Source organism: Biomphalaria glabrata, chromosome 7, assembly GCF_947242115.1.
Source record: "Biomphalaria glabrata chromosome 7, xgBioGlab47.1, whole genome shotgun sequence".
In the NCBI taxonomy this organism is placed as follows: domain Eukaryota; kingdom Metazoa; phylum Mollusca; class Gastropoda; family Planorbidae; genus Biomphalaria; species Biomphalaria glabrata.
The window spans coordinates 20,381,224-20,453,312 of record NC_074717.1 but is presented as its reverse complement, the minus strand read 5'-3'; the positions used below and the strand labels follow the sequence as shown (position 1 = coordinate 20,453,312).

At 34.3% G+C, this 72,089-nt stretch overlaps 2 protein-coding genes and 2 long non-coding RNA genes across 10 annotated transcripts in view; 2 read left to right on the top strand and 2 right to left on the bottom strand.

Moving 5' to 3' along the window:
* LOC106061858 (NFX1-type zinc finger-containing protein 1-like) overlaps window positions 1-15,469 on the top strand; it is a 26,290-nt gene extending 10,821 nt beyond the window's left edge. Inside the window, exon 2 of the mRNA XM_013220075.2 lies at window positions 9,495-15,469. Within this exon, the coding sequence (XP_013075529.2) occupies window positions 9,717-15,338 (5,622 nt within the window). The 5' untranslated portion in view covers window positions 9,495-9,716 and the 3' untranslated portion in view covers window positions 15,339-15,469. The remainder of the gene's footprint in view (window positions 1-9,494) is intronic.
* LOC129927252 (uncharacterized) lies at window positions 568-4,851 on the bottom strand. 3 transcript variants are annotated; one of them, XR_008778887.1, is made up of 5 exons: window positions 4,536-4,851; window positions 4,089-4,241; window positions 2,787-2,912; window positions 2,373-2,441; window positions 568-2,012 (listed from the first exon to the last, which is right to left on the bottom strand). It is a non-coding gene; the product is annotated as an uncharacterized LOC129927252 (long non-coding RNA). The 3 variants fall into 3 exon arrangements; XR_008778886.1 differs by lacking the exon at window positions 4,536-4,851 and having other exon boundaries at window positions 4,089-4,376; XR_008778885.1 differs by lacking the exons at window positions 4,089-4,241; window positions 4,536-4,851 and having other exon boundaries at window positions 2,787-3,372.
* A 24,900-nt stretch (window positions 15,470-40,369) lies between the features above and the next one.
* Window positions 40,370-43,932, bottom strand: LOC129927439 (uncharacterized). Of its 2 annotated transcripts, XR_008779048.1 has the most exons (4): window positions 43,885-43,932; window positions 42,578-42,703; window positions 42,165-42,233; window positions 40,370-41,802 (listed from the first exon to the last, which is right to left on the bottom strand). It is a non-coding gene; the product is annotated as an uncharacterized LOC129927439 (long non-coding RNA). The 2 variants fall into 2 exon arrangements; XR_008779047.1 differs by lacking the exon at window positions 43,885-43,932 and having other exon boundaries at window positions 42,578-43,784.
* Window positions 43,933-46,429: 2,497 nt separating this feature from the next.
* Window positions 46,430-71,309, top strand: LOC106060760 (NFX1-type zinc finger-containing protein 1-like). Of its 4 annotated transcripts, none has more exons than XM_056035812.1 (4): window positions 46,430-46,509; window positions 58,969-59,055; window positions 60,381-66,396; window positions 68,148-71,309. In XM_056035812.1, exons 2-4 carry the CDS (start codon window positions 58,982-58,984, stop codon window positions 68,181-68,183), a joined length of 6,126 nt encoding a protein of 2,041 aa, XP_055891787.1. In that variant the 5' UTR covers window positions 46,430-46,509; window positions 58,969-58,981; the 3' UTR covers window positions 68,184-71,309. The 4 variants fall into 4 exon arrangements, with proteins under 4 accessions (XP_055891787.1, XP_055891788.1, XP_055891790.1 ...); XM_056035813.1 differs by lacking the exon at window positions 46,430-46,509 and adding an exon at window positions 49,042-49,117; XM_056035815.1 differs by lacking the exon at window positions 46,430-46,509 and adding an exon at window positions 55,158-55,177.
* The last annotated feature ends 780 nt before the right edge of the window (window positions 71,310-72,089 follow it).

Below are 72,089 nucleotides of genomic sequence, written 5' to 3'. Positions count from 1 at the left end.
TAATAATTAAATTGTGTATAGTCTATATACAAATGTTTATAAGAGATCACAGCTTAGCTTAATTTTACTTAATATTTTAAAACTATGATTTTGTGTTCTGACTCTACTCTAAATAAATTATATTTTATTTTAAGAATGCAAAGTTGGAAATTCTGTTCTGATGAAAAAAAATTATTAAACTAAAGTAGATGTTTATGGTTCTTTTGTATTTATTTTTAAATTATTTATTCATTAAAAATTAATTGCTCATTAACATTTACTTGAAGTAAAGATCAAAAACACAAATTCAATACATGATCAGCTCCCAATTCAAGCAGATCACAGCCCATCACTTAAATGTATTTACTGTCAATTCTACAGACTATTCATTTCAAAATGTTGCTTTAAATTGTTATATGACACAATCAAAGTACTGGTACCTCACATTGATGTAGGACTAAAGCAGCTGAAATAATGACAAATTTTCATTCACTAACTTGTACTGTCATTTATTATCAGACGTGTTAAAACTAATGACCTGTATATATAATTGATTAAGCAGGAGCATCAACAAATCTTGAACAATAATTGTCTACAGAAAAACTTTATTCTTATCCAAACTATATACATTTACAATGTATTTAAACAAGTTAATTTATACAAATCTGTATGGCCTAAAGATTATGGTGTATTTTGAGCATTGTGTGAATACCAAGTTACATTATTACATGAAAATAGTGTACTCATTTTTTAAATATTCTGGGTAATAAAAATTAACAACTAATATGATACAATAAAATTGAAGCATTAGTCAAATAAAAAAAAAAATTCACTCAAGATCTATGTGAACTCTATGCTTGAAAAAAATCATTTTGAAATTAATTTAAAAAAAAATAAAAATTATGGTTCTTTAGTCAATGGAATGATAGCAGCAATTATTTTACAATTTCATGATTATCCATTAATCTCAATATACTTCTAACGGAAAAATAATTCATAAGGTTTAGATACAACCATTTGAAATAATGATTATAATTTTTTTCTTAATTTGCTTAATTCAAATCTAATATAAACAAGAAACAAGATTTCCTCTGTCAAGAAAATTATGAGGGAACAACATGCATGTTCTTCTCAGTAAGTTTTGCAAAGGGAATTAAGAATATATGATGTTGCTTTTTTTTGCCAACATTTTAAACCTTCGCACCAGGTTTTAGTTTTAAGGAGAATGCACCATATTTTATGTTTACTTTTGATAGATTCTTATTTTAATTTTAAAAAAGTAAAATTTCCCTTACATATCTTGCAATCTATGGGGCAGATGATATAAAGTTTATCAGTTTCTGTGCCCCATGGTTAGCGAGGGTGTCATGTACCCAGCACAACAACCAACCACCTTTTGAAAAAAAATCCCATTTCAGACGTCACAATCTATAGGGCAGATGATGTTAAGGTCATTTGATTCTTTGGCCAGTGCATCATGTGGCCAGCACAACAACCAACCATCTTTACTTTCCAAAACAAAAGTCAGCTACCCATTAGAGTTAGGTGCACTCAGGGGCACCCAAAAATCTAAAAAAAATTTTTACCTGAGTCTTCACAGAGATTCAAACCCATGACTTAACCATTCAGCCATGGATCCCCAAACTGCCTTTACTTATTCCTTACTATTGCCATGTATCCCTAGCCTTTTGAATTCTGAAATTGAAAATCCCAGTCTTAATTGAACCCAGGAACCCTCAGTTCAGAAGCCAAGTGCTTTACCACTCATTCACTGCACTCCCTATTGTTTTAATGGGGCTCAGATTAATAGTTTTCAAGTACAATATCAAACAGATTTAAAGAAATACTAAATCCAAACCTGTTGGCTGAATGACAGGATATACATAAATATGTATAGAGCTTACAGTATAATATATATATCTTAAATTAAAATTGGTCCAAGACTTTTATTTTGCAACATGATGGGATTTTCCTTTCTGGTGGTGCTATGCAGGAGTCCAAGAATCTCATCTTTTCTCATAACAGAAAGTTATCTAGTTATAAAAATAAATAAAAGGATTTTAAAAAAATAAAAATATGTGTGACATATGTGTTGACCATGCTAAACATATATATGTTATTAAGTATAATTATATAATTTTGCTATTCTAAAAATAGTCTGTACCTAAAAGGAGCTACTGTGTTAATGTGTAGACATGGCCCTGACCTTAATAGTTATGAATTATTACTAAAGGTGAAGGCAGATATTCAGTTAATTTGATGGACATTGCACTCATCTAATAGCAACTATAACATATATTAGGATTTACATTTTCATGGAAAACTAGTTTTTCAAAAATACAAGTACTTCAGCTTATGAGAAAAGTGCATAGGGAAAAATTGCAGTACCTTACCTTTAAGAGGTGCAACCAATCATTGACTTGTCAGGAATGCATGCCTTTTTCTTGCATTTCCAAACATAACTGTAATCATACAATTAGGCATAATGGCTAATTTCTTTTGAAAACATTAAAATTAAAAAATAATATTATTAAATTGAATACATTGTTGTATCAAACATACAAATTATCAGACATAATTTTGCCTAATTTCATCTAACAGTTTATTGTAAAGGAATGGCCTGCACAACAGCCAAGTATATTAGGCATTCATGAAAGATGAATTTGCTTAAGAGTGTTATAAAAAAAAAAACTAGAGAAAAATGTTAAATTCCATCCCCGATATTTGGATGTTGCTTGACCATGAAAATCACACTTCATAAAACATCTTTTAGATAACTAAAATAAAAATTGTATAGTAGTACTTACAATAAATATTGAATGGATGCCAATATTATTAATGTCTGCCCAGAGAGTAGAAATAGTATAAGTATGATCCTTGAGCCATTCTGGTACATCATCAGAACTGGTTGGCATGGTTCTACTTGTTAATAACTGAAACATTACAAACATTTTTTTAAATTTATAATTTATCACAGACTAGAATAGAAATGTTGCCAGGAAAAATACCAATGGTTAGAATGCACCTGATGATACTTTTGTAGCCTTAAAATGCACCAAAACTTCATTCATTAAATCTGATAAGAAACATATATGTATCACACAAGTCCAAGTTGATCAGAGTGTCATAGCAAATAATTAACTAGATATGAGAGTTTTATATTAAAGTGCTGAATTTCAGGGGATAGATCCAACTTGACACCACATCATTTAGCCTATTATTTCATGAACTCATGGGTCTGGGCATGGCATGGAATGGGAACTATTATTTAATGTATGGGGTGTAGGCGAGGCATGGATTATAAATATTGTCTTGTATAGATTAGATTGGGTAAAACTTCCCATCGAAGGTAACTTTTACTGATAGATCTGGATCAATTATAAATTTATGGGATCTAGGTCTGCATAAATTTTATCTTTTATTTATATATTTTATGTACATAAATAACTAGTCTAGGTTCTATAATTATATCTTAATAATAATTTTTGTAGATGTCATATAATATCTAAAATATTAAGTATAGATCAGTAGATTTAGAATTTTAGCTAGTAAATATTTTTATATTCCAAATCTAAACTGGATCTATATATTGTATATCTATCTAGAATTTAGATCAGTAGATTTAGTATTTTAGCTAGTAAAATACTTTTATATTCTAAATCTAAACTGGATCTAGATCTAATTATTCTAGAAGCTTAGATCTAGAAGACTAGTTGTCAAGATTTGACTACACTATGGCTAAGGCTAATGCACTACTAGCTAAGTAGGCCTACTAGATAGATCAAGAGACAGAGTACTAATAGTAATAGACTCTTGCCTCGTTGGGCCTCTCAAATCAGCTACAGACTTTAGAGAAAATTTAGGAAGGTGAATTTCGATCCAATTCCAAGATCTACAAACTACAGGTTAGAGTCTAGCTAGAGATGCTAGATCTAGTCTAGAAGGCTGATCAATTAAAAATAAAATCAATCATTTCTAAAGTTTGTAAAATTATATTTTATAGATCTAATCTATCTATTTATAATATAGAAATCTATGTCTACTATTTTAATATTTAAAATGATATATGGCTGATGATATTAATTATTTTAATAGAGACATTGACATACTAGTCTAGATTATTATTCGAGATGACCTCAGATGATGATAATCAACTGGTAGAGCTATAAGTCAGTATAAACTATAATATAATCACTGCATTCGTTTCATTCACTGTCTGTATCAATAATCATGTGATGTGAAAGTGAAGTCTAGATTTAGATCTAGATTAGATAGAATTGATAGATTATAAATCTACTTTCTACTATTAAAAAGTATTATTATTATAGATCTACATCTACTAATATTAGTACAGGTACTAGATCTACAGGCAATACACTATTGATTATAGTGACTATAATTACCGTCACTATACACTAATATAATACTAGTAATACAGTTACAGTATAATACAGTCTATAGACTATAGAGTATAGTGACAGTATAGTCAACTATAGTCATGATCGATAGATCTAGAGTTCTAGACGTAGACTAGATCTATAAACATTCATATTGACCTCATGTATGGTCTAGATCTAGAGAAAATAGAGTGGAAATCATGACTTTATTAGATCTGTTGAGTTATTTTTTAAAAAATATCTTTTAAATAGATCTAGAACCATAGTCTAAGTCTGGGTGTTGTAGATCTAGATTATTCTAGATATAAGAGATCTATAGATAAGTTCGGTTTTTTAAAAATGCGCATTCGAAATTTAAAATACCCAGATTTAAGTATTAATATACCCATATTGGTAGGGCCGCGTTAATCATTTATTAGATCTATTAAAGCATGTCTATATAAAAGATATTATTATTTAAAAAAATATATTATTATATAAAAGATATAGTTGTGAATATTTACTAAAAAAATTAAAATAATGAATTTTTTACTTTTGCCAATTAACACTCTGGCTGGCAAAAAGGATGACTCCTCAATACTGTGAAAAGACGATAACTGCATGAGTTGGTTTGGAATTGTATTTTGTAAGACTAACTTTAAAAAAAATATCCTTTAAGAGAATAAACGAAAAAAGGTTTGTCAGAAGAAAAGCTGGCTGGACTACGCAAATAATGGACCAGCCTCTCTCTCTTGTTAAGAACATTGGTGACCGGGAAAAGTGGAGGATTTAGTTACGCGGGACAGATGATAATGATTTAATGTACATAAAAAAAAATCCAGATTTTGTGTAAAATACCCAAATGTGAAAGTACTGAAAACAGCTATTTTAATGGGGTGGCCTTAAAAAAATAACTTTAGTGACGATCCCTTATTCAGGAAAATTTTATAAATCACAAAACATTGTGAGAAAATGGATGAAGTTTTTAGAGATCTAATAAAATAAAGCGTAGGAAAGTTTTACTCTCATTGAAGGTCAGTCCAAGTGACTGGAGGAGTAAATTTCTTCTTTTGCATCCTCCTGAATTTCTCCATATTGCACCATGCGTGAAAATGATGCGCGACGGCACTCCCCTAGTAAAAACTAGGAGCTGTTGTTCCATTAGTATAGTTCCATGGTTTAACCAATGACGCATGTCGAAACTGTTTAGACCAAAGCAATCTAGATCTATATGGTAACATCTAGGCACATCATTTGTATCTCGAGGATCTATGATTTAAAACTAGAGATGGGAAACGAACCGAACCCGAACGAACCGAACTCGAACCTCACTTATGACCGAACCGAACCGAACCCGAACTTTGAAACTGCTTGGTACGAACCGAACCGAACGAACCCTCCTTTTCTTCACCGAACTAATTTTGCAATTTTTACTTCCCTTTTTAATATTTTGGGTAAAAAAAAAATTACTTAAATATGCTATTTAAATTCTAATGATTCCATTATACTTTGAAAACTTGGGAGGGGGTGGTGATTGTAGTTTGAAAAAAAAAGCGGCGCGTTTTGATACCCATGGGTTTTTCCGTACGTGCCGACTCTCCCCTAACTTTGAATTTTCGCGGGCTGTTAGCAATATTGGTTTTGAGTCGAATAGGCGCCCTCTAATTAGATCTAGATCTAGATTCAAGTTCCTAGTAAGTAGAAAGTTGACATTAAAATATTGTCACTTTTATTTGAGATGGCTGTTAGTTGAGAGTAGAATATTTTTTACCGATTAGAGAGTATAGATATAAATAAGTTCATTTGTGGTCTAGTTTAAAATAAATTTTAATTATCTTCTATTAAGTGATTTATTTTTACAAAATTGTGAAGTATTCTATATTGGAATATTATCAGTGGCGTAGCAAGGGTGGGGGAGGAGGGTGAGAAATGTAAAATCCCCCCGGGCCCCCACTTGAGGGGGGCCCCAAATTATTGTTTTTTACAATAAATATTCAATATTACGCAAAAATGCAGGGGCCCCCAAAGAGGTCCAGCCCCTCCCGGGCCCCCAAATGATGAAAAATTCCTATCTACGCCCCTGAATATTTTTACTATTATTGTGTTTTGCATTATTGATCATTGTCAGGGTTCGAAATTATATATATATATATACGCTGCTGCTGCTCTCTCTCTTGTCTTGTTGTGTTTCTTAACTTGGCTCCTGTGGCTCACTAGGGGTTTCTTGAATATTAAATAATACTTGCTTGGTACTTTCTTGGTTACTCAGAATTCATCAATACTTGCTTAACTCAAATACGTTTAATATACATCAACTCTAACTCCTTATATTCATGAATATCAACAATACTTTAATACTTGATAACGCGCACAATTATATCACTCTTATGAAATAGTAATACACAAAACACCAGTCCATCAACTTATAAATACATAAATACCAGTCCAGGAAGTAAACGTCCAACCTTCCTGGACCGGGAGCAAGACCTTACTGACTAAACACATTCTCTCGCACATTCAACGAAGACTTAATCACTCAGTTCACAACACGTGCAACACATCGCATTCATAACAAGGGGATATGACAATCATACCAAAATATCAAACTAACATTCATTCTCGCCATACCTCTCCCTGACAATCATCAGTATTTTTAATGTAGCGTTTCTCTAACTTTGGGTCCTCTCCCGTGGGTGGGGATGGTTAGTACCTTGAATTGGGGGATGGGGAGACGCAAATTCTTGACAAAAAGGGGTGTCATAAAGTGTGTGTGTGTTTTTTCTGGTGGCGGTAAGAAGAGGTTAAGCAATTGGTTGGTGTTTATGCATTAAGGATGATGAAATTAGCGTAATGCAAATGTGAAAGGGCAGACAATCTTGAGACATGAAAGAGTAAAGACGTTGTTTTGTGGTGACCTAGATTTTGTTTAAATATCAGTATATTTCATTAATATTACATCTCTATCTCAAGTTAAATATGTGAATATTGTAATAACAGTTAGGCTATATTGAGTTGTTCACATAAGAACTTTATTTTAAAGTTTATTAAGTTTATATATTATTATAAGGCTTGTCTTCGAGTCCGAAGATTAGATAGGAATGCAGTTTTTCCCATGGCTGCGCAGGCCCAGCTGTGACCTACATATTTTGCCACATCCAGGGCAAGCATAACCACTGTTCGCAGGTGGTCGATTTAGTTTTTCTTTTCGCGTCTTCGTTTGTCCACGGCAGCGGGTTTTCTTTTGGTCTCAAATGTGTATCCCGCGGCCTTCGGGAGTGAACTCCAACTGATTCGTTCTAAGGCCGCATGCAACCAGCTGCTCTCTTCTATATCAGCTAAGCAAAGTTGACGCCTAAGCTGGTCTTTGAAGCGTTTCCGTGGGGCGCCTCTGTAACGTCGACCAACTTTTAGCTCACCAAAAAAAAAAAGACTGCCTTTGACATACGTTCGTCTCCCATACGGGATACGTGCCCTGCCCAGCGTAACTGTCGGACTATAAGAAGTCCATCTATACTATCCTTACCGGTAAAAATATAAAACGCCTATATTGGTTCAATTGTACTAGCTGTTTGTAAGCGACAAACCAACGACCAACTAACAAAGAGAGGGGGCATCGAAAAAAAAAAGTTTTATTTTTATTGTAACTTATCTGAATATTAGTATAATTACATGTTTAAAAATTAAAATATATTAAGTGGAGATGTCATTTTATCTTCTAATAAGACCTTGTCAACTGAAGACTGCTTTTTGCGAGGCGCGTATGCACTATATGGGTCAAAACGTTTTGAAGAAAACATTTTAAAACATCTCCGCTAGTGTGATTCTTCTGCATTTTTTTGTCTCAGAATAGTCGAATTTCTTCCGTATATTGCAATTTATAATAGTGACGACTTATGTGTGAAAAAAAATCCTCGATAGAGACGTCTTTACACGAAGAATATTTCTTTAAAAAGATCACGCCCATTATAGAAGTACGTGCGCAATATGTAGGCCTACCTAGAGTGTCCCTTGCATAATTCTATTGGCCAGGTCTGCCTCTTTATTATTAGATTTAATATGGCCCTCGACTTTTTTTTATTATGATGAATAGTGCGTTCTGAAAGAAAGCACATCGATATTAGCCTTTTAAAAAAAATCGCTTAGCGCCGAGTCACGCCCTGAATTAAACCTCTTGCCGACTTGAGCGAAAACCTGCCGCATCTTCATTTCTATCTCCATTAAGAAATTTTTACAACGCTTTAAATGTATGTAGGCAACATTATTTTGGCAAAAGTATTGCCCATAGGCCTATTATATATTGCAAAGTATTTGTTTTATGTAAAAATTCAAATAAAAAAGTTTTAACTAATAAATTGCATTAAACCTTATAACTTAATTTTGCTATTACATAATTTCATAACATCGAACCGAGCCGAACCCGAACTTTAGACATGACCGAACCGAACCGAACCCGAACTATACTCGTCATCGAACCGAACCGAACTCGAACTTAAATCTGACCGAACCGAACCGAACCCGAACTTTAAAAGTTGGATTCGATTCCCATCTCTATTTAAAACATAGCTACATAATTCGATTTCGTCAATATTGTTTTTTTAGTTTTGATACGTAAGTATGACAGACTGACGGACGGACAGAAAAACTTCACAAAACTCAAAGCGGGTTTTCCGGGTGGAGTTGAGAACAAAATGATAGCGCAACAAGAAGTAGGTCGCGTATGATTAATATTTAGTAGTAAATATGAAACAAATGTTTATTTTCACATTTTTATTTTCGGCTAATCACATACAAGATGATTGACAATTTTGTCAGTAATTATTTACACATGTTTACTGTACCATTGGTTTTTAAATTTTTAATAAAATTATAAGCTTATTTTCACACTTTTAACGCAGCTGCTCAAAAAGAAAAAAAATTCATATTAAAATTTTGTAACTAATAAGATAGATATAGATTTAGAAACCAGACTTTATAATATACACTAGATAATCTAGCAGCCATATATATCTTTTCTACATTAGATTCTTTCCTATCATAAACATACGCACATTTTAAAACTATAATTCTTTCATTTAATATTTTTATCTTGGTGTGAAACACTCTTGCATTAAAACTGGCTTTTAATGTTTTCCATTTTAGGACTACTGAAGACAACACTACATGCCTAATAAATAGTTCTGGGCTACAAAGTTGAGAAGATATTCGTAAAACAACTCCGTATTTTAATAGCAACAAGACATTTCCTGCGGCCTATGTCATCAACTCAGGATACAAAAAAAAAAGAATAAAAATAAATAAAAAAAAAACACAGTGACTGTAATAGTACGTATGATAACTGGTTAGTTGTAGCTGGCATCTTTCATGTACAACAACAAAATGGCTAAAATGCATGACAGCGATTTTCTTTCATCTGAGAACATTAATATAGCACAAATGAATAGGCCTACATCCCATTTAGAGTCAAGAAATCCACGTTCTATTGACTTAAACAAATTATCAGAATGGGCCGCAAATGAAGACAGTATGGATTTGATCATTGGGATGAGCAATGACATTGATGGCCTTAGAAGAATGCTGGGTATGGAGTCTTTGAACTTTGAATGGGTTGTGCTTCTTTTAACTGCCTTGCGGAAATCTCTAAGTGCATACGCTCAGAAAGAAACTTTACATTACATACTTAAAGTTTTCTGTGATTCTGCATTCATTGATAGGCATCTTAAGCCATTTCTTCAAGAAATCCTAATGCTTGAACGTCTTGATAGATCTAAAATATTGGAACCGTTGATAGCTTTAATTGAGTACATACAAGTTCATTTTAATACCACGGAACACTTGCAAAAGTGCTCTCACGTACTCCTTCTGATTTCAGAATCTGACCCAAATAATATCTTGATTGCGAAAGACACGGATGTTTATTTTAGATTTAAAAAACTTAATGAAGCCAGAATTGAAGAAAAGAACATTGCTTTGCATAAAGTGCGAAATAAATCAAGATTGGACAGGAAAACTTTACCCATTGCTGATGATGACACACCTCCTGACGATTACAAAACAATGGAGATTTTTCCAGGGACACACGAACTCAACAATCACCAAGAACCCTTCTTACGAGCAAATATAATTAGAGGGAAATACAGCGATTTAAATCATTATCTAGATATTCATGCCAGGCTTATTAAAGAAGACTATCTAACCCCTATAAGAATTGGATTAAAAGAGTACGCGGAAGCTATTGCTTCTGACAGAAAAGCCGTAGAAGATGATCTAAGATTCTACTATAATGTTCAATTACAGTTGAAACATGGTAGTAATGAAGGCATCACTCATTTGGCAATTTTCGATATGACTGGTTTAGAAAAGGTTAAATGGAATTATTCCAAGAGACTTATGTTTGGTTCATTGTTAGTATTTTCCAAAGACAACTTTACAACTACAGCATTTGCCACTGTGGCCAACAGAGATTTATCTAAGCTAGAAAAAGGTATCATTGAAGTTGTATTTCAAAACAATCTGGAAGTAGTTTTTACTGCATCAGAAAATGACAGATTTATTATGGCAGAGACTACTGCCTACTTTGAGTCACATCGTCATGTCCTAGAAGGTCTTCAAGAAATTAAACAATTGCCTCTTGACAGATATATTATAAGCTGCAATAAAGAAGTTCACCCTCCAAAGTACCTTGAAAACATAGCTACTTACAATTTAGCTTCCATAATGCGAAAGAAATATGAAACCTTTCGGGTTCCTATTCGAGATAAATCCAAATGGCCCCTTGCTGAGGTTACAACTTTAAATGATTCACAGTTAGAGGCATTAAACCTCGCTCTGACTCACGAAATGACCATTATTCAAGGTCCCCCAGGAACGGGTAAAACTTATATTGGTCTAAAAATCATGAAAATATTATTAGAAAACAATGTTACCAAAGATTCGCCAGAATCAAATGGTCCAATTCTAGTTGTTTGCTACACAAATCATGCCCTGGACCAGTTTTTAGAAGGTATTTTAGAGTTTTGCTCAGAAGGTATTGTCAGAGTTGGTGGAAGAAGTTCAAGCAAACTTTTAGAACATTACAATCTAAGATCTTTAAGAAGCAATCCATTTTTAGACAGTAAAAAAGAAAGTAATATAAACATAAACATTAGAAAATGCAGAGACCAATTAAGAAAAATTTGTAAGCAAGTTCAAAATAGTTGGCAACTATCGATGCATTTAGAAAAATCAGTTGTAGACTTGGACCTTCTCAGAGATGAAATGGGACATGCTCACCTGAAACAGTTACTTGATCCAATGAGGATAAGTAGTTCTATCTCCTCAACCCCCATGGAGACTTGGCTAAACGCCGCCAATGCAAACATTGAGAACTTTGTATTTGAAGCAGCTCAGCAGCATTTAGCAGAAATCATTGCAGTTGAAAGGAGTATTGAAGAAAAGGAAGATAATGTAGTAGGCACACCAGGAATTGCTTCAAAACTTGCAATAAAGGATCGTGCTCAGGTCTATCGTTTTTGGTTAAACAAATACAAGGCTGAAATTGAAAAAAATATGGACTCCTTAGAGCATCTACTTTTACAAGATGGTGAAGAAGCCAATAAAGATATACTTCCAGATGATGTTTTAGTAAAATATATGTCTAGTGACAATGTCTACAACGTTATCAAAGAATGTGTTCAAATGGAAAATAAAACTTGTGAATGTGAAAATAATGTCATCAAAGCCTGGCTCTTAAACAACTTCACTAAAGCAGACCAACTACTGGATGCCATTGAACAGCTAACAGAAAAGGATAAGAGTCAAGTTGCAAAAGAAGGAGTAGATGAAGATAGTGAAGCAAAGATTTATGACAGTCTATACGTGATCGATGACAATGATTCTTGTCCTTCTGAGACGGAAACTGATTGTGACAAAACTGAAGGTGAAAATGGTATTCTCGACAATAAGAATTCGTCTCGAAATATCGAAAAGGAAATTAATTTATTACAAAGAGCTGAAAGACTTCACATCAATCTATCAACAAAGTATGTAAAAGAGAAAGACAGTCATGAAGTTAGTAGAACAAGCATTTCCTATGAACAACTTGTAATCCGTTTAAATAAAACTGTTCCTTTTACGGAAGCTGAAGCCCGAAATATTAAAGACATTTGGGATTTAAAAGCGCAGAGCAGATATAGGCTTTACAAGTTTTGGATTCAGCTGAAAAAGAAAAAAATATCAAAAATATTAAAAGTCTTGTCAAAAGAATTTGAGAGTGTATTTAGACGTAAAAATGAAGCCAATAGATTCAAAGATATTGCCATTTTGAAACGAGCTAGAGTCATTGGGATGACCACTACTGGTGCTGCAAAATACAGAAAAGTTCTTCAAAGTGTTGGCTGTAGAATTATAGTTGTAGAAGAAGCTGCAGAAGTTTTAGAAGCCCATATTGTTACTACCTTGAATAATAACTGCCAACATCTTATATTGATTGGGGATCACCAGCAGTTGCGTCCTAGTCCCACAGTTCACAAGTTAGCAGTAGATTATAATTTGGAGATTTCTTTATTTGAACGCCTTGTAAACAATAATGTGCCTCATGTAACTCTCAGTGAACAGCACAGAATGAGGCCAGAAATTTCTCAGTTTGTGAAACATATTTATCCCAACTTAAAAGATCATAATTCTGTTGCTGTTCTTGATGGCATTCGAGGGGTTGCTTCTAATGTCTTTTTCTTGCAACACTCTTTTGAGGAAAAGAAGGTTGAAGATAGCACAAGCAAATCAAATTTACATGAAGCTAAATTTGTAACTGCACTTTGTAAATACTTTTTACAGCATGATTATCTTGGTAAAAAAATTACAATTTTAGCTGCTTACAGTGGACAAGTTACTTGTATACGAAATGAGATGAAGCCAGAGAAAGATGTATATGATGGAGTTCGAGTAACAACAATTGATAATTATCAAGGTGAGGAAAATGAAATTATTTTGTTATCTCTTGTTAGAAGCAACGCTGAAAATGAAGTTGGATTTTTGAAAACAGATAACAGAGTCTGTGTTGCATTATCTCGAGCTAAAAAGGGAATGTTTGTTATTGGAAATCTTCCATTACTGGCAAATAAAAGCAAATTCTGGACAAATATTTTATCAATGGCTAAAAATGAAAAAGTAACAGGTGTAAATATGAGGCTGGTTTGTGTAAACCATGCTAATCATGTGACTTATGTGTCCAATAGTGAAGACTTTAAAAAAGAAGTTCCTGAAGGGGGCTGTAATAGAAAATGTGATTATAAACTTCCATGTGGTCATACTTGCATGAGAATGTGTCATGCATCAGATAGATTTCATGAAGAGACAAAGTGTGAACAGCCTTGTTTAAAAGTATGCTCAAATGGACATCCTTGTCAAAGAAAGTGTTTTGAAGAATGTGGAGACTGTGAAGTTATGGTACAGAAGACTATGCCTCTTTGTGGTCATGTAGATAATGTGCCATGTTCTAAAAACCTAGAAGATGTAGAGTGCTCACAGCCTTGTGGTCAGATAATGAATTGTTGCCATATTTGTCATGGAAAATGTGGTAAATGCTTCAATGATGCAGAGCATCAACCGTGTACAGAGAAAGTTCTTAAAACCTGGCCAGCCTGTCAGCATACAGTTAATGTTGAATGTAGGACAAATGAAGTAGAGAATCCTTGCCCAGAAAAATGCTCGCAACGTCTAGAATGTGGACATCTGTGCAAAGGCACTTGTGGTGGATGTCTTTCTGGTCGTGTCCACAGACCTTGTTCAGAGAAATGCAAAACTCCTCTTCCCTGTGGTCATCCTTGTCATGGTCCTTGTGGTGGTCAGTGTGTCCCCTGTGGAGCTAGATGTATTGTATTTTGTCGGCATGGAAATTGTGATAAGGATAAGTGTGGCGATCCGTGTGAACCATGCACAGAAAATTGTGCAATGTCCTGTCAGCACAGACAATGTAACCAGCGCTGCATGGATGAGTGCAGAACTCCAGCATGTGGTAAACCTTGTGGCAAGATCACAAAATGCAAGCACAAATGCTATTCTTTGTGTGGGGAACCTTGTGTGTGTTATCCTTGTGAGAAAGATAAATTTAGTCTAATAGACTCCAGTGGTAAGAAAAAGCCTCATTATGCTGTAGTCCATGAAAGACGTGAACGAACTCAAAAATTTGAAGTTCAGCATGATACAGTTTTAATGAAAATTCCCAGATGTGGAGAAATCTTCACAATAAATCAATTAGACAAGTATGTTGAAAGTTTTGAACCTCTTGAGACTAGTTTTATTAAATGTCCTAATTGTCCAGTACCAGTTATGGGAATTGCAAGGTATGAAAACATAAATAAACTGAGGACTGAAAAAAGAGAAACTAAAAAGGCAGCTTTGATTAAGGCATCTAGTGTATCAGCTGATACCATCAACATTCTATTAGAAAGCAAAGAATTAGTCAGCGATTTCTGTAACATTGATGAAGGAGATTTCCTAACAAAAAAAACTGGGGAGATTGATGCTAACCATGCTAAGGCGTTATATTTACAAATGAAATTTTCTTTTGTACTAAAAAATATTTGTAAAATTTATCAAGAATTCCCAAAACTTAAGAATTGTTCAGAAATTAAATTAAAGCTCACTATTACGTCTATTAATAGATTTGTCTCTAAACAATTCTTCAGGGAAATGACTCTTGAATTACACAGAATTTTGCTAGTGATGCAAATTATGATTTTAGAGAAATACTTGAATGATATAGGGAGAAAAGTGTGTGAGAAATTAAAACTAAACTGTAAGTCTATTGTAAAAGATAGAGAAAAATTAACTAATGAGAAAAGGATTGCTTATCAAAATACTGTAGACGAACTTTATAGGGCATTAGAAGAGCTCGAACTTTATATCCTCACTAATCAACTCGGGGAGAAATGTAAAAGTTTATCCACAATTCTTGATCAACCAATGGAAATCATTCCCAGATATCATGATATTGGAAAGGAATAAGAAGATACATTTACTGAATGAAAAGTCTTTCACTGAATGTCTCTTGTACTACACAAAATTCAATTCGTAAAGCAACAGTACGTTATAAGGTATTAACTACGAAATTTGTTGACAGCTATTAGACTAAAGAATTTACCAACATTCTGTTGGTAAAATATGAACGATAGTAGATAGTACGTTTGCATTACTGAACACCGAAAATCAGGCATGACAGATCACAATGAACATACTTTTTTTTATAATTTAAAACGCATGATTTTCATTGTTCGTTAAACAATTTAGTGTATCCTCATTCATCAATCTTATTTGATACGCCACGACAAACTGTGCATGAGCATTATTATTGCTATACTAACTCTAGCACTATACTCAGGTTACATTGTGATTGAACATTTGCTCAAATTTTGAACCATATTTCTAGTAAGGTACCATTACTTCACCTTCACCTATCCATCAGTCTGTTGGGGCACCACACATAATCTGTTGACCGTTTCCATTCCTCTTTTTTTTTACTTGACTTGAATCTCTTTCAATGACAGGTCCGTCCATTGATGTTGTCTTCCATTCGCTTTATGTCGGCCGCTTCCTCTTTCCCCTGAAACTGATCCCTCCTGGAAGATGTTTGCGGGCTCTGAGAACCTCGTGATAGAGCCAAAGTATTAAAATTAATAGCCTACAATTTGTTCTGTGGCATGTACTTGTTTTCTTTTTTTAAATTTGTAACACATGTCACGTCTTGGGTTAGCTCAATATTGGCTCTTACTTTTGAGAACAGTATTAAATATCGTAAGATCAATTAATTGATCATCAGGTATTATCTTTTATTTAAATTTGAATTTGAAATAGCCAAGCATCAAGATAGGATACTTCAAATAATTGTACTGAGACAAATAGATTATCTTTTGAAATGGTGTATTTTGGTCAACGCATTCATCTGTTATTGAATATGAAGTTTTTTTGCTTCCTTGTGTAAAACATCTCTCGTGAGTTAAGATGGATGTTATTCATTTAAATTTTTTTTTTTAATTTGCTTCTACAACATACGTCTGTTTTAATTATTTCAATTTACACAGTGTAAGTCTTTTACTGGTTAAAGAAAAACTTGAATGTATTTTAGTATCCTGATTAGTACTAAACCCACTATACTTTCTTGCTCCTTCTTCCAACTCAAGATCAGATTTCGCGGCTCACAGAACAACGGATATTCTACCGATGTGGTCTTCCTGCTGTAGACGAGTATAGTTGGAAACCCTGAGCTTGATAACTGCTGGCAAACAAAGTATCAGGATTCAGCTCACTTTTTATTTTAATCTAAAGAATGTCGTAATTATATAGACGTTTTGCATACAAGTGTTTTATTTCTATTGAGCTCTGTCCCTTCTAATATGATTTAGATATTTAACCACACAACGATTACCTCTATAGGCTACTTTATATATTATATTTCTCTATCAATTTGGCAATTGCTTTTGTATAACTTATATTTCAAAATCATATTATTAACCACTCATTTTCCTTTATATGTTGCAAATAGTTGTAATTTTATTTAAGTTATAAGTATTTATAGGCTGCAGGTATGACTCACTTTTGAACAAATGTTTGTCATTTAAAAGCAATTTTTGTGTGTTTGTAATGTATTTATAACATTTCTACAAATTTACTGTTAAAACGACTTTGAAAAATGTATAGTCAATAAGTTAATGCAGGTATTTAATAATACAAATAAGTTATATAGAGAAGTTTATTTTATTGAGTGATTATGAGTTCCGTGATACTGATTGCACTATTATTTTAAACTGAATAAAACCGAAGTTTGTCAAAAAATTACTTCAGGGTTGTTGTTTTTTTTACCTATTTTTTTATAAATTGCTTTTTTCAACAATAATCGTGTAGGCCAACTTTTAAAATTATTGTTATTAATTCATCTTCTGTGTGGGCCTCTGTGTGTGCTGTGTGAGTATGTGTAGAGGCTTGTCTGTGGTATTTTTGTATTTTAACATGCCTGCCTGATTCTGAACAATAAAAAATATCAAAATTCTAACAGACCTGGATTAGTGGCAAATTATGAAAAAATCTCTTGACTATCTGACCATGATATCGTCAAAATACACAATCAAATAAAAGCAGTAACCAATATTAAATCCCACACAAAAAATCTTACTCTGGAACAAATGCAACCTAACACAACCACATCAAGCTGCATTAAACTTTCAACAAACATTCTAATGAGAAAAAGACAATAACCAACCAATTGATGACATCTGGATTTTAATTAAATATAAAATCAAATATCAACTAAAAACTCATCAAACAAAATAAATAAATGTTGGTTTGATAAAAAAATTAAAGAAACTTTGCAAACAAAAAGAAAACCTGTTTTTAGAATTTAAAGAAACTAAGGCACAAAGAGTCTATAAAAAGTGCCGGACCTTAAAATCAAACTTCTAACCCAAAAAGTTAGCAGACATCTGCAGAGTGAATACATAAATATAGTAATATCTGAAGACAACATTAAAAACTTTTGGTCTTAAATTTAATCTAAGAAAATAGAAACAACAGGAGTATCCCCATTAAAAAGTGAAGATGACTTGAAACATAACAATAATAAAATTAAAGCTAACATTCTTTAATAAATATTTCGCATCAGTATTTTCAGCCCCAGGAGACAAAAGAAATATTTATAAATTTAAACCAAGTAGAAAACATAGAAGATATAAATGTACAAGAAAAAAGGAATTCAAAAACTATTTACTTTACCTTTACCTATCTCCCTTAGTCTATATGACCGTTGGGGCACCATGCAAGACGCGTCGATCGTCTTTCTCCATTCCTCTTTTTTTTTTGCCTTAGTTAGAACCTCTTTCTCTCATCCTTTTCTTTTTTTTTTCCTGGTACTGTTCCCTGAAGGAATGTCTTTGCGAGCCCCGAAAATCTTGTAATATGGTCATAGATTTTAAGCTTGCCTTTTTTTTACGATAGTTTTCAGGTCATCATGGAGTCCGACAGTTGAGTGGACAGTTGACCAGTGTACGGTCAGTACAGCATCTCTGTCTGTGTGACGAGAGGTCTTGGTGATCTTAAATGCTAGTAATTGTTTTCAATATTTCTATTCCTGTACCTTTGACGGCCTGTAAGTGTATAACTATTTTATATTTCCTTTTACTAGATCTATGTCACACTATGTGTAAATATGCTAGATATATTTTAATTTAGTTTTATTTTCTAGTTGGCAGTTTATGTTTTGAGCATGTTGATTTAAAGATGGCGGCGTCCATCAGTCCTGCTGTAGAATATTCGTGTTAGACAAATAACAAACTAGTGTTTAAGAGGGAAGACATATTAGGAACTGCATTTATTACGTAAACACAAGCGGTGTTGCACTGACGCGTTAGTGTGCAAATGTACATATAATACTATTATGTTACATCTCTCTTCTTTAATTCAGTAAATCTATTTATCAGAATAACTAACAAACTAGTCAACTAAAAAGTCAAATCAGCTCATCACAAATCAAGTCTCTTGGGTTTGTTAACTATTCTGCCTGAGCGTGTTACGTAAGGTTCATGTGGTCTAGATGTGTTAGAAGAAGCAGTGTGTAGTGGCGGCTCAACATCTAGTGTAGTTTGTAATCCTGGACTCTCTAGATATTGTGGTTCTGGTTGTTCTGAGATGTCATCTGGAAAGTCATAATTATTGTCAAATCTGTTTGCTTTCTCAGAAGACTTTCTGATGTGTTTTCTGTTTCTTCTGTAGACCTTATTTCCACTTTTGACATTATATGATCTAGGCTTAGAATGCTTCGAAACTACTGTTCCTGGTTTCCACTTAGAATTAAGTTGCATTCTGACTGCCGTTCCGTCTTGTAGTGGATTATGACTCTTTAACTCCTTTCCTCTTATCATAATAATGTTTCTGAGACTGTTTCTCGGAGTCAAAGTGTTTCTTCACCACCTTGAGATCTGGTGTCTTAGGTGTGAGTATTTCCTCGCTCGAAGGTAAAAAATTTCTGGGTCGGCGTCCCATGAGTAATTGTGCTGGCGACAAATTAATATTACTCAGTGGAGTAGTTCTGTAGTCTAGTCAGAAATTCAGGAATTCCCTCGAAGAGAACTGTGGCCCGCTATCTGACCTTAACTTTCTAGGTATTTCATGGCATGCGAATATACTCTTCATTGCTTCGATGATATCTGATGTAGTTTCCTGTGACAGTTTTTTGACATCCATAAACTTTGAGAAGTAGCCAACTAGAAGCACATACTTTTTACCCTCAAAGTTAAACAGATCACACCCAACCATGCTGTATGGAAGGTCTGGTGTCTTGGTAGGCATTAGCGGTTCTGACACATTTTGATTCTGATTTTCAGCACACCTGCTACAATCCCTAACTGTCACTTCAATGTCTGCATTCATGCCTGGCCAATACATGACTTCTCTGGCTCGCTGCTTACACTTGACTATTCCTATGTGAGACTTGTGAATCAGATTTAGCATGTATTTACGTAAGCTTGGTGGCATGACTATTCTCAGACCTTTGTATATAATACAATCAGAAGTTGATAACTGGTCTCTTGAATCCCAATATGGCCTGACTTCAATTGGAGTCTCGCTTCTTGTGTCTGGCCAACCAGTCATAATTACTTCCAGAAGCATTGAAAGTTCCTTGCTTGTACAGTCTTTAATTTCACTGTATTTCGAATCACTTACAGAGATCATATGCACTGAATCATCTGTAAATTCACATGTCTGTGTATCAGTATTTGGTAGATGTGCACGAGAAAGTGTATCGGAGATAAACATTCCCTTGCCTTTTCTGTAACAGACTTTCAGATCATACCACTGTAGTCTTATTAGCATCTTCTGTATTCTCATTGGTGCTGACTCACTGCTGACAATAGAGGTTTCTTGAAGATTTGCTCCAGAGGTTTGTGATCGTTATAAACTGTTACTTCTTTACCAAATATGTAGCAGTGAAATTTGCTGGTACAATACACAATTGAAAGCATTTCCTTCTCAATTTGAGCATATCTTGTTTCTGTATCTGTGAGAGCTCTTGATGCGTATGCAATTAAACGACCTTCCTGGAGTAATACTGCTCCCAGTCCATCTTTACTTGCATCACATTCTATCTCTACGTTCTTGTTGACATCATAATATGCTAAAACTGGAGGGTTTGTACAAAGATGTTTCAATTCTTCAAAAGTCTTGTTTTGTTCATGATTCCATTGAAATTCTACATCATCTTTTAGAAGCTTTCGTATTGGAGCATCTGCTTGACTTAGATTAGGAAAAAATTTTGCTAGGTACTGAATTAAACCTAGAAATCTTCTGATTCCATCTTTATCTTGAGGAGCTGGCATGTCAATAATTGCCTTTATCTTTGCTGGATCTGCTTCTAAACCTTTCTCTGACAAGATATGGCCCATATAAGGTACTCTGTTTTGCCTTATCTTGCACTTGTAATAGTTCAGCTTTAGATTGTACTCCGTTGCTCTTTGCATGACTTGTTTCAATATGTGATCATGATGCTCAACATCTCTACCAGCTACTAGAATGTCGTCTATGATGACATGCTCCTTCAATACCTTGAAGCATTTCATCCATAATTCTTTGGTAAATTTCTGGCGCTGATTTGATTCCAAAAGGTAATCGTAACCATCTATATCTTCCCAGAGGTGTGTTGAAAGTTGTGAGAAATGAAGATTCTCTTTCAAGCTTTATTTGCATAAACCCTGACTTAGCATCGAGAACTGAGAATATCTTCGAACCAGGAATGTTAGTGATCACATCTTCAATAGTTTTCATCGGGTGATGTTCCCGCCTGATTGCTTTATTGAGATCTTTTGGATCAATACATATTCTAACTTTGTCATTCCTGAACGAAACAACCATGGAGCTAACCCATTCAGTAGGTTCATGTACTGGAGTAATAAATCCATCAGCTTGCATTTCTTTAAGTTTTTCTTCCACTTTCTTGCGTAGCGATGCTGCTAAGCGACGTGGTGGATGAATAACTCCTTTAGCATTTTCCTGTAAATGAATCTTGTATTCTCCTGGCAGTGTTCCAGTTGTTTTCAGCATTTCAGGAAATTCTCTTTGTAACTCGTCTTCTGCCTTGCATTCTATGCTGTCTATCCGTTGTAGTAGTCCTAAACATTCTGCTGTGTCACCACTCAAAATGTTCTCTTGGCTTATGTCTACTACCTCAAATCTTGCTTTCACCTCTTGGATATTATTTTTCAAAGGTAGCACCACTGCTCCTACAGTCTTAATAACATGATTAGTGTAAGACTTGAGCGACTTTGCTGAATAAGCAAGTTTTACTTTGTCTTTGAGCTTTTCAAACACCGACTTGACAAGAATGTTACATCTTGCACAAGTGTCGATACGAAAAAATAATGTCTTGCCATGCACGACTAGTTTTACAGTCCACTTGTCTTCAACGACATTGATGTTCTCAATTTTACCCTTTTAAGACTGGCTACTTGCAGTGCTAACAGGTACAATATTTTCATCACTGTGGCTGTCATCTTCTACCATATTGACGTTGCGTCTTTTTCTGCACATTTGAAACCAGTGGTTTTTCTTCTTGCAGAAATTGCATGTGGTTCCTATTACTGGACATTTTCCCTTTTCGTGGTTCTTGCCGCATTTACTACATAATTTATCTGAGTTGTCTTTAGACTTCTGCTTTAGTACATTGTGTGACTGTCTCTTGATTGCTAGAACTTCTTGGCCCCTAAACATTTTCACTTGGCTTTGTGACAATTCATATTGTTGTCCAATTTCAATAGCCTTGCTAAGGGTCAACTTCTGTCCCTGATCAAGTAGTCTTAACTGTACCTTTTCGTGTATGACTCCACTAATGATCAAATCAATAAGCATATCGTCTGGATTGTCATACTCACAGTCCATAATGAGAAGCTTTAGGTCTTTAACAAAGTTATCAAAACTTTCTCCTTCTTCCTGCTTTCTCTGATGTGCTCTAAATCTAGACACTCTCTTATTTTGTCTTAGCCTTATGTAGTCTTCTATTTTCTTTAATAGCAATTGCGGATCTCCCTCTTCACTATCCGTAATATTTAGAGTTTTGTAAACTTCACGGCCTTGTTGACCTATCCACATTCCCAGCAATCCGGCTTTTTGTTTACTATCGGCACCAGCTAACGGTCCTTTGAAACAAAAGCTCACCTGCTGTTGAAACCTTAAAAACTCTTGATACAGATCTTTAGCATTCCAATTCAAGATTGGATGCTCAAAATAAAAAGAAGCCATTATTAGATTAATAAAAACCTTTGTCTGGACAGCTTTATAAGTTTTACTCTGAAACCATTTAGAATATTCGTGTTAGACAAATAACAAACTAGTGTTTAAGAGGGAAGACATTTATTACGTAAACACAAGTGGTGTTGCACTGACGCGCTAGTGTGCAAATAAAGTTTCGTTTTGTTTATTTATCCTAAAGTTTCGGTTGTGCTTTCATTTAGTTTAGGTTAGTATGTCTGGTTACTTAGGTGACTCTAGCCCCTTGGTCGTAGACTGAGGTGTCACAGATGAAACCCACCCAGTAGCGCTAACATCTGCCTACTGTTTAATAATTTAATGTTGTGCAGAGAAAAGGTACTCTCTTTCGCGCCTCCTGACCTGCTCACAGCTATAATACATAAAGCATTAAACCATAATTTACAAATAGGAAAACAAAACGTAATGAAATACTCAGAAAGACACAAAGATAGAGGCACATTTCTTATTCCATACCATAGAAGAATTCATACAAGTGCTCCTTCTTCCCTAGTTGCTTTAGAGAGTGGAATGGGTTGCTTGAATCTGCCTGGAAAACCAACGACTTAACAGAGTTTAAGTCATTGATTAACATGCATTACTAGATTGACACATGAAATGTGTAGGGCGTAATTATCTTCATTTTTGAAGTAACGTCTGTAATCTATAAGATAAGAAAGCTTTAGGTCTAAGGTAATTAGAAATGCTGAGTGAAAAACCAAAGTCCGAAGAAAGACCTATTGAAAATTTTACAGACATGGATTCAAATCCACAGTTAGCAAGCGATTACATTTGGTGTATAATGTGTACAGAACATTGAATTATGTATTAATAAATGAAGTACAGGGTATTTACAACCTTATATCAGCCCATTTTGTTTGTTGCCTATCTGTCTGTCAGGTAAAAAGTTTGTACACGTTATTTCTCCCTCACCCATTCTCGGATCAAGTTGAAACTTTACAAAATTATTCATTGGCATAGACATAACATGAATCAATTTAAAAAATTAACTCTTTAGTCAATTAATTAATGATGATTAATTATTTTGTTTGATATTGAACAAAGGAAATAACTTCTACATTCGTGAGTGATATAGTTGTAAGTGCGGAGTTCTTCCCTTTAGATAGGCCTTTTTTTTAAGGATTTAAAAAAAAATATTTTGCTTGTTTAATAATCCTGTGCACTATTTTGGAACTGTAAAATCAATTTTTTTTTATTTTTAAGTTCTTTTGCTTGTCATTTTATCTCTGCATGTGGTCCTTTCTGAGCATATGCCACCAACCAGTAGTAATTTTTTTTTTACTATTTGGTAGGCGTCTTGACATTGCTTACTTTTTCGTAATTCTCTAATTTCCTACTTTCATTTTGTTACATTTTTCTTTAGGCTTCATTGTCAAAAAAAAAAAAAAGGTTTTGTAATCTACTTCAGTTCTTTTTTTGCTTTTACTGAATTTTATTGAATAAAAAATGTATTCTGTTTAAATTTTAGTGTGAAAAAAAATCCAACTATATAGTAGAAACTAGCATTAAACATTTAGGGCCGGCTTAAGTGAATTGAAGTGAATTAGGTGGCCCCAAATGAAAGAGAAAAATAAACACGGGGAAAAAAAAACTAAAATTGAGCAATTTATTTAAAACCTAATGTACTCCTACAATAACATTGAGGACAAGTTTCGCTATATTCTGTTTAAGAAAGATTGTTATTATTCCTGTGCGAGGCCCCCACCAATCGGAGGCCCTAGGTGGCTGTCTTGTATGCTATGCCTAAGGCCGGCCCTGGCCCGCTGATTTGTTCCTGGTTATAGTTCTGCTTATTTGGCATATCGTGTGCTTCGATTGTCACTCACATTTCAGTATCACTTCAAGTTCCCACCTTACTTTATTTCACTTAATTATTTTTTAAATTTGTTATAAAGGTTGAGTCTAGGACTCTATGAACACCAGGCCTATGGGTTAAACTTGCCTCCATCTGCCTGTCTGAACAAACTTCTGTCTGGGAAAGATCCAAGCAGGTGTAAATTGTTACATTCCTATTACTCAGTGTTTCTCAAACTGTGTGCCGCCGTAGATTTGCAGGTGTGCCGCGGGAGTTTTCAGAAAACCACACGTGTAGCGTTACACAGGTCTGCCTACTAGTAAATTTTTATTTTACGTTGCGATGACATCCCCATTTACAACGACCAGTAATAGTAGTAGATCGCTCCATAGTGACGGAAAGGGCTGTTAGCTCTTCAGGTTATGGAATTTTCCACTATAGGCCTATATATATTATTATAACGACTCAAATGTAGGCCACCTTAACAGACGCACAGCAGTTCTTGAATTGTTAACGTTAATAATAAGCAATGTGTTTCATGTAAATTGTTTTGGTGTATGCTAATAATAACAAATTATCGATAAGCATTATTCATTGTTATCCATGGAGAAATACGTTAGCAAGAATGAAACTGCGAAAGCGTTAAATGAAAAGCAAGGAACCAAACGAAGGTAGCCTACAAAGATTACATCGGATATGGTTTCATATATTCGGCACCTGAAGATTCTCCATTGCAATTCTGTCTGATCTGCAATTCAGCTCTGAGGCGCTTGTTCCAAGCAAATTGAAGAGACACTTGGAGACAAAACATACAGCGGTAACAGCGCAACCGAAGGAATACTTTGAAAACATCAGGGTTCAACAAAATAAACAAGCTAAGAAACTTACGAACCACCTAAAGCTGCCAGAAAAGGGATTGATTGCAAGTTATAAGGTTGCTCAGTTATTAGCAAAACGCAAGAAAGCACACACAGAGGCTGAATCAGTCATTGCACCAGCTTTAGCAATAGTTGCTGAAACTATCCTTGGACCCGATGCCGCCGAAAAAGTTTAAAAAGTTCCTTTGTCAAATGATACTATCTCGCGCAGAATTGAAGACTTATTGTCAGATTTACAAGATCAAATCTGCGAACACCTCGACGTGACTGACGATGAAGTGTCTCTGCTGTGGTCTCTTGAAGTTGATGAATCCACTGGTGTTAGCGGCAAAGCCCAGCTGCTAGCTTTTATTCGGTTCTAAGAGGATGAAAAATGTGTCAACGAATTCTTATTTTGCAAAGACTTACCAACTACGAGCAAAGGCGAAGATATTTTCAAAATAGTGAAAACATTTTGCTATTCAAACTACAGTGGAAAAACTGTGTCAGCGTTTGCACCGATCGCTGTCCTCCATGCAGGGAAATAGAAAGGGATTCATCACTCTTATGCGTCAAGAAAATCCAAATGTATTAGTTGTTCACTGCATGATCCACAGAGAAGCTCTTGCCTTCAAATCTTTGCCGAAAGATTTGATGTCTGTTCTGGATCAAGTGATTGAAGTTGTAAACTTCATCAAATCTCGACCGATGGATCCCGACTTTTCTCAGAGCTTTGTAAAGCAATGGATTCAGACTACAAATGTCTCCTGTATCACACCAACGTTCCTTGTCTCTCCAGGGTAAAAAGTGTTAAAGCGTGTCGACCAACTCAAGGTTGAGCTGAAAAAAAAAAGACTTTGGATTTTTATTCATGACGAGATCTGGTGGGTTAAGGTTACATTTCTCTTTGATTTATTTGACAAATTAAATTAATTGAATTTAAGTCTTCAAGGACCATCGGAAAGCATAATCACTGGATCCTCAAAACTGAAGTCATTTGGTGAAAAATTGTCTTTGTGGCAAAGTAAGATCTCGAATGGAGTCTTCGACTGCTTTTCTACTTACAATGAATGTGATTCAAATCTGACAACTGAAGAAGCAGAGCAGCTCATTGATTTAAAAAACGACGCAGTTCTTAAGTCAAGTTTTGCCGAGAAAAGCCTGGATATGATTTGGATTTCAATAAACAAGTTATATCCTGCAATCAGTTTAAAAGCAATCAAAATAATTCTACCATTTGCATCTTTGTGGTTTTGTGAGTTTGGCTTTTCAGCACTGATTGAAATCAAGTCTAAGAAAAGAGAGAGACTTCTTACAATAGACGACGTAAATGCGAGTTTGTTTGTTGGCTCTGGAGCCTGTTTGTTTGTTTGTTTTACATGTTTCGGATGTTCCTTCAGAGTTGAAGATAATTACTTCCTAGTCCAAACCTCCCGCAGGACGACGGGGGATGGGAGCGGGCAGGGTTTGAACCCGGGACCATCGATAAATCTGAACGACAATCCAGCGTGCAAACCGCACGACCAGGCAGCCTCGATTAGATCGCATTTTCTCTCAAAAACAGGCACACCCTTCACATTAAATGTAATACTTAAAAACAGGTAAAATCTTTTTTTATTTTTTATTATAAAACAACTGTTGCTCTTCGTGGTGTGCCGCGAAATTTTTGAAGTTTTTGTTTACTGTGCTGCCAGACAAAAAAAGTTTTAGAAACACTGATTACCGATGCCTCGTATCTCAAGTCGCTCGTAGTAGAAGCGAGGCCGAGCACACCAGGAAAACTCCCTTATCAGTGGCCTAGCTGGGGTGGGGTCAAAGTATCTCCAGGTCCCCTCTTGAAGGGGGCCCCCAAATGAATCTCCTAATTTATATTTTTTACTTTAATACTACGCCATCGTCAAGCATACTATTCACGTGGAGTAAAAAATAATTGATCTAGATCAGTGGTCTTCAACCTTTTTTGCCTACCGCTCCCTTTTCGTATTTTTTCTTTTAAAAAATCCGCCAGCGCCTCCCTCAAAGAAATATGATAATAAAGAAGCGTGAGAAGGCAAATTTGAATAAAATGTCATTAATAGGTCTATATTAACTTTCATGCTGTCAATAATAGATCATTTTTTATAACTATTGGGCAAAAATTATGTCGAATGTTTATTACACACTAAATTCAGTTTAACCATGTATGTTGATGCAAAAGCTAAAAATAATTCCCTTTTCGACCACAGTTTTGGAATTTTACAGGAACATTAAAGTGCATTGTTGTGCTTCCTATGTTAACATTCTCTTTACTGAAGACAGTTTTGTAAATCTATTTTTTTTTTATTTGCAACTCAATTTGAATGTCAAAAGCAGATATGTAAAATGTATAATTTATATTCAATTAATTTGTTTACACCTTAGAAGCAAATCGAAATTTCTTCATAGAGCATTGCTAGTTGAATTGCATAGACATCAACGTCCTTAGGCAGTACCTCATTTGTCAACTAACAAGTTATGTGAGATTGTAAGACCCTTTAAAATAGATTTCATATCTTAATAAAAGAAAAAAGATTTAATCAATGAAAGTTAAATTCTTTCCTTGCAGTTGGAGGTTGGTTTCATTTATTTGCGTTATAGTTACCTACCATGTAAAACAAATCTTTTTTTTTTTAGCCTTCTCCCTTAAGTCATCGCCAACCGATGAATCTTCGTGATTCTCAAAAAAACAAAATCCAAAATTATATTAAAGAACTTAAAGCAACGAGCAATACAACTCCCTTTCGAAATCCAGCGAACTTCGGTACCGGTGTACAATAAGAGTTTAACATGTTGCTCATCATTTGTTTCACAAAACTTTTAAAAGATGAGCTTTTTTTCGGCATGGTTTTGTATTTTAATCACAATTTTTTATGATAGGGTTTGTTGCTGAACATAAAAATTATATATGTGTCAGACGCGAATAGCCCAATTTTCAGTACCGGTAAAAGAAATTACAAAAGTAATTTCTCTATAGAAGAAGTTACGAAGGCTATATAAAATACAACCACAGACCTATATATACTACAATAAATATAGGTTTTTGATTGCTAGTTACGATTTATTTAGGTAGGTGCTGTTTTACTATTACATACCAAGTATTAGAGTTTAGAAAAAACCCAGGTTTGTTTCTTGTGCAACGCTATTAGCTAATACCTCATATCATCTCTCCATTAATATATTTAGATCTATAATCTAATTCTAGTCTAAATCCAGGGGCGGACTGGCTATATGGGCAAACGGGCAAATGCCCGGTGGGCCGGTACCAAATGGGCCGGTCTGGTCGCGACCAAAGAAAAAAAAATTCAATGCAGACAACTTTTAAAAAAGTGACAGCATCAATACATAAAGTTGTTGTTTTTTTTTAAAATTATTATTACAATTAATTGTGTTTGAAATTCAACAAGAATATAATTTTAAGAATTACACTATACACTGTACGTATCATCATTTGTAAAAACATTAGACCGTACATTCTGCTATGCACGAGCGGCATGGCCTTCAACACTACTTTGATGTCTTCGAGACTGTGTTTGGCCTGATCATTTTGCTGGTCGGCATGGGCCTTTGATGGCACTCCTATTTTTGTTTTGCTCCTTCCCTCACCCGTCTTTTGATGGTTCCATTCAAAGTTAACGAAAAAGAGGGATGGGAGAGGTTAAGTTAGAAAACATTGATATAACGCGGCAAAAGGTGAAACAATTAGCTCTTTAACAAAACTTGATAGAAGTTAACTTAAACACCTCGATATTGCCAACCACACAACTTATTCATAATTCAATAAGAGTAAAAAGTTCTACTTTCTGCTATTTGAAAAGAAAAAGTAAGTTTCTTGTTGTTTATTTGTAATAACATAGATCTAAGAATACTACACTTAAGACTTACACACAAAAAATTAATTAAAATTAAAACATAAATCTAGATCTAAATCAATTTAATACCGTTATGATTAATGGCAGACTTATGCTTAGTATAAAGTCATTTGTAATGAAAATTATTACAATAATTTATATAGCGCTGTCACATCCGATATTTAATGAAAGGATATTTAGAATCATTTATATTTTAAATAATACTAGTCGACCGGCGGCGTAGCATACGCCGCTATTTTACAGGGCCGGCCTTAGGCCACTGCAACCTATGCGACCGCAGTGGGGCCCGCACTTTCATAGGACCCGCACTTTCATAGGACCCGCACTTTCATAGGACCCGCTCTAATTCAAGGTTTATATATTATATATCTTTATTAAATTAAACAATTTTATAACAAAACAGATTTCCAGCGCCCTCCTGTCGAGCTCCTGGAAATCTCCCGAAATCGCAAAATATACGAAAAAGTCCTTAAAATGTACGGAAATATATACACAAAAATTGTCATTTTGGGGTGTCATTCAATATGAAAAACGCCAATCTTACGCGCGGCATTATGCATCAGCCGTAATTGTGTAATCTGGTGAAAGAAGCTTCTCGTGCATCGTAAAGTAATTATATACGTAGTTTTTTAAAAATATATTCATATACAAATCTCGTTTTTGAGAATGTACTAGGACGAAGCAAGAGCTTTTCACATTTAGAAGTACCTCTCTAACCATTCTGCTTTCTTTTATCTTTTAAAGGAATATATATAGATATCTCTCTCTCTCTCTCTCTCTCCATCGTAGTTCGATTTTGACCACTTTGTCATCCAGGGGGGCGGAGGGCTTTGCACTGGGGTTTTATGTCTCTTCGTATGGCTGGTGAGACCTATGTGAGCCCGGAATGTTCGGCCGCACACTGGGCAGGTTATTCCAGCTGGAGCTAGTGTCATTGGCCTTGCTTTTCTTCTCTGGAGCTTTTCTTCTGCCAGCTTTGTTCTCTTTTCCTCAGCAACCTGTGCGCCGGTTTTCACAGCGCGACGTCATGATGCTCTGTCATTAGCCTCTGTCTCCAGGTGGCTGGATCTATGCTGAACGCCTTCAGAGAAATTTTGAGGGTGTCCCTGAAGCGCTTTCTTTAACCTCCTTGCGAGCGCTTTCCTTCGCTTAGTTGGCCATACAAGAGTCGTTTAGGATTGCGGTGGTCTTCCATTCTGCACTACTTGTCCTGCCCATCGCAGCTGGGACTGCATCAGAATTGTGTGGATGATTTGCAGACCCGCTCTTTGAAGGACTTCAGTATCTGGTATTTTGTCTTGCCATTTGACATTCACTATTTTTCACAGACATGTCATGTAGAAGTGATTCAGTTTCTTTGCATAAGTAATACCAAAAAGTTTGAAATTCATTAAGGCTGCTATTGTAGTGTTTATAGTTTTCAGACTACATACATGTAGGATTATAAATAGAATACATTATGTAAGCCTACGAAAGCATACATCCAGTTTTCGATGCGTTATCAAACTTTATATATTTTGAACAGAATTAGGCTTACACCTATGATAAAACACATGGGCGTAGCCGAGAGGTGAGGAGTTCAAACCATCACCGGCCTCAGATCTCATTGTCTGAAAGGGAAACTTTACTTACTTCCCAGTGCAGCCAACTTAAGCAAACTACAATCACCAAAAGGGGTTTTGTGGTTTCCCTCCCCCCCCCCTTTTCAATACAAAACTAAAGCATTTTACCATTTTCTACCAGTCGCTGGACTCCAGTGAATAGAAGATTTAGTTTTTGATTTTTTTTAGCAGAAGAGTAGCAGGCTAATTGCACTGTCGATACCTCAAAATATGCATTTTTTAAAGCTTAAAATAACGGAAATAATGCTTGGATCCGGAGCTTCGCAGCGCTCCCCCAGACTCCCAAGCTGTCCCTTGGCGGTGTGTACTGCCTTTCACTAATTATAGGAAGAGATTATTCTAGTGTAGAAAAAACGTTTAAAAGAATGAAAGATAAGAATGTAATGAAGATTAATTACATATACACACACTAATATATATATATATATATATATATATATATATATATATATATATATATATATATATATTGTTGTAACTCTCTAAGGCAGGCACTCAACGAAAGACAGGTCGGCAACAGTAAACGATGTATTTATTTAGTATAACTAGTATAAGCATCAACAAATAGTAATAGTTACTAGTTAGACTTGGACTTCTGCTATAAAGTCACAGGGATTAATATGTCTAAGTTGTAAGAATCCTACTTTATATCAGAACACAGAACAGACCACCGACACACTTCCCAGTGTCGCTCCAGGTCTCCCAAACAGTTTCCTAGTAGGCCTATCACACAGGACAGCACTCAGCACCAGACTGTTCAAACTCCCATGACTTCTAGCCGGCTCACAACAGTCCTTCTTCCTGTCTACGTTCAACAGTGCGCTAGTGCGCATTTCAAGCACTGGTGCAAGGCAGGGTTACAACAATATGTTAAAATCCCCCCCCCCCCCCGAAAATATATGACATGCCATTTGTGGGCCGGTTTATATGGTAATGCCCGGGCCGATTTTGATACCCAGTCCGCCCCTGTCTAAATCTATATATAAAAATCGAATAGATCTAGTAATAGTATAGATTCTATCTTGAGACTAGATTGCTGCGTCTATGTTTTTAATTAGAAAAAAGTCTAGATATTAATAAAGACTAAAGTTTTTAAATTATTAGATATAGACATAAGACATTGATCTAATAATACTGTAATACGTTTACTATACTCTATACTTAATCTACTAAACTAGAGATCTATCTATAATCTAGTCATTCTAGATCTATACAATATTCATAGTAATACTTCTACTTATAATGACTTATTTAATAAGTTAGTACTTAGACTTAGATCTATTATAGTTTATTAATAGATTTAGGCCTACTGTTCAATGCCTAGACCTAATAATAAAATTGCGAATGATGTCGACCTATTATGACTGATTATTATTATTTTTTATAATAATAGGCCTACTAAATCTAGGTCTAGACTCTACTTAAATCTAGCCTAAAATAATGACTGTCTAAGACTCTAGATGATTGAGAAGTTCACATAGAGGTGTTTTTAATAATACGGCATGTCTGCTGAAAGTATATAAAGTGCTTTTTTTTTTTTTTTGTAAAAATAAAAAAGAGGCTCCGGTACTCAGTGATAGATTGCCTAACCATGGCCTAACTTTCAACTAATAATAAATTAACAATTAACGTTGAATTACAAGAAAAGTAATCATTTTTCCCGACATTGAAAAAAGGTGCCGGTACCCCGTACCGGTGCGTACCGTCACAAAAATATATGTATATCTGAATCTTCTTTCATTTAATTTTTTTGCGGGGTTATTGCTACTTAATACATTGATAACGAATCGATTTATAGGGCCTAAGTATACAAGCAGGATTTCGAGCATTGGATAAATTTATTTTTTAAGTAAAAGTTTTATGGAAGAGGCAATATATTAGTTGTTTGAAGTTTGTAACTTCTTAAATTCAGGCTAAAAATATCGAAGCCTACATTTTTACACTCATTTATAAACAATTAGAAGAGATGGACTGACTCATAGTGTAGCTTGTGTACATCTGCAAAAAAACAAACTCAGACTTTCAAAACTTTCAAAAACTTAGTGATTATTTTTACTGTATAATTCTATTATTATTCCTTTTTAGAATTAGGATATAAACAAAAAGTTGCCATATGACTTTATCTAACAGAAAAAAATTAAACTTACGTCTATTTATGCGGTTATTTATAGTTACCTAGTAATATAAAATATATTGAACTAACACCTACATTCATCATAATGCAGCCATGCGATTTTTCGTTTATAAACATAGCATTATTTAGGACCAATATTTTACAAAGGCTGCTTTGAGAAATCAGGTATACCCATTAGGAGAAAAACGACCCCTTTACTCAAGAAAAATTTAAGAAACTAGAACAGACACAAAATAAACAGTGACATTGATAACAAACTAATATTATGATCTAGGTTCACAGTCAGCAATAAACAAACAACAACCATTAGTGTCATGGCGGAGAATGATACTTTATTATATTGAACACGTGCACCTTTGCGCACCATATCAACATCCCATTCTCTTTAAAAAAAAAATAAAAAAAAATAAAAATTTCGGGGAGTATCATAGAAAAAAATAAAACAAAACCACAACATAAACAACTAAACATAACATACATATATACGCTTCAATGAATATGAAACATATCACATTTAAAAATCAACATTCAATAGTTCATTAAGACACATAGTCATTGAATCTTGTCGGTTTCTTCAACTGATCCCTTGGTCGCAGGGAATGATGAGTTGATGAGTGGCGAATGTGTTGATCATGAGTTTTATTGTCCTGTATATTGTCATCAGTATCGGGGAATATATCTTCTTCTGTTTCTCTGTTCGGGTTGATATGCACTCTGTTTCTTTGGTACACTGCACCATTGTCACCTCGAATAATGTAAGCTCTCTGATTGACTTGAGACTGGATTCTTCCACGTCTCCATGTAGGGTCATTAGGAGATTGGAAATAGACCATCTGTCCAGTTCTCAGCTGACTTAAATTTCTTGACCTCTTATCATAAGATGTTTTTACACTCATCTGACGTTTTTCTTTCCTTCTCATAATGTTCTCTTGACATGTAGAAATCTTAATGTTACTCCTTTTGTTTGGTATCAGTGTTCGAGTCATCCGACCAAAAAACATCTGAACTGGGCTTAGATTTGTGTCTTGCCTTGGAGTATTTCTAAATTCCAGAAGAGCTTCATAAGCATCTGACTTTGATTCTCTAGATTTCTTCATTACGTTCTTCAAAATTTTAACTGCTGACTCAGCCTTTCCGTTGGATTGATGGTGTCCTGGAGAAGATTTCAAATGAGTCACTCCCCATTCCATCATAAACTTGGAAAAATATTCCGATGTGAACTGAGGTCCGCTATCAGATATACAGACTTTGGGCACCCCATATCTTGCAAATAAAACTTTCAGTTTCTTTATAATTGCGTGTGTTGTTGTCAACTGCATGTTTTCTACCTCTATGAAATTTGAATAATAGTCCACTATAGCTAGATATTGTTGGTTACACATTTGGAATAAATCAATTCCAATCTTGTCCCTCGGATTAGAACCTATTTCGTGCTGTATTAATTCTTCTCTCTGATTTGCTGGTTTATTTTTCTGACAAATGTAACATGAGTTGGCTATTTCCTTTATTCGAGCTGATAATCCAGGCCAGAAAACTGTTTCTTTTGCTCTTCTTTTCATTGAGTCTACTCCCAGATGTGCTGCATGAAGTTTTTCTTCTATTTCCTTGCGAAGTAATATCGGTATGATTATTTGTTCTCCTTTCAACAAGAGTCCGTCTTCGTATGTTAACATGTCTCTTAGTGAAAAATATTGTTTGAGTTCAGGTAAACTATTATGTTTGTTTGGACATCCATTTAGGATATACTGAATAAGTGTTTGCATTGTTCTATCTTTCTCTGTCTCGATTCTGACTTTCTCCAGCACTGCATCTGGTATTGCCAGTCCGACTGTATTGACACAAACATCAGGGATATCACTCTTTTCCTCTGATGGGTCTCTACTCAAAGTATCAGCTATGAACAAATTTTTGCCTTTGACATATTGAAACTGGATATCGTAACGATAAAGACGCATCATTAGACTTTGTAGCCTTCTCGGAGCAGAACTGAGTGGTTTTTGAAGGATGTTTTCCAGTGGTTTATGGTCATTCTGAACTATAACTGTCCTGCCATACGTATACCGGTCAAAACTTTCCAAACCAACAACCACTGTTAACAATTCTTTTTCAATCTGTGCCCATCTTTTCTGAGTATCAGTTAATGATCTAGAAGCATATGCTATTGGACTGCCATCTTGTAATAACGCTGCTCCCAACCCATTTTGGCTACTATCTGCTTGTAATGTAAGCTCTTTGTTAGGGTCAAAATATATCAATGTGCCATGAGTCGATATTTTCTGTTTTATCTTGTTGAAAGCTCGTGTGCATTGATCAGACCAAACAAATGTTGTGTTCTTTCTGATCAACTCTGTTATGGGCTGTAAATCTGTCGACAAGTCTGGAACAAATCTTGCAAGATATTGAACCATGCCACAGAATCTTCGGACTGATGAAATATCTTTTGGAGCATTCAAACTCAAAATCGCAGATACTTTGTTCGGGTCTGGTTTTATTCCTGCTTCTGTAATAATATGACCCAAAAAATTAATCTCATCTGTTCTAAAAACAGACTTTTCGTGGTTTAGTTTAATCTTCTTTTCTTGACATCTCTTCATCAGCTCTCTTAGGTTAATATCATGATTTCTGAGTGCCTCTTCTTTCGTTCTTCCTCTTCCTACCACTATAATATCATCAACGTAATTGAAACAGCCTTTCAGTCCTTCTAGTGCTAGATTTAATCTTCTCTGAAAAATTTCTAAACTCACTTTCAGACCAAATGGTAATCGTTTCCATTTGTATCTACCAAAAGGGGTTATCATTGCTGTCAAATTAGATGACGCTGTGTCTAGTCTGACATGCCAGAAAGCTTCTTGCACATCCAATTTGCTGAATATTTTGGCATCGTTCAAATCTGCCAATATGTCATCTAAAGTAGCAAGATTATAGAATTCCCTTAGTAAAACTTTATTCAGGGCTTGTGGATCTATCCAGATCCTAATTTTTCCATTAGCTTTTTCCACAATTGCCATTTGACTCACCCACTCTGTAGGCTCTATCACTGGTTCTATGATTCCTCTCTGCACTAGGGTCTTTAACTCCTCCTTAACTCTTTCTTGTAAAGCAATAGGGATCTTTCTACACGGCAGAACCTTGGGCTTAATGCTGCTATCAATCTTTAAAGACACTTCTCCTAAGTCACCCAAATCACCAGTAAAACTTTGGACTACAGTCTTCTTCTTGGTTATTCACTACTGATGCTATGAACCTATCTTTATTGACTTTGATTAACTTCATTCTTGTTAAAGTTTCATGACCTAGAAGGCATGCTAGATTATTTGGTACAACTATATATTTCACCTCAAATGTTTCGTTAGTTTTCTCATTTCTCGTCGTTAGAGTTTCTTTCCCTATGGGTCTCATTTCAGTCTTATTCCACATTAGTAATCTTTGCGTTGCCTTTTCTATCTGATTCTTATTTACGTATTTTTCCTGGATGGTATTTACATCAGCTCCACTATCCATTTGAAACCTTACACGGTGACCATTTACTGTCATAACTGCTGTCATCCTTTTCGTTTTGTGGTTCTCCAAAGACATCACCCATTCATTTTTTTACCATCATGACATCATCTCTTGTGTCCGACTGCAGCTGTCTTTCATCGTTAGACATATCATCTGATACCTGCTGCACTTTCTTTTTGCACATCACAGCAAAATGATGTCTCCCCTTGCATGCTAGGCACATTTTACCCCATGCAGGGCACTTTTCTTTAATGTATTCGTGAATCCTTCCACAATACCTGCATTTACCTTTCTGAATGTTTGTTCTTGAGGGTGTTGATACTTTCTCAATGATTGGAGAGTCGGCTTGTATTTGTCTCAATTGTTTGTTGGCGGTCTCGTATGCTCTGCAAATATCTCTGCACCTTTCCAATGTGAGACTACTATCTTTTAACAATTTTATTTTGAGGCATTCATGTCTAATACCAAGAACTACTCTGTACCTAATCAAGCTATCTTCCAGGCGTTCAAAACTACACGTTTTTGCAAGTCTTCTCAAATTTGTTATGTACTTTTCAATGTCCTCGTCTTCTTGCTGTTCACGAGTATTGAAAACATAGCGCTCATAAGTTTCATTCGTTTTTCCAATGCAAAGACTTTCAAATTTGTTCACTATTTCTTCCATCTTTCTTTCTTTTCCCTTCTCAATTTCAAGACCTTCATATATGTCCATCGCTTTTGTCCCTATAATTGTTAGAAAGGTGGCCACTCTGACCTCCTCTGATTCTTCCGACAATTTAATGGCTAACTCATAGTTTCGCCAGCTCCGGTGAAACTTTTTCCGATTAGCGGCCATGTTTCCTTCCACCTCGAGCGGCTCGGGTACAGGAAGGAAATTTCTAGCTGCCATTGCACGGCGTAGCCTTGAATTGTTGCCTATTTATTATTGCAAACAATAAACCTTTATATACTGATTAATGATTACCTTTGATCATTAATACACCGCTGCCACCATGTTAATTATGATCTAGGTTCACAGTCAGCAATAAACAAACAACAACCATTAGTGTCATGGCGGAGAATGATACTTTATTATATTGAACGCGTGCACCTTTGCGCACCATATCAACAGTGACATTCATAACAAACTAATATTAAAAATTGATTAGAGCATGGAACTATACTAATGGAACACCAGCTTCGAGTTTTTTACAAAGCCAAAGAGAGTCGAAGTGCCGTCGCGCATCATTTTTGCGCATGGTGCAATGTGGAGAAATCCATGATGATGCCAAAGAAGAGATTTACTCCGTCAGTCCCTTGCAATGGGTGTAAAACTTTCGTACGCTCTATTTGATTAGATGTGTAAAAACTTCATCCATTTTCTGACTATCTGATATAATAGATAAAATTTTCCCGAATAAGAGATCGTCACAAAAGTTATTTTTTTCGACCACCCTATAAAATGCCACATTTTTTCAAAAAAATAGAATCTAAATTCCGAAAATACAATCTTTCAGTGTTTCTGTGTTTGGTTTATTTACACTAAATCTGGATGAAGACCTGTCTACCGTTCCTCTAAATGCGTATTTGTTACGATATACTAAATTGCACGAAATAAAAATAAAAATAGGAGGCCTAATACAGTTTTGACACTCCAAGCTACGCATTTCTAATCGTTTTTTTTAATATTATTATCGAAAGGACTAGGCTATAGGCATACACGTCTCGTGGGAAACAAAGAAAAAGTTCATCTCGGTAATATTGTAGCCTAAATAAAATGACAAAAAAAAAACAACAACAACTATAGCCTAATCTAAAATGAAATAGATCTAGAGCTAGATTTTCTTGGACGAATGATACAAAAAAAATATAAATAATAAGTCATAGTCATATGAATCTGATAGATCTAAAACAAATACTGATAGTCATTTATTAATTAATTATTAGAATTACTGGACTACCAACTGGGTATTTTTATTGCCAAAATACAATGTATTTTATGTGCATTTATTAAAAACAACAACCAAAAATTAAGCGTTCGACGCAACTAGATCTAATATTAATAATATAGATTCTGGTTCTAGATCCAGAAAGCTACTTTTCTAATTCAGTTTTCTAGTTTAATTCTAGTTAGATCTAGATGTCTAGACCAGTAGATCTAAATCTAGCCAGGGTTTTTGTCATGGAATAGATCTATAAACCTGCAGCCGCCTACTGATCACGATATGACATACTATTGATGAGATACTCTCTCTACTTATATATAATATAATATATATAGATCTAGATCTAGTAGGCCCTAATCTAGTAGATCACAGTAAAACTCAATGTGTACTTCCGACTTTAGCTCAACAAGTCTACTCCAAAGTATACTAGTAAAGTCACAAAGTGTAAAGGATCATAATATATTCAAATAAAAAATTTATAGGCCTAAATGAATCGAATAATCAGTCACTAATTTGACTAATCTAAATTGTTATTTTTTAAATGGCAAGTGTTATTGATGACTTCTGACTTGTACACGAGTTGCAGAGATTCTATCTTTTATTTTGATGACATGTTACGATATATCAATGATATTTAGATAAACGCAAGTACCTAGAGGAACAGAGAGAAGGACCATTTAATATAAGGCAAAGAAGTAAGATGTTTATAATCCATCAAACTCACAGAGGACTTGTGTCGGCATTTCATGCATTTACAGAAGCTACAAACTATGCTACAAAAATGATAGGCTTGTCTTTGATTCCTAAGACTTATGAGGAATACTATGTTTCCAGAGGCTACTCAGCCCCAGCTGTGACCTACATATTATGCCACACTGAGCACAGGCATAACCATTGTCCACCTGTGGTAGAATCAGTTTTTTTTTTTTTTTTGCCATCTACCCTCGGCAATTAATTTTCATTGGTGTATACCACACCTTTGTAAGTGACCTCCAGCTGTCTCGTTCTGAAGCTGTATGCAACCAGGTGCTCTCTTATTCTATGTCAGTTAAAGTAAGTTGGCGCCTAAGCATTTCTGTGGTACCTCTTTACGTGCATATGACATGTTAGGCAAATGGTTTAGCCTATCGGAATGCCATTTCGGAAAGTATAGGTGCTTAAAATGAAACTCCAAATATCTGGACTTCCAGTTACCAAGAAAATAAGCTTAGGATTCAAAGAGACGACACTGGCATTTCAGCTAAGACGATCAGTAAAATTAATAGCAACTTTAATTGCAGTCCACCAAACAAGATAAAAAAAAAACAACAAGTGTGGCTTCAATAGCATTGATGATATTTAGTTTACTTTTATCTCATTTACTAGTATTACTATTTCATTGACTATGGTTTTTTATTGTCAAATAGGCATAAGTACATGTACTAGTTCCTGCAATTTGATGAAAAATAATAATTAAATTGTGTATAGTCTATATACAAATGTTTATAAGATATCACAGCTTAGCTTAATTTACTTAATAGTTTAAAACTATGATTTTAGTTCTGACTCTACTCTAAATAAATTATATTTTATTTTAAGAATGCAAAGTTGGAAATTCTGTTCTGATGAAAAAAAATTATTAAACTAAAGTAGATGTTTATGGTTCTTTTGTATTTATTTTTAAATTATTTATTCATTAAAAATTAAATGCTCATTAACATTTACTTGAAGTAAAGATCAAAAAACACAAATTCAATACATGATCAGCTCCCAATTCAAGCAGATCACAGCCCATCACTTAAATGTATTTACTGTCAATTCTACAGACTATTCATTTCAAAATGTTGCTTTAAATTGTTATATGACACAATCAAAGTACTGGTACCTCACATTGATGTAGGACTAAAGCAGCTGAAATAATGACAAATTTTCATTCACTAACTTGTACTGTCATTTATTATCAGACGTGTTAAAACTAATGACCTGTATATATAATTGATTAAGCAGGAGCATCAACAAATCTTGAACAATATTTGTCTACAGAAAAACTTTATTCTTATCCAAACAATATACATTTACAATGTATTTAAACAAGTTAATTTATACAAATCTGTATGGCCTAAAGATTATGGTGTATTTTGAGCATTGTGTGAATACCAAGTTATATTATTACATGAAAATAGTGTACTCATTTTTTAAATATTCTGGGTAATAAAAAGTAATAACTAATATGATACAATAAAATTGAAGCATTAATCAAATAAAAAAAAAAATTCACTCAAGATCTATGTGAACTCTATGCTTGAAAAAAATCATTTTGAAATTAATTTTAAAAAAAAAAATTATGGTTCTTTAGTCAATGGAATGATAGCAGCAATTATTTAACAATTTCATGATTATCCATTAATCTCAATATACTTATAACGGAAAAATAATTCATAAGGTTTAGATACAACCATTTGAAATAATGATTATAATTTTTTTCTTAATTTGCTTAATTCAAATCTAATATAAACAAGATTTCCTCTGTCAAGAAACTTATGAGGGAACAACATGCATGTTCTTCTCAGTAAGTTTTGCAAAGGGAATTAAGAATATGATGTTGCTTTTTTTTGCCAACATTTTAAACCTTCGCACCAGGTTTTAGTTTTAAGGAGAATGCACCATATTTTATGTTTACTTTTGATAGATTCTTATTTTAATTTTAAAAAAGTAAAATTTCCCTTACATATCTTGCAATCTATGGGGCAGATGATATAAAGTTTATCAGTTTCTGTGCCCCATGGTTAGCGAGGGTGTCATGTACCCAGCACAACAACCAACCACCTTTTGAAAAAAAAATCCCATTTCAGACATCACAATCTATAGGGCAGATGATGTTAAGGTCATTTGATTCTTTGGCCAGTGCATGATGTGGCCAGCACAACAACCAACCATCTTTACTTTCCAAAACGAAAGTCAGCTACCCATTAGAGTTAGGTGGACTCAGGGGCACCCAAAAATCTAAAAAATTTTAATCTGAGTCTTCACAGAGATTCAAACCCATGACTTAACCATTCAGCCATGGATCCCCAAACTGCCTTTACTTATTCCTTACTATTGCCATGTATCCCTAGCCTTTTGAATTCTGAAATTGAAAATCCCAGTCTTAATTGAACCCAGGAACCCTCAGTTCAGAAGCCAAGTGCTTTACCACTCATTCACTGCACTCCCTATTGTTTTAATGTGGCTCAGATTGATAGTTTTCAAGTACAATATCAAACAGATTTAAAGAAATACTAAATCCAAACCTGTTGGCTGAATGACAGGATATACATAAATATGTATAGAGCTTACAGTATAATATATATATCTTAAATTAAAATTGGTCCAAGACTTTTATTTTGCAACATGATGGGATTTTCCTTTCTGGTGGTGCTATGCAGGAGTCCAAGAATCTCATCTTTTCTCATAACAGAAAGTTATCTAGTTATAAAAATAAATAAAAGGATTTTTAAAAAAATAAAAAAAATGTGTGATATATGTGTTGACCATGCTAAACGTATATATGTTATTAAGTATAATTATATAATTTTGCTATTCTAAAAATAGTCTGTACCTAAAAGGAGCTACTGTGTTAATGTGTAGACATGGCCCTGACCTTAATAGTTATGAATTATTACTAAAGGTGAAGGTAGATATTCAGTTAATTTGATGGACATTGCACTCATCTAAAAGCAACTATAACATATATTATGATTTACATTTTCATGGAAAACTAGTTTTTCAAAAATACAAGTACTTCAGCTTATGAGAAAAGTGCATAGGGAAAAATTGCAGTACCTTACCTTTAAGAGGTGCAACCAATCATTGACTTGTCAGGAATGCATGCCTTTTTCTTGCATTTCCAAACATAACTGTAATTATACAATTAGGCATAATGGCTAATTTCTTTTGAAAACATTAAAATTAAAAAATATTATTATTAAATTGAATACATTGTTGTATCAAACATACAAATTATCAGACATAATTTTGCCTAATTTCATCTAACAGTTTATTGTAAAGGAATGGCCTGCACAACAGCCAAGTATATTAGGCATTCATGAAAGATGAATTTGCTTAAGAGTGTTATAAAAAAAAAACTAGAGAAAAATGTTAAATTCCTTCCCCGTTATTTGGATGTTGCTTGACCATGAAAATCACACTTCATAAAACATCTTTTAGATAACTAAAATAAAAATTGTATAGTAGTACTTACAATAAATATTGAATGGATGCCAATGTCATTAATGTCTGCCCAGAGAGTAGAAATAGTATAAGTATGATCCTCGAGCCATTCTGGTACATCATCAGAACTGGTTGGCATGGTTCTACTTGTTAATAACTGAAACATTACAAACATTTTTTTAAATTTATAATTTATCACAGACTAGAATAGAAATGTTGCCAGGAAAAATACCAATGGTTAGAATGCACCTGACGATACTTTTGTAGCCTTAAAATGCACCAAAACTTCATTCATTAAATCTGATAAGAAACAAATATGTATCACACAAGTCCAAGTTGATCAGAGTGTCATAGCAAATAATTAACTAGATATGAGAGTTTTATATTAAAGTGCTGAATTTCAGGGGATAGATCCAACTTGACACCACATCATTTATTATTTCATGAACTCATGGGTCTGGGCATGGCATGGAATGGGAACTATTATTTAATGTATGGGGTGTAGGCGAGGCATGGATTATAAATTGTCTTGTATAGATTAGATTGGGTAAAACTTCCCATCGAAGGTAACTTTTACTGATAGATCTGGATCATTTATAAATTTATGGGATCTAGGCCTGCATAAATTTTATCTTATATTTATATATATTTTATGTACATAAATAACTAGTCTAGATTCTATAATTATATCTTAATAATAATTTTTGTAGATGTCATATAATATCTGAAATATTAAGTATAGATCAGTAGATTTAGAATTTTAGCTAGTAAATATTTTTATATTCCAAATCTAAACTGGATCTATATATTGTATATCTATCTAAAATTTAGATCAGTAGATTTAGTATTTTAGCTAGTAAAATACTTTTAATTAGTTTTATATTCTAAATCTAAATTGGATCTAGATCTAATTATTCTAGAAGCTTAGATCTAGAAGACTAGTTGTCAAGATTTGACTACACTATGGCTAAGGCTAATGCACTAGCTAAGTAGGCCTACTAGATAGATCAAGAGACAGAGTACTAATAGTAATAGACTCTTGTCTCGTTGGGCCTCTCAAATCAGCTACAGACTTTAGAGACAATTTAGGAATGTGAATTTCGATCCAATTCCAAGATCTACAAGTTAGAGTCTAGCTAGAGATGCTAGATCTAGTCTAGAAGGCTGATCAATTAAAAATAAAATCAATCATTTCTAAAGTTTGTAAAATTATATTTTATAGATCTAATCTATCTATTTATAATATATAGAAATCTATGTCTACTATTTTAATATTTAAAATGATATGGCTGATGATATTAATTATTTTAATAGAGACATTGACATACTAGTCAGAACTAGTCTAGATTATTATTCGAGATGATGATGATAATCAACTGGTAGAGCCAGAGCTATAAGTCAGTATAAACTATAAACATTCATATTGATCTCATGTATGGTCTAGATCTAGAGAAAATATAGTGGAAATCATGACTTTATTAGATCTGTTGAGTTATTTTTTAAAAATATCTTTAAATAGATCTAGAACCATAGTCTAAGTCTGGGTGTTGTAGATCTAGATTATTCTAGATATAAGAGATCTATAGATAAGTTCGGTTTTTTTAAAAATGCGCATTCGAAATTTAAAATACCCAGATTTAAGTATTAATATACCCATATTGGTAGGGCCGCGTTAATCATTTATTAGATCTATTAAAGCATGTCTATATAAAAGATATTATTATTAAAAAAAATATATATTATTATATAAAAGATATAGTTGTGAATATTTACTAAAAAAAAATAATAATGAATTTTTTACTTTTGCCAATTAACACTCTGGCTGGCAAAAAGGATGACTCCTCAATACTGTGAAAAGACGATAACTGCGTGAGTTGGTTTGGAATTGTATTTTGTAAGACTAACTTTAAAAAAAATATCCTTTAAGAGAATAAACGAAAAAAGGTTTGTCAGAAGAAAAGCTGGCTGGACTACGCAAATAATGGACCAGCCTCTCTCTCTTGTTAAGAACATTGGTGACCGGGAAAAGTGGAGGATTTAGTTACGCGGGACAGATGATAATGATTTCATGTACATTAAAAAAAAATCCAGATTTTGTGTAAAATACCCAAATGTGAAAGTACTGAAAACAGCTATTTTAATGGGGTGGCCTTAAAAAAATAACTTTTGTGACGATCCCTTATTCAGGAAAATTTTATAAATCAAAAAACATTGTGAGGAAATGGATGAAGTTTTTAGAGATCTAATAAAATAAAGCGTAGGAAAGTTTTACTCTCATTGAAGGTCAGTCCAAGTGACTGGAGGAGTAAATTTCTTCTTTTGCATCCTCCTGAATTTCTCCATATTGCACCATGCGTGAGAATAATGCGCGACGGCACTCCCCTAGTAAAAACTAGGAGCTGTTGTTCCATTAGTATAGTTCCATGATTAGAGTAACACCTTTTTAAGTAATCATTTAAAGTTTAAATTTTTTTTTCAACAATTATTTTGTGTATGAAATTGTGTATCGGAAAATGCCGGGTACTTGAAATAAGCGTCCTAAAAAACAACACAGATCTTGGGTAAAATACTCATCAAATAAAGTACTGTAAATGTGTAGTTTCACGCGCTAGTTTCAGGTCTTTTATTTTTGTAGCCTCTATCGGGTTATATCCCAACTACCCGTATTTTTGTGCAGAATTTTTTTCTCTATCAGGCACACTAAAAATTATAGCATAATAATGTCAGTTTAATTTAAAAAGAGAACTGAAAAATGCAAAGATATATAAGGAAAAAAGCCACTTCCGACCCAATAAGTGATTCAACTTTTTAATTAAAGAAACGAAACGGACTAGTCCAACATAGCCCATTCAGAAGGCGAATAGTTGATAGATCTGAATTTTCTTTATTTTATATTACTTATGAAGCCTTGAAGCGTTCAACCACCTATGGTTAGCTAATTAGCACTGGTATTTTTTATTTTTTTTAGTTATCTCAGACAAGGGAAAGAAATTGTACTTGAATGAAGTGGTGGTATAATGTGAATTAGCCCCCTATATAGAGTGTCGTCTGAGGCTTAGTGAACACAAACATGAGATAGAAACAATAGATAACTATACAATAGTTCATGTTCATAGACCATATTCACTAGTAGAGTGGCTTCTGCGTTGGCTTGAGAGCCTGAAAAGGCTTGATTTTAGCCCACGAGTTCAAATTCATGTCGTTCCCTTTTTAAAAAATACATTTAAAAAGCGATCACCCAGTTAGACACATGTAAGTGCGGTATTTAAAAGGCCTTTTGTAAATTTTATATCGCATTAGCCTTCTTCATAAAGACAGTGCTGACCTTAGATAATTGGAGGCCCTAGGCGAATTGAATTTGGTGGCCCCAAATGACAAAAAAATGTACAGCGAAAAAAAAAAGTAAGCAAGGTCTACTACAACAAGAACATTGGGCACAGATTTGTCTATTTCTTCTCTAAAAAATGTTTTGAGTCTTAAATTGTGCAAGGCCCCCAACAATCGGAGGCCCCAAGCGGCTATTTGCGTATGCCTAGCCGGCCCTGATATGGCCCTATGACTATGGCCGTATCATAGATATAAAATACTATATACACTCCTGAACTAGCAACTATTTTTAAAGAAACGTAATATCTAATTATACATTGGTTACTTAGAAAATACAGTAATTTGCATTTCGGGAATTTCCGTTGTGTTCTTGGATATTATCCACACAAAAAATCTGTCTAAAGCTGATTAAGACTAATACAGAAACTAGATCTAGACCTAAAAGATACAAGATCTCTTGAATGTATATTCAATGTCGAATGTAGATATAATTAATAAGTATCTCTTGAATCTAGAATCCTAGATTCAGTATTCAGCAGATCAAGTAAACGCCCTTAAAACGGTGATAGTTAAGTGATAAGTGTGTTGATATATCAATTATATTAATCAATCAATTATTCTTTAACATCTGAAAAGGTAAGTTTTAATTATTAAACCTATAGGCCTACAGATCCGTGTAAAACGTATTTTCTATGCAAACTCTATTATCATTTATTATGGCTGTCAGGCTTGACTGCACATCACTGTCCAATAAACTATTTAAATAGGTCAGGCTAGAGAGCATTATCCACAGTTGGCTTTTGTTTCTCTTTCATGGACATATAACAGTGCATTCATTTTATACAGTTTTAATTTAGAATTAAGTAATATTTGAGAAGCGACTCCTAGAAATGTTGAAAAGGTCGCCCCTTTAGCTGCAGTGATCGACATAGATCTGGCTTATTAGGAATTTTTTTTCTGGGGGGGGGGGGGGATTCCCCCCCCGCGGACAAAAATTATATATATTTGTATGTGTTAGTGTACATAATTAATCTTTATTACATTCTGACCCTCTCTGAAGACGTTTATTGTGCCCTAGAATAGGTTCTTCCTGGAATTTGTGGAAAATGTGTAGACTCCCCGCCCTTGTCAGCAAGGGGGTCTGGGGGAGCGCTGCGCGCGGCGTAGCCCCGCCTCCGAGCACTATTTCTGGTATTGAAAGCCAACTAAATGCATATTCTGATGTATCTACAGTGCTATTAAAAAGTTTTATTTCAAAAACCTAATGTGCTATTCTTACTGACTTAGAACCTCTCGCGCCGTTCGGCGCATTTGCCGGCAAGCTGTTTCCACAAAAATCTGTCACTGGCAATTTCTGAAGCCTCTTCCCACCTGCTTTGGGGATCTCAAAGAAAGTGTGGCGCCAAGTTGTACTAGAATGTCATTGCAACTCTTATTATGCGTAATTCATTTTGTCGGAGAACATGTCCCGCAAAACTCCATAATATGGACGCTCTGTCACAACCTTATTAAGGGTTAGACTCCCAGTTCGGCATATGATTTCTTTGATTTAGACCCGATCTCTATAACTGACTCCTAAAATCTGTCTTAGCCATCTTTGTTGAACCACATTTAGTATTTTTCAAGTTCGGCAGATGACTATTCACACTTTTTTTTATTAATAGAGCTCAGCCACTGGTAGAAATGTGTAACCTCTCTTGACTACGTTCTTGGAATTAAATGCCTGCATTTTGCTTTAGATTTTATATCGAAAAGGGAAGTTTTATCGTCAAAATCATCTGTTGAGAGGTTTCAAACTAAAAAATCTCTGGAGTTTTTTTTTTTTTTTTAATTCAAAACCCCATTTAGCTACGGTCATAGAATTCGGTGACTGTAGCTTGCTTTAAAATAATATTGAAGAGAGAGGTTTTCAACTCAAAACGCTCTGTAGGGGAATTTTAAACTCAAAACCATCTGGAGGGGTTTTAAACTTTTAAAAAAAGCCATCTGGAGGAGGGGGATTTAAACTCAAAACCCCTCATTGGCTTAGCTACGATCAAAGAATTTTAGTGTGTAATTTGCTTTTTTTATATTGAAAAGGTATTTTTAACATCAAAACCCCCCTGAAGGGGGATTTAAACTCAAAACCCCCTTTGGCTACGCTCATAGCAATTTGAGTGCTTAACTTGCTTTTTTTTTTAATATTGAAGAGGTACCGTATTTTTCAGCTTCAAACCCTGCTGGCAGGGTTTTTTTTAACTCAAAACCCCTTTGGCTACGCTTATAGATTTTATAGTGTATAATTTGCTTTTTTTTTTTTTTATATTGAATAGGTACTTTTTAGCTAAACTCAAAACCCCCTTTGGCTAGAATTTATAGAATTTGCAAATTCATAGAATTTGTAGTGTGTAATTTGCTTTTTTTTATATTAAAGAGATATTTCTAGCTATAAACCCCGCTGAAGGGGTTTAAACTCAAAACCCCTTTGGCTACGCTCATATATAGCATTTTCAGTGTGTAATTTGCTTTTTTAAAATGAAGAGGGGGTTTTATAGTGAATTTCGGAGGGGTGTTAAAAATCAAAATATTCCTTAGCTATGCTCTGGAATTTGGGGATTGTCGTTTGCATTATTTTCTTTTGTTTTATAGAAGAGGGGTTTTAAACTCAAAATCCCCTTGGCTGCGCTTATGCAAGTGATATATGGCTTAGAATTAAAATCTCACCTAAAATAAACAAAATTAAAGCAAAACATCAGTCACTAAAGTCCGTCTCCCCCTTCCGCAGGGGGGGGGGGAATTTTCATTTCGGGGGGGGGGGGGGGGGGTTGAACACCCCCCCCCCTGACTTCGCCCATGATAACAATAGTACGTAGTATTACTGTACGCTGTTAGTAAAGCTAGCATGCTTATATAGTTTTTCTTCTTTTATAAAATCATATACAACTATCAATTCCAAATAGTATTCTATACATTTATAATTACAAAATGTTACAACTACATTTCACCGATACTATTTATTTGTTTATTATTGATAGGCCTACATCTAATCCTTATATAATTATTATTATTTGTATTATTATTATCAAAGCCTTCTCATAAAAAATGGAGCTAAAAATAGTTTATTTGAAAATGAAAGTATATTTTCCGAAAAATTTCCAATGATCTATTATTAGATTTAGATTTATATGTTTCTTTCAATTTCAGTTTTACTATTTTCGAACCTAATTTAGATCTAGATCTCAGACTCAATGTTGTAGAATCAACGGTAGGCCCAATGTTTTTCTCGTCTTTGTTCAGCGGATCAGAAAAAAAATATATTTGATCTATTAGTTTCGTATACGTAAAATAATAGTTTTCACACACAATTCTTTCAATGGGCGTCGACAAGGTGTGGAAGGTGGTGCACATTTACCCTTGGATTCTGAGTAGCCATATTCTAGCCTTTTTTTTTTTTCACATCAAACCAATTAACCTTTAATTTGCCTCAACTGAAGTACAGTTGTATGGGTAAGCTAATGTTGTAATAGACTAGCTGTCTTATCACGAATTGATGGCCTACATACTTGCATCCCTCCAGAAGAGAAATCATTGCCAGCTGTCTTTCAATGTGATAAATGCAGTGGCGTAGCTAGCCATGTGCGGGTGGTTCGGGCCGCACTGGGCATCAAGTGATGAGGGGCATCAAACTGAGCACAAAATTTCTCAGTAAAAACTGCATACATTGTACATACATGAACAAACAAAAACTGCTGTATTTGATTAAAAAATGTATTTATTTTGCCACTCTGTTAGTATTATGGGCTTTGCTTAATATTGATAAGTCTGGCTGTCGCTCAGCTAAGACGGAGAAATTGTCTTCTCTGGTTAAAATGGTTGACGGCAGGGATCGAAAGGTCCTAGAGGTAAAAATCTGATAATGAAAAGAATCTTTGATATTATTCATTTTCTCTCAAAGCAGCATCTGGCTCTCAATGGGCATCACGAACGAGTTGAAGAAGAATTGTAAAGACAAAATCTCTTAAGTAGACGGATTGTTAGTTGCTATGCAGTCTTAATTTTCTCACCTATTTTGGATTCTTGACCCCTTCCCTAGTCGAAAGAGCAACGCTAAAGCCATCTCCAGCTTGTCCATCGCGACGAAAAGCGATTCATCAGTAAAGTTATTGACACAGTCAAGGTTTGCAGTTTTTGTTTGATCCACCGTAAAGTGAATAGTTTGTTCACTTGTTTAGTTATTGTTTTTTTTTTTTATTACATGAAAAAATATTTACAGTCCACTTAATATCGCATGGGGGGGGGGGGACATTTCTTTTCTTTAATATTCTCCGCAACAAGAAAGTTGAAGCTACGACTTGGCACCTTGCATCACCTGCGGGTGCCCCTGATTCTTTCAATATACTTTTTTTTTTCATTTTGAGTAGGCCCTACACCTGAACTATTATAGACTATAGATCGTAGATCAGCTAGCCGTCAGTACTGCTTCAGTTCTAAAACGTAAAATCTAGAATCTAGATCTTGTTAAGATCTAGTCAAGATAGAAATAGTCAATATAAATATATAGCCTCTGTATGTTTGTATTTATGTGTGTGTGTGTTTTTACATCCGCATATGTCCGGATGTATGCAAACGCGACAAGAAGCTCTTCAAAATCGACACTAGCAGTTGGTAAAAAGATAGATCCACGTGGAGATCGAGCATAAAGGAAGGGTCTCGGATTACAGATGCCATACACAACAGCAGCAGAAAGAAGAGTGAAAATGCAACGGCGCCTGGTGATTACATATGCCCAACCTGTGACCGCAGCTGTATATCAAAGATTGGCCTCTTTAGTCACACAAGAAGTTGCAAAGGGAAAATATCGTCTCTCGAGAGTAAATGCCACAGAGACATATGTGTGTGTCTGTGTGTGTGTGTTTCTCTTTATCCGAATGTGAATGCATACATTAACTATTGTCACACACACAATAAAAATTTCAGACGTTCTAGAATTTAAACCTAGCATCTCCTGTAGGACGGCTGAATAGGTTCAAACTCACCATGTCCACTATGAGATTCAGTTCGCTGGCCATTTTGGAAATGCGGGGGTTGTCCGATCTACAGACGTCAGCTCTCTTTGGACTTCTATGTCAGGTTACAGTTGTCTTGTCGCTTTTAAGCAGATCATATGAAAGTGATTCTGCTTCTTGGCATGCCTTTGAATGTATACTCCGTCCATGTTTAGTTAGTTTCAGATGCATAAAACAATGTCGGGAGAATGATAGCCCGATAAATTCTTAGCTTGTTTAATGCCTGGTCTGTTCCACACGTTTCTGGACAATCTGACATAAAATGCACCATCCTTGCCGATTCTAACTATGGTGTCTATTTTATTCCAAGCAATGTTGTTCATCACCCAAAGTTATGGCGACCTGGGCTCAGCTAGAGGGCCAGACGAACCCATCTTGAAACCTTTATGTGGCCATTATGGGGTGGGGTAAACACGTGGGGATAATTCGGGGGATGAACGACAACCCAAACGGAAGTACCTTGTGGGTCATGAACTTAGGGGCCCATAACCGTGACTTTGTCGTGATTTTATAGTGATTCAAGTCGGCCTTGGCCCTAAAAACAAGAGGCCAATTAGGGTAATGAACGAAAACCGGAACGGGGTCTTTTAGGAGTAAATCGAGGGCAGACGAAGCCCTCATGAAATCCTAAAAAGAACTATGAGTATCCAAGGGAAGGGGGTCAGCGGCATCATTGGCTCTGCCAGGGTGTAGTACTGTATGCTGCAAGCTGCCTGCCTCCTGATTTTTCCTTAGGGTTGATTCCCGAAGCCTTTGCCATATTTGGGTATTTGGGCAGCAGAGTCTTGAATCCCTTCTCCTAGGTGGTTAGATAGCCAAGTCTAACGAGTCCTTCCTTCCCTGGTTTAGGCGCTAGTTACTCACCATTGCCCCTTTCCTGTTAGTGATAACAGTTCCGCCGGACTCACTGAGCCGCACGTGAAGACCAGGAGTTGGACTGGTTGTCAGAGGGTATTCGAGACGCATGCCATTGGAAGCATTTTATACTACAGGTAGTGGAGTGCTTATTTCCATAACTACTTTCGGCAATGACAACCTTCTGTAACATATGATTTATGGTGCACCGCAGCTATATAGAAGCTAAGCTAATATTTTATATGTCTGATCGTTAATGGCGGGGGGCAGAAGCGTACTGGCTGGCTATATGGGCAACCGGGCTAATGCCCGGTGGGCCTGTACCCAAATGGGTCGGCCAATTTGAATGACAATAAGAATTATACCGTAAGTGTGATTGGCATAGCTTACCTTTCATTTACAGATTTTTATGTGTAATACTAAACGCATAGACTCTCTTAATAAGGAGTCACCTAGATCTATAAACATATAGGCCTATTATATGCTACTGTAGTGATGGGCAAAAGTTAACTAAAAAGTTAGAAACTTTTAGTTTAACTAAAAAAAATTAGCTAAGGCCATTGTTTAACTAGAAAAAAAAAGTTTAGTTAAAATCGTAGTTTAATTTTTTTTTTTTAGTTACTAACTAAAAAGTTTAATTAAAATTTGTACAACTTTTCAACATGTGGTCAGGGTTGAAACCATGGTTGAAACGCACAACCCTCTTTTCTGGTCATGTGATATCAATAACTTTGATTATCAAAAAAATGATGCAGTTAACAACTATTTAGTCAGTCTGCATTTGAAGAGGGTAAAGTAAGATGCTGGTAGAAGTCATGGGATTAAATATTTGCAATTGAAAGTAGCAGTATAATAAAATGTTGTTAAACATTTTTTGCTAAAAGCTTCTATGCAATATTATGAATGGGATTGCTCCGAATTTTTTTTTTATGAGCCACGTGGTGGTGTTTAATTTCTGTTTATAGTGGGAATCTGATTATAATAGTGAGTTAGGTCAATATTATATTTAGTGGTTTTGATCAATTCATTGCGGCAAACAATAATTTTTTAACTGCAGGAACATCAACTACACCCTTTTTATAGTCCTAAGACTTATTATTGAGATCTAAGAATCGACAGTTAGGCCTATATAGATATTAAAGCATTAGATTAACCAACTCTAGAAAAAAAAAAACTTAATCCACACCCTCTCTTGGTCATAAAGTAAATAGACTGTGTCCAACTGAAATTAACAACCTGGTCATCTAGACATACACATGTAGGCCTGATGTATGCCTAGTGTACTGTATGTGTGTAGTCGATGATACTACAAAACTACCCTGCATTTTTTTTCATTACGCGTTATGCAATAGTGTTTGCTTAATGTGGAGTGGTCAGACGAGGCATGGCTATAGTCAAGCATGTTTTTTACACTAAAATAGTTACACACCCTCCCAGTCCAAAAAGTAAATAGACGGTGTGTCCTACTGATTTTAACAACCTGGCCAGATAGACCTACACGTGTAGGCCTATATAGTGTACTGAGTATGCAGTCCATAATGACAAGACCACCAATACCCGGCCAGCATGTATTTTACACTATAAAATAGTTATACAGGTAAAATGTTTCTTAAAACTCCAACAATTTCGTTTCTATTTTATTGGTTACTAGATCTAATTTTTAATCTCTAATTGTATGTTATTTAATGAGATTTAAAACTTTACCGGTATAATTAATTAAAATTTTCCGTTATATAATAAGTTAATATAAGTTTTAATTGAAGGAAAAAATACAAACACACATATTTATTTAGAAATCTTTTATTTTTAATTTTATTGTGCATTAATTAACGATTATGTTAGAAACATTATCCTTATTACTGATTTTATTATGGATAAATATTTCTAGTTTAACCCCCCCCCCCCCAAAAAAAAAAAAAGTTATGAAAAGTTTGTTAAAGTTTAATCAATTTCCTTTAGTTTAGTTTAACTATATTTTGACATTCATGATAAACTTTTAGTTTAAGTACTTTATTTTAGTTGAAAACTAGTTTTAGTTTAACTTTTAAAAGTTAGTTTAGTTCCCATCACTAATGCTACTGATGATTTACAATCCTATATATATATTGAGTGGATTTAACCAAAAAAAAAAAAAAAAAACAAGGTTTATATTTTGTATAGTCCTGCAGAAGTTGCATTAGTTTGAACATACTCGGGTGAATCTATATATTACGATACGCTGAGCTTATTGTAACGAATTAATTATCGGTTTCAGGTTTCAACCCCCCTCCCTCTCCCATGCAGGTTGGTGGTGGAATTTTTGGACTGTTTTTTTTATTTTTTATTTGCTTTAATTTTGTTTATTGTAGGTGAGGTTTCAATTTTAAACCATCACTTGCCCAAGTGCAGCGAAGGGGTGTTTTGATGTTAAAACCACCCTCTTCTATATAAAAAAACAACAAAAAAAAAACGACAGCTTAGCCGAAGGCGAAGGGGGTTTTGAGTTTAAAATTCCCCTCCAGAATTTTTTGACGTTAAAAACTCTCTCTTCAATATAAGACTAAAGCAAACAACAGTCACCAGATTCTATGAGCGTAGCCAAGAAAAGTTTGAGTTAAAACCTCCCCCCAAGAGGGCTTTCAGTTAAAACCCCCTCCAGAGATTTTTTTTTAGTTTAAAACTCCTCTCCACCTGGTTTTGAAGTTAAAAAACCCAACTTCAATATGACACTAAATCAATCTACATGTGCAGTCACCGAATCAGGCTATATATGAGCGTAACCGAGGTTTTTTAAAGTTTAAAAATTCCTTCCCTTCCTGATGGTTTCGTCGATAAAACTCCCCTTTTCGATTAAAAAGCTAAAGCAAACAACATTCTTAGACTTAGACTTAGGTCCTCCCGCGCCGTTCGGCGCATTGGGCGGCAAGCTGTCTCCATAATGATCTGTCACTGGCAATGTCTGAAGCCTCCTCCCATCTGGTGTCCACTGTTCTGAGGTCCTCCATGAAGGTGTGTCGCCAGGTAATACGAGGACGTCCCTGTTTGCGCTTTCCTCGTTTTGGCTTCCAGGTTATCGCAACTCTTGGTGTGCGTAATTCATTTTGACGTAGAACATGTCCCGCAAACCTCATGCGACGCTCAGTCACAACCTCACTAAGTGTTCGACTCCCAGTTCGGCATAGGATTTCCTTGTTTGAGATCCGGTCCGAACATTCACAAAAAAAATTTACTAGAGTTAGTCCCCTAATCTAGATCTAGATGTCTAGATCTAGATCTATAATAATTTAAATATCATTAGAAGTATGTAATTAAAAGTTCAATAAAGACAAGTCACAAGGGAGATCAATCTGCTTGTGAACAACACGTTTATGGCAGCCTGAGAAGGCTCTGAGTCATGTAAACAAGTTACAAACAGATCCATTAAAGTAAGTCTCAATAATACTAGAGTAACTACACTATAGTGTCTATCGAAAGCAGTCAAGTAGCCAAACATAATCAATACAAGTTCAGTTATGAGTTTCTAGATCTAGTCTCTGGATCTAAATATAATTATAGATCTAGATTTAATATATAAATGGAGTCTACTCTAAGTCTAGGCTAGCCGTGTAGCCTGTAGGTATGTTTGTGTGTAGGCACTGTCATCACTGTTGAGTGTTGTGACTGTAGGCGTAGAACTTTGAAGTAGAAGTAGAACTTTGACTCTAGGACTCTAAGTCTAGTTTAGTAGTTACTTAGCTTACTAGAGTAGTTTATGCCATTTATGCTATTCGGACACCTATAGCCACTATACTATTTACTGTCTATAGACTAGCCCAAATTTGAAAGTTTGACTTTGACAGCGCATTATTTTACAATGTTTTGACATAGAAAAGAAAATGAAGTATCAAAATCTTCTTTACACTTTGGTTTAGTAAGTTTAAGGAGAATAAGGATCGACTAGACTAGAGTAGTTTATTTAATTTGGACATTACATGAACTCGGACATTTGCTGTTTTTGTTGTCATTAAATAATTATATAAATTTTAATATTTATTATAAAACTAGCGTGCTGTGTAATGTGCTTGTCCATTTTCCAATGATTCTGACCCTATTTCCTTCCATTTTTATGTAAGAAAAACGAATTTCAAATTTGTAAGTCAGGTTGTTGTTGTTTTTTTCCTATGTTATAATGTTACCCGGATGACTTTACCTCTTTCTAGGGTTAAGACTATAGTTATAGATTTTTTGATTGGCTAAGTCTATACTGAGTCTATAGTATACTATACTAATGAGCCTGGCAATATTTATTCTGTTTTTGGAGCGGATTTATTTGGTTTATAAGCCAAGTTGTTTGATTCCATAAAAAAAAAATTAATTGGGTGCCCAAATTAAATTACAATTTTCTTACCAAAATTTATTTCAGACAACCAGTTTTGGACATCAATGTTAATGATCTTATATTTGTTTGTATATTATCAGCTTAGCCAAGAGTTTTTTGTGTGTGTTAAAAACCCCTCCAGAGGGTTTTGAGTTTGAAACCCCCCTTCAGCGGGGTTTAAAGTTTAAGATAGCTTTTAGGTTAAAAAGCCCCTCTTCAATATTATTCTAAAACAAACTAGTCTCCTAATTCCATTTGTGTAGCCAAGGGGGGGTTTGAGTTTGTTTTAAAAAAAACCTCCAGAGATTTTTTACTTTAAATTCCCCTACAGATGGTTTTGACAATAAAACTTACCTTTTTGATATATACAATCTCAAACAAACCTCTCAGTCACCAAATTCCATGAGTGTAGCCAAGAGGGGTTACAAATTTGTACCAGTCGCTAGGCTCCATGAATAAAGTGCAGTGAATAGTGGATTTGGTTTTTGAACTAAAATTTTTAATAGCAGGATAATGTACTGTAGATACCTCAGAATATTTATTTTTTTGTTTTAAATACTGGAAAAAGTGCTTGGCGGTGGGGTTCTCTCTGGGGAAGCTCACAGCACTCCCCCAGACCTCATAGCCTCAAGGGGCAGGTTGTCTACAGTCTTTCCAGTAACTCAAGTAAGAACCTATCTTAGGGTACAATAAACGTCTTCCGAAAGAATGAAAAGTCAGAGAATGAAATAAAGATTAATAACACACACACACATAATATATATACCCCTTAAAAGAAATCCTGGCTACGCCCATAATAGTCTGACTACATCAATCATGATTCATTATATTATTATTATTATATGATTAACTCTAGATTTAGATATTAGATCTAGATGATCTACAGTCAAGATCTAGAACTAGATTCAAGACCAGATACATAGAATCTAGTCAGTCTAGATAGTAATCAAATAGTTAATATCTATTGATCTAGTAGGCCTACATTAGATTTTAGATCTAGAATAATCTATTCTATATGTTTATTATTACCTGAAATATAAAAAAAAATAAAATCTATCTTTTAAAAGTTTCTTAGCTTGTGCTGACATTAAACTAACTAATGTCAATACTTTTTTAAAATGTCTTTTCCAAGAAATCAATGGATGTCATCTAGTGCACTTGGTAGAACTTACATAGAACTGGGGGAGGGGGGGGGGGAGCATGTCATTCCCATGGTCACTGGTAGGAAATGCAGTAAATATATATATATATGTGTTTTCTCTTTTTTTATTACTATATACCTACTTTTGCTCCCCTCCCCCCCCCCCCCCCCCAACTGTATATATATATATTGTCTGTGGCATTTAAGCCTCGAGAGACGATCTTTTCCCTTTGCAACTTCTTGTGTGACTAAAGAGGCCAATCCTTGATACACAGCTGCGATCGCAGGTTGGGCATATATAATCACCAGGCGCCGTTGCATTTTCACCCTTCTTTCTGCTTCTGTGGTGTATGACATCTGCAATCCGTGACCCTTCCTTTATGCTCTCTTTCCATGTGGATCTGTCCAGTGCCACCTCTTCCCAGTTGCCAGTGTCGATTTTGAAGAGCTTCATGTCGCGTTTGCATACATCAGTATAATGTAAAAGTGGACGACCAGCCGCTCTCCTGCCTTCTATTAGATCACCAAACAGGATGTCCTGTGGAAGTTGACCTACTGGCATTCTACGAACGTGGCCAAGCCAGCCAAGGTGTCTGCTGCTGATAACAGAGCGGATGTCCTGGCACCCTGCTCTTTGTAGCACTTCCTCATCGGTTATCTTATCTTGCCACCTTATTTTAAAGATCCGCCTTAGGCATCGGAGGTGGAAGACATTCAGCTTTTTTTCCTGCCATGAGTAGGATGACCATGTTTCACTTCCGTACAGCAAGGTGCTCAACACACAGGTCCGGTAGACTAGGGCTTTAGTACTGCTAGTCAGCTATATGTTGTCCCAGACTCTTTTCTGCAACCGTGACATGGTGGCCATTGCCTTGGCTATCCTGTTGTGTATGTCTTTATCCAATAGAGTGTTGTTGGATATGATGGAGCCAAGGTAACAAAAGTGATCAACAATTTCTAGTGGTTGGCCATTAATGCTTACTTGAGGTGCAGTGTTTGTGTTTTGGACAAGTATCTTAGTCTTGCTTTGACTGATAATATAGATATAAACACTATGCCTATGTAACACTAGATCTAGAATCTAGTGAATCTAGTCCTTAGTTGTATAAGATATCTTAACACACATATTCATGAAACTGATTACTGTGACATTAATCGAGATCATTCATCATAGAGGGCCTGAACTCTGACCTGCAACATCGCATCCTGTGGGCAGTGGAGATAATAGCTCATTGCCAAGTCACAGGTCTGTACAATGTGGCAAAAATATCCACTGCCCTCAGATTGCGTTGTCGCAGGTCAGTGTTGAAGCCTCCTATAACAAATGGTCTTGCATAAATGTTGTGCTCATATCATAGATGATATAGATCTAGATCTACTCAAAATGTAGAATAAGCAATAAAATAGTTCATTCTGCTTCTCATTCTAGGCTTCGAGAATCCCATATTGATCTGATTATTTATTAATTTATATTAGATCTATTGTTATAGGTTAGTTATAGGCTATAGATTATATAGATATAAAATGGTCTTATCTTGATTTTAATATAGATAAATTAGACTGCCATTTATCTATTTTTAAACTTTGAATCAAATATAGAAGTCTATATTTTATCAAGGATTAAATTAGTTCTTACTTATCTTTAATATTGTTCAATCTGTGTAAAAATGTTAATCACATAAATCTAAATCAACATGTTGTCATTTTTTCTTTCATAGGACACATTCAAACATGAGTGATGATTCTTATGACTCCGATTCTGATGAAGACAATAATGTATTAAGTCCAAATACTACAAGCGTAAAGTAAGTGTGTAATATGTACCGGTATTAGTAATAAGCTACAATTAGTAAGTATCCTTCAAAGTGATCAGTTTGTCTAAAAAAAATTCCATCTGGGTTTACACTATTATCCCTCCATATATAAAGGCAGTACTAGAGAGCAAAATTTTAATGAGAGAAAACAGATAATTAAATATAACCCAAAAAAAGGGACTGCACCAGTGACCCTCTGATATGAGAACTCCACCTAGTAGCAATGCAGTACTAAGCGAAGTAACCACTGGACCATGGAGGTTAAAAAAAAAACATCTTTCTGATTCAATGCACTTTGCAAACACCTTCTGTTTAGTATTGTAAATAATGACTGAGTTGTCATGTCATGGTTGGTGCAGCCCCTTATTTCAATATATTTAATTAACTATTTTCTCTCTCTTTAAATTTGGTCCCTAGTGCCACCTTTATATATGTAATATGTTTGCATCATTCATTGTTTCAGCTTCACATTTGGTTTAATACATTTATAACATGTAAAGTAATTGTCACTAGACTTTTCAAAGATGTGGCTATAGTTTATAAAACAGGTAGAATGTAGCATGAACCAAACAGTTACCTAAAATGATGTTTTATTTACAATCCTTCTCTTTTGTTCCGAATAGTATGAAAAAATGTAATATATATTTTTCCTTTTTATCTTTATATAACTGTCTATTAATTGCCTCATCTATCTTCACCTGCTGTTTAGTATTTTAATAATTGTAGTAATAAAAATACCATAAATCTGTTCTATTTTTAAATGTTGCATACTTTACATCACATTGCTCTATAATGAATCGTTATTAAAAATGCCTCATCATGTTTTGCATCCTTAATAAACTATTGTATTTCATCACTAATCACCATCTCTTTCATTTTGTGTTTCTTACAGATCTCTCATATTTTAAAATAAAATCCCAGTAGGTCATTGTTTATGCTAAAAAAAACTAAAACCTAGCTCATGGTCCTCCATGGGTATGTAATTTCTTTTCTAAACTCTATAAGCGTGGTAGAGAGGCTAAGTATGCTTGTACTTGGCTTGTCTACCCATGAAGGGGGCTTGAGGTTCAACATCAGAGTTGTGTTTACTGAGTGCGGCAGCACAGAAAACCTTCTTCCAGATATTTATATTTTTTTTATAAAGAAGGTCAAAATTCATATTTGCATTTTTTGTTTGTTTTGGCCAGTACAGCACATGCAGCTTCAAACATTGTAGTTGAACATTTAATTCATTTATGAACAAGGAAATATAATGTAGTACACAAAATCTCATTATTTATGATCTTATTAAGAATATTTCTTCTCTTCTTTTCTAGGGACCATGATGATACCAAAAGCACAGAGATAATATTTCATCATGAAAGAGATGGGACAAACACACCCAATATCTCACTATATCAAAGGCAGCCTGTCTCTTATAAAACCTCACCTCATCAGGCAGGAGGAACAAAGAAACAAGGTGACTTTCAGTCATCTGAACCTGGAAATAGATTATCTTTCCAAGGAAAGTCAGAAATGCATGGACATAATTTTTATTCATCAGGTATCAACAAATCTGGAACATCCCAAGATTACCCAGATAAGGTTCATTATGAGAGCCACACAAGAAATTTATATTCAAAGCTTTCCAACTACAATAGAGCTCAGAATAAACCTGAGACACAAAACAAGTCACTTCAGTTTGGTTTCCAAACCAGCCCTACCTTTGCTCAAAATTCAAGAAACAGGTTAGGCATGAATGAAAGGATGCCAAATAAGAAAACTTTTGTTGGCTACACCAAATTATTGGAATGGTCTAACAATCAGAACTGTATACTTCTGCTCTTTCAGATGAGCATGGATGTTGAAGGCCTTGAGAAAATGCTAAGTAACAATTCAATCCAATTTGATTGGATGCAACTTCTTATAACAGCTTTGAAGAAAGTTTTAGTAGCACAAGCACAGAAAGGATCTCTGCATCATGTGCTCAAATGTATCTGTGATTCTTTATTTTTTGATTGGCACTTAGAATGTTTTCTTAAAGAACTAAGTAAGCGCAAGTGTCATGATACTTACAGCATAATTGTGAAATTACTGGACGTAATTGAGTATTTAATAGACAATATGAAGAAATACTTACCCAAGTACAACAGAGCACTATTTTTAATTTTAGAATGTGGGGAGAAACTTAATGTCATAGAAAAAACTTCTGATCTACATTTAAAAGTGGAAAAGCTAATAACATTATCTAGAACTGAGGAAGCTAGACCTGTGGAGAATCCCTTACCCTTGTCACAATCTAGTGTTTCTAGATTTAAAAGGAAAAAATTTATACCTATGGCTGATGATGACACACCACCTGATGATTATAAGACAATGGAGATTTTCCCAGAGACAAAAGAGCTCTATTCTTCAATAGACCCATTCTTAAGAGCAAACAAAACAAAAGGTGCTTACAGAGACTTACAACATTATCTTGACATTCATGCCAGGCTTATTAAAGAAGACTATCTAGCGCCAATCAGAGATGGATTGAAAAACTACATGGAAGCTTTGGCTGCCGGTGTAAAAGCTAAAGAACATGATCTTAGATTTTACTACGATGTTAAATTACAGATGAAACAAGATGAAGATCAAGGTATCACTCACTGGGCAATTTTTGATAAGACTGGTCTAGAGAAAGTTGAGTGGGAATTCTCAAAAAGACTGATGTTTGGTTCATTGTTGGTATTTTCCAAAGACAACTTTGAAACAACTGTATTTGCTACAGTAGCCAACAGAGATTCATCTAGACTAGAAAAAGGTATCATTGAAGTTGTATTTCAAAACAATCTGGAAGTAGTTTTTACTGCATCAGAAAATGACAGATTTATTATGGCAGAAACAACTGCCTACTTTGAGTCACATCGTCATGTCCTAGAAGGTCTTCAAGAAATGAAACAGTTGCCTCTTGACAGATATATTATAAGCTGTAAGAAAGAAGTTCACCCTCCAAAATACCTTAAAAACATAGCTACTTACAATTTAGCCTGCGTAATGCAAGAGACATATGATGATTTTTCAATTCCAATTTGGGACGAATCTAAATGGCCTGATGCTTATGCAACAACTTTAAATGATTCACAGTTAGAAGCATTAAAACTTGCTCTAACTCACGAAATGGCCATTATTCAAGGTCCTCCAGGAACTGGTAAAACTTATATTGGTCTAAAAATCATGGAAATATTGTTAGAAAACAATGTTACCAAAGATCCATCAGAGTCTAGTGGTCCAATTCTTGTTGTTTGCTACACAAATCATGCCCTGGACCAGTTTTTAGAAGGTATTTTAGAGTTTTGCTCAGAAGGTATTGTCAGAGTTGGTGGAAGAAGTTCAAGCAAACTTTTAGAAAATTACAATCTAAGAGAGTTAAGAAGCAATCCTTCTTTAGATCGTAAAATAGAAACCAATATAAAAATAAACATCAGAAATTGTAGAAAAGAATTAAAGATGATAAGTAAGGAGGTACAAAATCAGTGGCAGCAATCACTGCACTTGGAAACAACGATAGTGAATTTAGAGGATCTTGATGATGAAATAAGCCAAAAACATTATGCCCAATTAAGTGATCCTAGTAGATCAAGAACATCCCAACCTCCCATGAGAACATGGCTAAAAGCAGCAAATGCAAATATGGAGAATCATTTGTTCAAAGCAGCCAAATGTCATTTGTCTAAAACAATTGCAAGTGAAATAAATATTGAAGAGAGATATGACATGGTTTTAACCTGTAGGCTTTCAGCCTCTAAACTTCTATTTAAAGAGCGTGTTAAAATCTATCGCTTCTGGTTAAATAAACACAAAGCAAAAATAGCAGCAGCAACTGAGGAAATCATTGAGTGTGGCGAAAGTATGGCTCTTGATCAGCTTTTACACGATGGTGAAGAAGCCAGTCATGACATACTTCCAGATGATATTTTAGTGAAATATATGTCTAGTGAAAATGTCTACAACGTTATCAAAGAATGTGTTCAAATGGAAAATAAAACTTGTGAATGTGAAAATGATTTTATAAAAGCCTGGCTCTTGAACAACTTCACTAAAGCAGACCAACTACTGGATGCCATTGAACAGTTAACAGAAAAGAAAAAAGAGCAAGGAACTAAGCAAGGAATTAATGTGGACAGTGAGGCAAAGATTCATAATAGTCGATGGGTGATTGATGAGAGTGATTCCAGCCCATCTGAACATGAAACTGATTTTGATGACTCTGACAGTGAAATTGAGACTGGTATGGATGATATTGATGATGTTGGTATAAGCTTTAAAGAGTTGGCGAGAAATTTTAAACAGCAAGGAAATCAAGAAATTCAAATGTTACAAAGAGCTGAAAGACTGCGTATTGATCTGTCAGAAAAGCCTGAAAATAACATTGAAGATGAATGGCAGGAAGTCAATAATAGTTCCATGTCATACAGCAAAGTGTTTTCTCTTTTCCACAAGACTGTGCCCTTTACAGAAGTTGAAGCTTGCAATGTGGAGGATGTTTGGAAACTAACATTGCATGACAGATATAAGCTTTACAAGTTTTGGGTTCAATCCAAAAAGAAAAAATTGTCAAAAACTTTGATTTCCTTGACACAAGAATTTAAGGACATTTTGCAACGTAAAAAGGAAGCCAATAGCCTCAAAGATATTGCCATTTTGCAACGAGCTAGAGTCATTGGGATGACTACTACTGGTGCTGCAAAACACAGAAAAGTTCTTCAAAGTGTTGGCTGTAGAATCATAGTTGTAGAAGAAGCTGCAGAAGTTTTAGAAGCCCATATTGTTACTACCTTAAATAGTAATTGTCAACATCTTATATTGATTGGGGATCACCAGCAGTTGCGTCCTAGTCCCACAGTTCACAAATTAGCAGTAGATTATAATTTGGAGATTTCTTTGTTTGAACGTCTTGTAAACAATAATGTGCCTCATGTAACTCTCAGTGAACAGCACAGAATGAGGCCAGAAATTTCTCAGTTTGTGAAACACATTTATCCCAGATTAGAAGATCATTATTCTGTCACTGGCTTTGACGACATTCGAGGAGTTGCTTCTAATGTCTTTTTCTTGCAACACTCGTTTGAAGAAAGTGAGGTGGATGATAGCGCAAGCAAATCTAATTTACATGAAGCAAAATTTGTAACTGCACTTTGTAAATATTTTTTACAGCATGGTTATCTTGGTAAAAAAATTACAATTTTAGCAGCATACAGTGGACAAGTTACTTGTATACGAAATGAGATGGAGCCAGAGAAAGATGTATATGAAGGAGTTCGTGTAACATCTATTGATAATTATCAAGGTGAAGAAAATACAATTGTTTTGTTATCTCTTGTTAGAAGCAACACTGAAAATGAAGTTGGATTTTTGAAAACAGATAACAGAGTCTGTGTGGCATTATCTCGAGCTAAAAGGGGAATGTTTGTTATTGGAAATCTTCCGTTACTGGCAAAGAAAAGCAAACTCTGGACAAATATTTTATCAATGGCTCAAGATGAAAAAATAACAGGTGTAAATATGAGGCTGGTTTGTGTAAACCATGCTAATCATGTGACTTATGTGTCCAATAGTGAAGACTTTAAAAAAGAAGTTCCTGAAGGGGGCTGTAATAGAAAATGTGATTATAAACTTCCTTGTGGTCATACTTGCATGAGAATGTGTCATGCATCCGATAGATTTCATGAAGAGACAAAGTGTGAACAGCCTTGTTTAAAAAAATGCTCAAAAGGACATCCTTGTCAAAGAAATTGTTTTGAAGAATGTGGAGATTGTGAAGTTATGGTACAGAAGACTATGCCTCTTTGTGGTCATGTAGATAATGTGCCATGTTCTAAAAACCTAGAAGAGTTAGAGTGCTCACAGCCTTGTGGTCAGATAATGATTTGTGGCCATATTTGTCATGGAAAATGTGGTAAATGCTTCAATGATGCAGAGCATCAACCATGTACAGAGAAAGTTCTTAAAACCTGGCAAGCCTGCCAGCATACAGCTAATGTTGAATGTAAGACAGATGTAGCAGATGATCCTTGCCCAGAAAAATGCTTGCAACGTCTAGAATGTGGCCATCTGTGCAAAGGCACTTGTGGTGGATGTCTTTCTGGTCGTGTCCACAGACCTTGTTCAGAGAAATGCAAAACTCCTCTTCCCTGTGGTCATCCTTGTCATGGTCCTTGTGGTGGTCAGTGTGTCCCCTGTGGAGCTAGATGTGTTGTATGTTGTCGACATGGAAATTGTGATAAGGATAAGTGTGGAGATCTGTGTGAACCATGCACAGAAAATTGTGCAATGTCCTGTCAGCACAGACAATGTAACCTGCGCTGCATGGATGAGTGCAGAACTCCAGCATGTGGTAAGCCATGCGGCAAGATCACAAAATGCAAGCACAAATGCTATTCTTTGTGTGGGGAACCTTGTGTGTGTTATCCTTGTGAGAAAGATAAATTTAGTCTAATAGACTCCAGTGGTAAGAAAAAGCCTCATTATGCTGTAGCTCATGACAAGCGTGAAAGGGCAAAGAAATTTGAAGTTCAGCATGATACAGTCTTAATGAAAATTCCAAGATGTGGAGAAATCTTCACAATAAATCAATTAGACAAGTATGTTGAAAGTTTTGAACCTCTTGGGACTAGTTTTATTAAATGTCCTAATTGTCCAGTACCAGTTATGGGAATTGCAAGGTATGAAAACATAAATAAACTGAGGACTGAAAAAAGAGAAAATAAAAAGGCAGCTTTGATTAAGGCATCAAGTGTATCAGCTGACACTATCAACATTCTATTAGATAGCAAAGAATTAGTCAGTGATTTCTGTAACATTGACGAAGGAGATTTTCTGACAAGAAAGCCTGGGGAGATTGATGCTAACCATGCAATGGCGTTATCCTTACAAATAAGGTTTTCTTTGGTTTTAAAAAAGATTTATAAAATTCATCAAGAATTCTCAGAAAACATCAAATTTGCAGTGATTAAATGGAAGTTGATTATAAACACTATTAACAGAAATGTTACAGAACAGTTCTTCAGAGAAATGTCTCTTGAATTGCACAGACTTCTCCTCCTGGAGCAATTGCACATTTTAACACAATATTTAGAAGATATTGGAAAATTATCAGATGAATTGAAAACAACAAGCAGGTCTATTTTAAAGGGTGGCAGATCTAGACTAAAATTAACAATGGAGGACAAGTTAGCCTATCAAAGCACTATAGAAGAGCTTTATAGTTGTTTTGAAGACCTTGAAGCTGATAATCATTGGCATGTCCAATCTAATCATCTCAGGGAGCAGTGTAAATTTGTGACCAGATTTCTTGACCAACCAATGGAGAAGGTAAATTGATGATGTTGTTTTTTCTGTTTATTGTCCTAATGTCTTATAAACAATAAAAGAATAAATAAAAGAACACAGTGAATTACTTTTTTTTTTGTTGCCATATATGCTTTATTTATATGGTAAAGTTATATTTGTTAAGGTTGAGTCTGATATTTTCTTTTATTTAAGTTTTAGCATATAGCTTTCAAAAGAATCTTAGTTGCCTACTTTGAAAATCATCTTGAAAGATTATGATATTAGAAATTAAATTAAAATTTCATTTTCTTTTTAGAATAAACTAAACACATTTATTTTTAGTAGCTTTGAAAGTGGGGAAAGCTGCTATTAGTTTTGTCTGGTCTGTTTGTCAGAGAAAATCATGTCCTGTTCCTAATATAGACTCCCCCTGTTTTTTTTATTATTAATAGTAAATAGTTTTTTAAATGCTTTATTGGCTTGCTGATTTACTTTTATTAACAAAACTTCGCTTTCATAAGATAAAAAGTAGCACCAGAACTTTGCAAGAGCAGCTACAGAATATCATGACATCAGATTTTAATAGTTTGATATCTAAATATGACAAGACAGACAGGCCACACAAAACTAATTTCAGGGGCTATTTAAAAACTAAACTTTAAAAATGTTAACCTTACATTAAAGAAAAGTAGGTAATTTAACATTAGTAAGATTCTATTATTAGTAAAATTCTATTATTACTTTTATGGATTACAATGAATAACAATGGATATGTATTATTAGGCAAGAACTTGTTCTGCGGATATTTCCAAATAGAAATGGTATGTAGGAGAGTAAAATTCTGTGTTTCTTGACTAAAAACTTAGTGTAAAGGTTAAGAGGCTGATTGAATAGAAATTATTGTCTTTTTCTGTTTTTATTTGTTTAGTTAATGATGATAATACGATTAAATTAAATTTAAATTTTAACTAATTTTTTATTTTTATTTTGAAGAGTTTCTAAACAATGTAATCCAGATAATTCAATCTTGCATAAATGAAAGTTCCACTTTTAATTAATTCAAATTTGCTTCATTATTTTTTTTTCTATTTGATTATTTCCCAGTTGTATAATTGAAGAAAAAAAAAACAATTATGTCTGGTTCCTGATAAAACATTAAAATTTTCTGTTCATTGATTCTTCCCCCCCCCCCCCCCCCCGACCCAAATAAGCCAGTGGTGAAGTCACTGGTGGCTTTTATCTAGCCTTCAACATGCTGCAATTAATGGATTTGTAACTTCCAATTGTGTATAATGCATATGATAAGACACCACTGTGTTCCTCCATCTCTACACACATATCAGATAATACACTGAATTGTTTGGGAGCCTAGTCCCTCTCTTGCTTTGTTACTGGACTGGACGTTGTGTTGCAATAAATCAAACCACTGACCACCACTTTTATATTTACTCAAGGACTGAACACTAGCAATATGTTGTTTTTTAAATTATAAAACAGAATAGCATAATTATGTCTGTGAAGTCCTAATCCTTTGATGAGAAAAGGCAAATCTTAAACATATGTATTACCTTGACATTTGAGCAATTCAAGAGTTCGAAAACACCATTCATTAGTTATTTCCCTTGATGAGTGTAATTCTTTCTATTTTAAATTATATGAAGTCCTCTGTGTAAGTGTATGTACCCTGTATATATAATAGTAATACAGGGAAATTTTCCCCCTCTTTTTAAATCATAATTATTGACATTTAACAATTTTTTTAATACATTTTTAAAATTATTTCTCTTTTACAGGATTTGAAGTCAATTTTGCGTGAGATTAAAAAATAAACTTTTGATGAATGGCTTAGATATATCTTCTTGCAGTAAGATCTTTTCAAAGTTAATGTGCAACATATACCATAATATTTTGTTACTAATATTATCATTTTTGTCTTAAAAGTTTTATTTTATTGCTTCAATGATTTATTTCAATCTTTCTTTGTTGGTTGTAATATTAAATTTAACATAGCATAAGGTGATAAACTGATATTTTGCAAAGTTTGATTTCTGTATTTTTAATTATAATAACCCTTTTATAAAATAATCCAGCAAATTTTGGTGACAAGTAAATTAACTTTTTTTATGCTGGTTTATTTATAAACACTGCTATGTTTAAGTAGGAAAAAAACAAACATTTACTCAGTTTTCATACCATAATTATAAATATTTTTTTTCTTCAATATCAGTACATGTTGTTGTCATGGATATGGTGTGATATATTACTCTGGTTTGGGTTAAATATAGGTCTAGGCTCAGTTGCTTTTTTATACTGAAGTAAGGTAAATATGCTTGTAGCAACTGTGTTAGCTTAGTCATATGAAACACTGCACTCATCCATCTTTAGAATTGATGACATTGCCATTATAATCAGGGTAAGTTTTACAAATTAAGTTTAATACTTAAGTTATGTAAGGGTTAGATTTTAAGTTCAGTTTAGGCTCAGGTTCAGCATTATAATAAGATTACTATAATTTTACTAAATAAAATTTCATGTTCTTAAGATATACAGTTGTTTTTTATTAAGATAACTTTGATTTAAACCAATCTATTTGGCCTTTTTTTTTTTAATGGATACTATCAGGAATGCTTCTAATCCTTGACTAATTATATGATATTAAGTAACTTTATATGTAAGAATTCTAATATGAGTGAAGTCATATATATTAGTCTATTGGTGATCAGATTTCATGTGCAATAAAGGACATAGTTCCTAAAGAGTTTAGCATTAGGCTGCAAAACCTAGGGTCTTTTTAGAGGCTGAGAACTTCAGATGCACCTCATTTATCTTTTTTTTTTTTTTTTTTTTATAATTTCATGACATCATAAAAGAACACCTGTTAGCTATTAACACTCATTCAGCAGAACTTTTGCTGCAGTTGTCGCATGAACCTTTAGGTTTTGAAGTCAACTTTACAAACTGTTTTTAAGCAGTTAGTAACTAAAACTGTGATAACATTTTAATGACTTGTTCAATATAACCTGCATACTTTCATGGCTTTTACTACTTTGTTCTTAGTCAATGACAAATAATGTATTGGTAGTGTCAACAAGCTTCAAATGGCTTAGATTTATTGCTTTTTTTTTTTAGTTTGTCTTTTTGTTCATAAGTATTGTCATTCCTTATGAATGTATATTTGTATATCATTTAACTTTTTTTAAATTAATTAATTTCATTTGGCATAGTAATTATTTAATTGGATAGCTGAATTTTTGTTTGAAAAGCATATAATTCATAAGCTTATTTTTTTTTTTTAATAAAATATTGATTTTGCATCAGCTTTATTAGTTTAATAATTATAATTTTAATACTAGCAATATTTCAATATTTTTTGGTTTGCACCGTCAACCTTTAATTTTACTTTTTATTTGAAGTATAAATCACATTGGTATTGTAGATTTTTTATTTCATATTGTTTATGTTTGACTAGAAAACAAAATGTATTTTATGTACATAATTTCTTTAGAGACTGGACCATATACTGGTATTCTTTTGTATGCATACTTAAGACATTGACTGACAAAATGACCCAATATAATCTTGCCTGTGCTCATTTATTAATTTAATGATGCTGGATCAAGATAGACCTTTTTTTAAAATTGCTTTTGCTTGTATTATTATAATAAACTAGTTGTAAAACTGATCAAAATTATGAGAAAGCATTTAGAGATCATAAAATGTTTTAAATTTTGAGGGCAGTAACTTTTTTTTAAATGCCACAATAAATTTTTTTTTAAAATCGTGCATTGCATGTCTTTTTTGCTAAATAATTTTTTTTATTTTAAATGTAGATGTTTTTAAATAAAAATCCAGGTATATAACAACAAAGGCATGAATGTAATTTTTTTAAAGTAATATTACTGTTTATTTTGATTGGTCATAATGTTCTATGAATCTTAAATTTATCATTGCCTCATATTGACCTTGTGCAGCTGGTGAATTTTTATTTTTTTTGACACTGTTGTTGTAAAGAAGCTAATGCTTTTATTAATAGATGCTTTTATCTCTTTTAAGTGTTTGTATGTCATTTGGAAATTATACTTATAAGTGAACACTGTTTATTACAGTTCGATCACTAATAATTGATTTTTCTTTTTAATTAGATTAACATTGCAACAAAAATGTGTATAATAATAATAATAATAATCTTTATTATAATGTATAATGATTTGTTTTATGGACTTTTTTTTTTTTAGAAAGATTCCATTCAATCTACTAGTAAACGTTTTTAAGAAGCCTGTTCATTTCTCTTTGTTGTATCTTTTTATCATTTTTTATTTTAGTTTGAATTTAAAACTTAATTCCACTCAACTCCCCCTTTGCAGACACTGTGCCCACCCTTATGAAACCATAAACCATATCCTCTTTGAATGCCCCTTCCTAATCAACCTTAGGCAGACCCTACGTCCACTACAGCCCAACATAACCAAGACCCTGTATGGCAGTGCTGAACAACTGAAGAAAACAGCACACTATTTTTCCTTGGCACAGTCTGCAAAAGAGCTCACAGCTCAGCAGCAATAAAGCTGGCTGGAATAAGAATTTAAAAAATTACGTTTACAGTGTTTTATGGTGTCTCTAATACAATGAAAGAAATATGTTGGAATATTGTTTTATTAACAGTACTTTTAGAAACTTTATGTAGTTAAATATATTTATAGATCATGTTGTATATGTTGCGAATCATTATATAGCTTCCAGATAATTGATAATTTGCTAATTGATGATGATGCAGTAAATGCAACCCAAATAATTGATAGAAATAAATCTTTAACAAAGGCCTAAGGGAATTCAATCATGCATGATAATAATTGTGATCCTCTTTTCAGAAATCTTGGTATTGAGGAAACCTCAATTGTTTAAAAATAAAAATTTGAAATGCTAGAATTCATTGAAATAAAACGAATACAATTGCATTATATGTTTGAGTTTTAATTGCAATATCTGTTTTACTTTGATATTGATTGTTAGAGTGAAAATCTAAGTTGATAATGGCTTGTCTCAGGTTCTCTTCCCTTGGATCATCATTGAATTCGACCTCTGCAGATCAACAACTAGTGAACGTTACTACTCTCAGGGTTGTTTTAAAGCCTTAGCTCGTTTGCCTGAGCCCCTGACTTTCGACACGCACCTTCGTGTGTAAATAAATAAATAGATGTTCACAATATAATGCTTCATGAGATGATAGTAATTTATAATAAACAAACTGATAAAGTAACATATTGAATTTAACAAATATCATAATATAGCTGTTATCTTAAATAATCATTCTGCACCTTGCCTGTCCCATAGTACCAACAAAACACATTAGTAAGCATTTGGCCTCAACGCAACAAACGTACCTTCAACCGTACCTTGGGTTTGATGTTATGAAATTTGTTTATAGCTAAACTAAGTAGCCGCCTACATGTAATAATGTTCAATTAATTAGTAAAAACACTTGATCTTGAGACTTTACAATATAAAGATAAAACACACAAAATAAATGAGCTATTGCAACTTCAAACATTACAATTACGAATTGCTGCAGTAATACACCGCAGCAGTAAATGTGATGACTTATGATCTGAAGTTGAACAATAAACTTACTGCAAAACAGTTTCTAGCTTGGAAAGCAGAACGTAGGCCTATCATGCAGCTGAATGTGACGCAAATCACATAGGTTCATCCGGTGCGATGGAATCTCAATGTATCCT

Excerpts from the sequence above, each read along its gene's own strand:
- LOC106060760 (XM_056035812.1), top strand. The coding sequence starts at position 58,982 with ATGAGTGATGATTCTTATGACTCCGATTCTGATGAAGACAATAATGTA. Across the intron at positions 59,056-60,380 it reads CCAAATACTACAAGCGTAAA|GGACCATGATGATACCAAAA; the intron begins GTAAGTGTGTAA and ends CTTCTTTTCTAG. Across the intron at positions 66,397-68,147 it reads TTGACCAACCAATGGAGAAG|GATTTGAAGTCAATTTTGCG; the intron begins GTAAATTGATGA and ends TCTCTTTTACAG.